The 72,089-nt window shown below is 42.3% G+C and overlaps 1 protein-coding gene across 2 annotated transcripts; it reads left to right on the top strand.

The window, feature by feature from the left end:
- The first annotated feature begins 35,443 nt into the window (after positions 1-35,443).
- pudp (pseudouridine 5'-phosphatase) lies at positions 35,444-50,283 on the top strand. 2 transcript variants are annotated; one of them, XM_055907971.1, is made up of 4 exons: positions 35,444-35,530; positions 36,448-36,666; positions 38,559-38,788; positions 49,497-50,283. In XM_055907971.1, the coding sequence occupies exons 1-4, from the start codon at positions 35,488-35,490 to the stop codon at positions 49,671-49,673; spliced, it is 669 nt and encodes a 222-aa protein (XP_055763946.1). In that variant the 5' UTR covers positions 35,444-35,487; the 3' UTR covers positions 49,674-50,283. The 2 variants fall into 2 exon arrangements, with proteins under 2 accessions (XP_055763946.1, XP_055763945.1); XM_055907970.1 differs by lacking the exon at positions 35,444-35,530 and adding an exon at positions 35,556-35,819.
- The last annotated feature ends 21,806 nt before the right edge of the window (positions 50,284-72,089 follow it).

The raw sequence follows: 72,089 nt of genomic DNA, 5'->3' as shown, positions 1-72,089 counted from the left end.
GCTTACACCCTGACATTATTTCTGAACTGAAATGGTGCCATTAATCCGTTTCTTTTGAACTTGCAGTACAAATTAATTAACCGTGACCTTCAGAAACAAAGCACATAAGGAGTGGTTCGAGTGTGTAAGGAGGTGTCCCAAATGGCACCCCATTCCCTTTAGAGTGCACTACTTTTGATCAGGGCCATGGTCAGAAGTAGTGGACTATAAATTAAATTGTGTGCCTTTTGGGACACTCGTTAAGTGTTTTCTGGGCCTCGCACCAGTAGCATCTGTTCTTGATAATAGGCTACTATATAATTCACTATTAGCAGAGTGACCAGTGTACAGGGTGACAACCAGAGACCAGCACCCATGTACTGTCACGCCCTGATCTGTTTCACCTGTCCTTGTGCTTGTCTCCACCTCCCTCCAGGTGTCGCCCAACCTTCCCAATTATCCCCTGTGTATTTATACCTGTGTTCTCTGTCTGTTTGTTGCCAGTTCGTCTTGTTCGTTCAAGCTTCCCAGCGGTTTTCCTGTCAGCTCCTATCGTTTCCCAGCCTCTCTTTCCTCGTCCTCCTGGTTTTCGACCTTTGCCTGTCCTGACCCTGTACCCGCCTGCCTGACCTCTCTGTCCGATCCGGAGCCTGCCTGCCGTCCTGTACCTTTGCACCACCTCTGGATTACTGAACTCTGCCTGTCCCTGACCCTAAGTCCGCCTGACGTCCTGTACCTTTGCCTTACCCTGGATTTGTGACCCCTGCCTGCCTTGATCTGTCTTTGCCTGCCCCTATTGCTACAGTAAACATTGTTACTTCGACAGTCTGCATCTGGGTCTTACCTTGATACCTGATATGTACTACCTCTACTCGGAATGTTAAATAAGGGCACAGGTTCCCCAGAGCAAATGAAATGGGCACACACACACACACACACACACACAGCAAGTCAAGTGTGTTTGTACGTGTCCCACACACACACATACACATAGGCAAGCAGGCAGGCACACACAGAGAACTACATGCAAGGACACACACGATACGCATGCTTTGATGCTTCTCTCAAAATAGGCTCATACCCTACACCTTTAATATGTTGTGCTACATACGCAGACATCAGTAACATTAAAGCAAGAGAGAAAGAGAGAGAGTGAGTGAGAGCAGAGAGAGAGTGAGTGAGAGCAGAGACAGAGAGAGAGACGGAGAGCAGAGCCAGAGAGAGCGACGGAGAGCAGAGAGGGAGAGTAGAGAGAGAGAGAGGGAAAGCAGAGATAGAGAGAGCGACGGAGAGCAGAGACAGAGAGAGAGTCGGAGAGCAGAGCCAGAGAGAGCGACGGAGAGCAGAGAGGGAGAGCAGAGAGAGAGAGAGGGGGAAAGCAGAGATAGAGAGAAAGAGAGCGAGAGCTCTGTTCATGTTAATTGCTGCGGCTGGATGCTTGACAGTGACATATAGCCCAGTGTAGGCCAGACAGGCCTGGGAACTGGGATTGTTGATGGTAATTAGATAGGACCATTATTATTATTATTGTTCTAATGCTCATGCAAAGGCCCTGTGGGACCACATACTGTACAGTCCAGCACTCACCATCATGCTTCAAATGACAGGAGTATGCAGATGGACAGAGGGAGGGGGAGTGGAGGCCTGGAACGTTCATTTCCATCTCCTCACAATAAATACAACTCTTGCTGAGTGGTAGGCTAAGGATGCATCCCAAATGGCACCCTATGCCCTATATAATGCATTTCTTTTGAGCAGAGACCTATCAGCCCCCCGGTCAAAAGTAGTGCACTTCAAAGGCAATAGGGTGCACTTTCATGACTTGTCGATGACTTGTCTTTCTGAGCCATAAATCCTAACACCGTGAATGCAAGAGGAACCGGCTTTATCCATGGATTGCTTGAGAGGCCTGGCTTTGTGTAAATGTATGTTCAAGTCTTCGTCTGGTGATTGATGGTGGGTTGTTGTTGTCCTTATGTATCTTTCATGCCGTTTTTCAAGGAGAGCCTTCACAACTCAACTCATTCCCCTTGAGTTTATTTTATGGTCCTATTAATCTCTCTCTGTCTCTCTCTCTCTCTCACTCTCTCTCTCTTTAATCACATGGACACACACACACATATTTACACACACGTATACACAATTACATGGCACGCATATATACACACACCCACACACACCTCTACTATGCCTTTGAAACGCTGTTAATATACAGTTGTCCTACCTCACTGGAAGGGGGGGGGGGGGGTTCACATTGTCAAGCCATGTGGAGCGACAGGTCAGAAATTCTACTTGTTAAGACAGCAGTGGCGGTGTGTGTAATTCCATGTTAGTGTGTTAAGCTTTTGTGCCCTGGCGGCTGGCAAGGAAAGTATACTATAGATTATATTTAGGGTGGGAAAAAATACACTCCCATTATCATGTAATCTAGCTAACACAAGTTCCATTTACTCTAGGCATTAGCCATTTGTCATATTTACAAACCCCCCTATGCTTTTTTAAAAGTAATTCATTACATCTAGTGGTTTAAACACTTTGTAAGTGTCATGCCGTTTGTTCAATAGTCTAAGAGTTTTTTTCCGTTCTATTTCTCTCTTCCATTTTCTCTTTCTTTTATTTTGGCCCCCTTAGCCAATGAAATGATCCACTTATATGACAAGACAATTAATCTCTCTGATAAAAGATGCAGCAACAAAGATCTGACTCTGTAATGTCTAATTACCGAAGTGTAAATAAGTGAACTCGTGTTACCAGACTGATACATTTAGCTATGGCAGATGTAATGCGGCAGATGGATATCAGATGAGGTTTTGTAGTTCCAGTTATTAAACAGTGGGAATGAAATACATGGGAATCAGCTAATTTAATAGATTCATTAAAAAAAAAAATGTTTAAAAAAAAAAATACATTTAGTTTATCTAACACATGGCTGGTCCACTATACCCCCGATCATTGTATTTGCAAATTTGTGATTGCTCTAATGTGAAAATGATCACTTATCATAAATAGTCTCTGACCAACACATTTCTGGGGGAACATTATGTCCATTTGATGCGGTATATAGTGTACATTAATCAAATTGTTGGTTATTATTTGATCCCTTACCTTCCTTCAAACACAATAAACATAGTCTTTCCTTTTGAGTTTTGTTAATCGTTTCTAATTAGAACCATAATATTATTATTCCTGCACACCACATGGGGCTTAATTTAAACACATTACATTGTGTCCAAAAACCATGGGCTATTGTGAGTCCTCAACAAAGCTTTTGAACATCTATTTCCAACAGGACATTGGTCTGCGGCCGGTGTGCTATTTATTTATTGAAAACAATAAAAGAGAGCGAGGGAAGTCAACATTTCACGGAGATGCAAATAGCCAGGACAGATGCAATGACGTACGCTGGTGTGCCCAACAAAGATATGAATATTGGATCGGAGTGCTCAGGGGTCGGTGCATGTCATCCGTGACAGGCACGTAAATCAAGTGGAATATCAAGCAGCCAGGGAATGTATCTGAAGAGCAAGGGACTGAAACCACTGTTTATACTGTACAGAATTAGCTGCAGTGGCCAGGACTCTACCCCCCCCCCCCCCCCCCTCTCTCTCTCTCTCTCTACTTTCAATTAAGCAGCTTACGCCTTCATTTGTAGTACAGCACATGCCCACTACCCACTCTCAATGACATGAGTCAGATTGTACACCATGTTGCCTTGGCACAATTACAAGAGCCGTCATCTCTGTGTACCAGCAAGGACTTGCAAGCTATTGGGACTCATCGTAGGAGCGATAACAATAACGTCAAGTGTGCTATTCCGACAACAGCAATCTCTGAAAACAATCCGCATCACCCCTCGGTAGTTGTTACTCAGGGAAATAATATCTCATACTGTTTCATGCAATATGTCTTTATTCACATTTGAGTATTTTGTTGACAATGTATTCAGCCCACATGTACAACTAGTCCCATAGCTTAAAACCAATAACTTATTCTGTAATTCTGAACAATAGTGTTTAAGTGAGCCTTGGAAGCAGTGGTTTAGTCAAATTTTTGAAAGACATTGACATCCTCATTGGACACATCCCTTCTGTGAGATGTTTTTGTTTCAGTGATAGTTGTATTGATTTGGTTGTATTTTCAAAAGAAACACATACCTTGGTCTGTCATAGGGTGCGTCTCAAATAACACCCTATTCCCAATAGGACACTACTTCGGGCTAGAGCCTTATGGGCCCTGGTCAAAAGTAGTACATTACATGGGGGAATAGGGGCCATTTTGGACGCAGTCGTGGTCTTCTATTGAATAGCAACATACTGTAGCAGAATCCACTATACTACCCATGTCTCTATTAAGGAGTGAAACAGGTGGCACAATAACTAAAACCATGTGGGTAGAGTTCTGTTTACAAATATCATTTACAGTCATATTATCCATCCTAGGGATTCCCTTTGTGATTGAAATCACCTCAAAGTGCTCAGGTCAGCTACAGGACGGCATGTTCTGATTCCACACTGATTCAACAAAACAGACACCATCATGTTAAATTCCCTTCAAAGTAGCATTGAGAGAGATCTGGGTGAGACCACTTCAGTCGGCAACGCAATGGCACCTATGATCATACCCTTACAGAAAAAATACAGGAATTTCACATGTGTATACATGTGAAGTGTTCCAAAAACACATATTTTCACATGATTTCACATGTGAAAATTCATGTGATATCATGTGGTTTTTCTGTAAGGGTAGTGAGTATGTCCAGCCAAAAAGACGAGATACAATGTGATAGAACTGAGTGGCTCTGTAGAGAAACACAGTGTTCACGTCCCAATTGACACCCTGTTCTCTATGTAGTGTACATAGGGCTCTGGTCAAAGGTAATGCACTATATAGGGAATAGGGTGCTATTTGGAATGCACAACCAGTGAGAAGTGATTATTGTGGGATTCATTTCTCATGAACAATGTCATGTCATCTTCAGGTCAATTGTTTGCTTTTCCGTACGTTTGGGAAGTATGCAATGATTATCATAATATGACTGGTTGATGTTGGAATTACCAAAATATAGACCTGCATTTTAGGTGTGCAGTTGACAGGTTAACCTGTGTGGGTATACTTATGACAACCAATATCAATGTAAACAATGTTTTTTTTTGCCAGAACAGTTACTATTTCAACTCATTTATTTTGTGTCCTTGTAGACATTGTAAACAGACAGGCAGTAGGACATATAATATTATATATAAAGGATATTACCTTTGCAAGACTCGTCTATTTAAACTGAGCATGAATACTTGGTCACACAAGCAGTTGAAGCGTCCCTCGAAGTTGAAACACTTCCTGTCGACACAAGTTGACAGGTCCAGGCATTCGTCTACGTCTGGTCAGAGTAAAGAAAATGTGAGTGCCTGATATCTCAAAAGTCTAAAGACGCTGGCAAGGTTAACTCTTGACTCTTGAGGAACTGCCTTCAACAATAGGCTACATGACGTGGATCTCAGTGATGTGATGATGATGTAATAGCGAGTGATTCTGACCTTGGGCCTCAAAGTGTTAGAGTGTGTCAGACCTGGTTTGTAACTGTGGTAACCGACACTGACACCTATTTACTAAAGGTCAATCGTCTCAGAGTCTCTGATCTAGGATCAGTTTAGATTCCAATGAATAAGATAACATGGATGGGGGGGGGGACCTGATTCTAGATCAGCACTCCTACTCTGAGATGCTTTATAAATACGGGTTTGTAACCAACACTGGCACCTAGGCTATTTACCTCAGAGCACGGTTTCTCTCTTCTTGATGATGCATTTCCTGGTGTGTGTACTGCTTCCTGATTCGACATTCGGGGGATCTGGGGAAGATCTGAAGACTTAATTGCGCCACTGTGAAGGCAACAGAGACCAATTACAGATAGTCCTGCGGTGCGTTTGAAACCTATCAAACCTTTTGTCTTCAGAGGAGTTTAAAAGCATGGTATGTGGTGCCGGTGCACCATTGAAACCAATGAAAATGATGTCTTCTCTGGTCCATGCAATGTTTACATAAAAATGCAGTAAGAAAACAGATAAATTAGTTCACACACTATTTGAGGAAGCATTATGTGATGCTTATTATAATTTTTTTGATCATCATCATTGAACCTACAGTATCAGTCAAAAGTTTGGACACACCTACTCATTTCAGGATTTTTCTTTATTTTTTTAACTATTTTCTATACTCTAGAATAATTGTGAAGACATAAAAACTATAAAATAACATATGGAATCATGTTGTAACCAAAAAAGTGTTAAACAAATCAAAAATGTATTTTATATTTGAGATTCTTCAAAGTAGCCACCCTTTGCCTCGATGACAGCTTTGCACACTCTTGGCATTCTCTCAACCAGCTTCATGAGGTACTCACCTTGAATGCATTTCAGTTAATAGGTGAGTCTTGTTAAAAGTACATTTGTGGAATTTATTTTGTTCTTAATGGATTTGTGTCAATCAGTTGTGTTGTGACAAGGTAGTGGTGGTATACAGAAGATTGTCACGCCCTGACCTGAAATATCTCTGTTTTCTTTATATTTTGGTTAGGTCAGGGTGTGACTAGGGTGGATATGCTAGTTTTTGTATTGTCTAGGGGTTTTGTATTGTCTAGGGGTTTTGTATGTCTAGGGTTTTGTAGGTCTAGGTATTTGTATGTGAATGGTGGCCTGATATGGTTCCCAATCAGAGGCAGCTGTTTATCATTGTCTCTGATTGGGGATCATATTTAGGGAGCCATTTTCCCTTTGGTGTTTGTGGGTTCTTATTCTATGTTTAGTTGCCTGTCTGCACTATTTCACATAGCTTCACATTTTGTTCGTTTTGTTGTTTTGTTAGTTTGTTCAGTGTTCTTTCTTTAATAAAGAAGAATGTACGTATATCACGCTGCGCCTTGGTCCGATCTTTATGACGAACGTGACAAAGATAGCCCTATTTGGTAAAATAACAAGTCCATATTATGGCAAGAACAGCTCAAATAAGCAAAGCGAAATGACAGTCTGTCATTACTATCATTACTCAATATGGAACATTTCAAGAACTTTGAAAGTTTCTTCAAGTGCAATTGCAAAAACCATCAAGGGCTATGATGCAACTGGCTCTCATGAGAACCGCCACATGACAGGAAGACCCAGAGTTACCTCTGCTGCAGAGGATAAATTCTTTAGAGACTATCATGGTCCAAACACGGTGGTCCAATCACGACAGTCGTGAAGAGGGCACGACAAAGCCTATTCCCCCTCAAGAGACTGAAAAGATTTGGCATGGGTACTCAGATCCTCAAAAGGTTCTACAGCTGCATCATCAAGAACATCCTGACTGGTTGCATCACTGCTTGGTATGGCAACCATTCTGCCTCTGCAAGGCGCTACAGAGGGTGGTGCGTACGGCCCAATACATCACTGGAGCCAAGCTTCCTGCCATCACGGACCTCTATATCAGGCGGTGTCAGAGGAAGGCCCTAAAAACTGTCAACGACTCCAGCCACCCTAGTCATAGATTGTTCTCTCTGCTACCGCATGGCAAGCAGTACCGGAGCGCCATGTCGCGGTCCAAAATGCTTCTTAACAGTTCTACCCCCAAGCCATAAGACTCCTGAACAGCGAGTCAAAGGGCTACCCAGACCCCGCTATTACGCTGCTGCTACTCTCTGTTTATAATCTATGCATAGTCACTTTAACTCTACCTTCAAGTACATATTACCTCAATTACCTCAACTAACCGGTGCCCCCACACATTGACTCTGTACCTGTACCCCCTGTATATAGCCTCACTTGTTATTTTACTGCTGCTGTTTAATTATTGGTTACTTTTATTTTCAATTTTTTACTTAACTCTTTTTTCTTTCTTAACTTCTTAAAGCCTTGTTGGTTAAGGGCTTGTAAGTAAACAGTCTACACCTGTTGTATTCGGGGCGTGACATCGGCGCATATGACAAATAAAAAGTGATTTGATTTGATACTAAAGGACGCCAATAATAAGAGACTTGCTTGTGCCAGGAAACACGAACAATGAACATTAGACTTGTGGAAATCTGTCCTTTGGTCTATTGAATCCAAATTTGAGATTTTTGATTCCAACAACCGTGTTTTTGTGAGACGCTGAGTAGGTGAACGGATGATCTCCGCATGTGTGGTTCCCACCATGAAGCATGGAGGAGGAGTTGTGATGGTGTGGGGGTGGTTTGCTGGTGACACTGTCAGTGATTTATTTAGAGTTCAAGGCACACTTAACCAGCATGCTACCTCAGCATTCTGCAGTGATACGCCATCCCATCTGGCTTGCGCTTAGTGGGATTATCATTTGTTTTTCAACAGGACAATGACCCAACACACCTTCAGGCTGTGTAAGGGCTATTTGACCAAGAAGAAAAGAGATGGAGTGCTGCATCAGATGACCTGGCCCCCACAGTCATCCGACCTCAACCAAACTGAGACGGTTTGAAGGAAAAGCTGCCAACAAGTGCTCAGTATATGTGGGAACTCTTTCAAGACAATTGGAAAAGCATTCCCTCTCATACTACATTATTCCATATGTGTTATTTCACAGTTTTGATGTCTTCACTATTATTCTATAATGTAGAAAATAGTAAAAAATAAAGAAAAACCGTTGAATGAGTAGGTGTGTCCAAACTTTTGACTGATACTGTATATGCATCCTTTCTCAAGATGTTCTATTTTAGTGATACTGTATATGTACTGTATGTATCAGGAATCAAGGTAAGACCCAGATGCAGACTGTCGAAGTAACAATGTTAATTATAACAACAGGGGAAGGCAACGACAGGTCAAGGCAGGCAAGGGTGGATAATCCAGAGTATAGTGGAAAAGGTACAGGACGGCAGGCGGGCTCAGGGTTCGGACAGGCAGAGTAGTCGGGCAGACGGGCTCAGAGACAGGACAGGCAAGGGTCCAAGTATTTGGTATTTTATTAGGATCTCCATTAGCTTTTTGCAAAAGCAGCAGCTACTCTTCCTGGGGTCCACACAAAACATGAAACAGAATGACATAATAGATAAGAACAGCTCAAGGACAGAACTACATATATATTTTTTAAAGGCACACGTAGCCTACATATCAATGCATACACACAAACTATCTAGGTCAAATAGAGGAGGGGCATTGCGACGCGAGGTGTTGCTTTATCTGTTTTTTGACACCAGGTTTGCTGTTTATTTGAGCAATATGAGATGGAAGGAAGTTCCATGCAATAAGGGCTCTATATATTACTGTACGCTTTCTTGAATTTGTTCTGGATTTGGGGACTGTGAAAGACCCCTGGTGGCATGTCTGGTGGGATAAGTGTGTGTGTCAGAGCTGTGTGCAAGTTGACTATGCAAACAATTTGTGATTTTCAACACAATGTTTCTTATAAAAATAAGAAGTGATGCAGTCAGTCTCCTCAACTCTCAGCCAGGAGAGACTGGTATGCATATTATTTATATCAGCCTTCTGATTACAATGAAGAGCAAAACGTGCCGCTCTGTTCTGGGCCAGCTGCAGCTTAACTAGGTATTTCTTTGCAGCACTGGACCACAAAACTGGACAACAATCAAGATTAGACTAAACTAGAGCCTGCAGAACTTGCTTTTTGGAGTGTGGTGTCAAAAAAGGAGAGCATCTCTTTATTATGGCTAGACCTCTCCCCATCTTTACAACCATTGAATCTATATGTTTTGACCATGACAGTTTACAATCTAAGGTAATGCCAAGTCATTTAGTCTCCTTAACTTGTTCAACAGCCACACCATTCATTACCAGATTCAGCTGAGGTCTAGAACTTAAGGAATGATTTGTACTAAATAAAAGGCTCTTAGTTTTAGAGATGTTCAGGACCAGTTTATTACTGGCCACCCATTCCAAAACAGACTGCAACTCTTTGTTAAGGGTTTCAGTGACTTCATTAGCTGTGGTTGCTGATGCATATATGGTTGAATCATCAGCATACATGGACACACATGCTTTGTTTAATGCCAGTGGCAGGTCATTGGTAAAAATAAAAAAGACTAAAGGGCCTAGAGAGCTGCCTTGCGGTACAGCACACTAGATGTTTGACATTAGGGAAGATTCCATTAAAGAAAACCCTCTGAGTTATATTAGATTGAATCTGAATCCACGATATGGCATATGTTGAAAAGCCATAGCACATACGTTTTTTCAACAACAGGTTATGGTCAATAATATCAAAGACTGCACTGAAATCTAACAGTATAGCTCCCACAATCTTCTTATTATCAATTTCTTTCAACCAATCATCAGTCATTTGTGTCAGTGGAGTACATGTTGAGTGCCCTTCTCTATAAGCATGCTGAAAGTCTGTTGTTAATTTGTTTACTGAGAAATAGCGTTGTATTTGGTCAAACACAATTTTTTCCAACAGTTTGCTAAGAGCTGGCAACAAGCTTATAGGTCTGCTGTTACAACTAGTGAAGGCCACTTTATCACTCTTGGGTAGCGGAATTACTTTTTTATGCATGAATACAATTGCTCACTGTTCGTTGTTGGCATTTCCTGCCTAAGTTTGCCCACTTTGCCAATTAAATCATCATTAAAATAATTGGCAACATCAAATGGTTTTGTGATGAATAAGCCATCTGATTTGATGAAAGATGGAGTTTAATATGTTTTTCTGCCCTTGATTACATTTAAAGTATTCTAAAGTTTTTTTTCCATAATTCTTTAAATTGTTGATCTTGGCTTCAAAATAAAGTTTCTTCTTATTTTTGTTGAGTTTAGTCACATAATTTCTCAATTTGCAGTAAGTAAGCCAATCAGATGTGTAGCGAGACTTATTAGCCACTCCTTATCAATCCATGGAGCCTTAACAGTTCTAACAGTCAGTTTCAGTCAGGTGCATGTTTATCAATAATTGGAAGAGGCAATTTCATAAATTCATCAAGTGCAGCGTCTGGATGCTCCTCATTAATCACATCAGACCAACAAATATATTTAACATCATCCACATAAGAGTCACAGCAAAATCTTTTGTATGATCTCTTTTTTAGGTCCAGCTGTTGGAACTTTGGCTTTCCTGGATATACAGTAGCCACTATATTGTGATCACTGCATCCAATGGGTACGGACACAGCTTTAGAACAAAGCTCTACAGCATTAGTAAAATTGTGATCAATACATGTGGATGATCTTGTTCTTGTTGTGTTTGTAAACACCCTGGTAGGTTGATTAATAACCTGAACCAGATTCCAGGCACTAGTTACAGTAAGAAGCTTCCTCTTGAGCGGACAGCTTGATGAAAACCAGTCAATATTCAGGTCCCCAAGAAAGTAGACCTCTCTGTTTACATCACATACACTAAATCAAATCAAATCAAATCAAATTTTATTAGTCACATACACATGGTTAGCAAATGTTAATGCGAGTGTAGCGAAATGCTTGTGCTTCTAGTTCCGACAATGCAGTAATAACAACAAGTAATCTAACCTAACAATTCCACAACTACTACCTTATACACGCAAGTGTAAAGGGATAAAGAATATGTACATAAAGATATATGAATGAGTGATGGTACAGAACGGCATAGGCAAGATGCAGTAGATGGTATAGAGTACGGTATATACAAATGAGATGAGTACTGTAGGGTATGTAAACATAAAGTGGCATAGTTTAAAGTGGCTAGTGGTACATGTATTACATAAAGATGGCAAGATGCAGTAGATGACATAGAGTACAGTATATACATATACATATGAGATGGGTAATGTAGGGTATGTAAACATTGCATTAAGTGGCATTGTTTAAAGTGGCTAGTGGTACATTTTTACATAATTTACATCAATTCCCATTTTTAAAGTGGCTGGAGTTGAGTCAGTATGTTGGCAGCGGCCGCTAAATGTTAGTGGTGGCTGTTTAACAGTCTGATGACCTTGAGATAGAAGCTGTTTTTCAGTCTCTCGGTCCCTGCTTTGATGCACCTGTACTGACCTCGCCTTCTGGATGATAGCGGGGTGAACAGGCAGTGGCTTGGGTGGTTGTTGTACTTGATGATCTTTATGGCCTTCCTGTGACATCGGGTGGTGTAGGTGTCCTGGAGGGCAGGTAGTTTGCCCCCGGTGATGCGTTCTGCAGACCTCACTACCCTCTGGAGAGCCTTACGGTTGTGGGCGGAGCAGTTGCCGTACCAGGCGGTGATACAGCCCGACAGGATGCTCTCGATTGTGCATCTGTAGAAGTTTGTGAGTGCTTTTGGTGACAAGCCGAATTTCTTCAGCCTCCTGAGGTTGAAGAGGCGCTGCTGCGTGTGGGTGGACCAATTCAGTTTGTCCGTAATGTGTACACCGAGGAACTTAAAACTTTCCACCTTCTCCACTACTGACCCGTCGATGTGGATAGGGGGGTGCTCCCTCTGCTGTTTCCTGAAGTCCACAATCATCTCCTTTGTTTTGTTGACGTTGAGTGTGAGGTTATTTTCCTGACACCACACTCCGAGGGCCCTCACCTCCTCCCTGTAGGCCGTCTCGTCGTTGTTGGTAATCAAGCCTACCACTGTAGTGTCATCCGCAAACTTGATGATTGAGTTGGAGGCGTGCATGGCCACGCAGTCGTGGGTGAACAGGGAGTACAGGAGAGGGCTCAGTGTTGAGGATCAGCGGGGTGGAGATGTTGTTACCTACCCTCACCACCTGGGGGCGGCCCGTCAGGAAGTCCAGGACCCAGTTGCACAGGGCGGGGTCGAGACCCAGGGTCTCGAGCTTGATGACGAGTTTGGAGGGTACTATGGTGTTAAATGCTGAGCTGTAGTCGATGAACAGCATTCTCACATAGGTATTCCTCTTGTCCAGATGGGTTAGGGCAGTGTGCAGTGTGGTTGCGATTGCGTCGTCTGTGGACCTATTGGGTCGGTAAGCAAATTGGAGTGGGTCTAGGGTGTCCGGTAGGGTGGAGGTGATATGGTCCTTGACTAGTCTCTCAAAGCACTTCATGATGACGGAAGTGAGTGCTACGGGGCGGTAGTCGTTTAGCTCAGTTACCTTAGCTTTCTTGGGAACAGGAACAATGGTTGCCCTCTTGAAGCATGTGGGAACAGCAGACTGGGATAAGGATTGATTGAATATGTCCGTAAACACACCAGCCAGCTGGTCTGCGCATGCTCTGAGGACGCGGCTGGGAATGCCGTCTGGGCCTGCAGCCTTGCGAGGGTTAACACGTTTAAATGTTTTACTCACCTCGGCTGCAGTGAAGGAGAGCCCGCAGGTTTTGGGTGCGGGCCGTGTCAGTGGCACTGTATTGTCCTCAAAGCGGGCAAAAAAGTTATTTAGCCTGTCTGGGAGCAAGACATCCTGGTCCGCGACGGGGCTGGTTTTCTTTTTGTAATCCGTGATAGACTGTAGACCCTGCCACATACCTCTTGTGTCTGAGCTGTTGAATTGCGACTCTATTTTGTCTCTGTACTGGGACTTAGCCTGTTTGATAGCCTTGCGGAGAGAATAGCTACACTGTGTGTATTCGGTCATGTTTCCGGTCACCTTGCCCTGGTTAAAAGCAGTGGTTCGCGCTTTCAGTTTCACGAGAATGCTGCCGTCAATCCACGGTTTCTGGTTTGGGAATGTTTTAATCGTTGCTGTGGGTACGACATCGTCAATGCACTTCCTAATGAACTCGCTCACCGAATCAGCATATTCTTCAATGTTGTTGTTGGACGCAATGCGGAACATATTCCAATCCGCGTGATCGAAGCAGTCTTGAAGCGTGGAATTAGATTGGTCGGACCAGCGTTGAACAGACCTGAGCGCGGGAGCTTGTTGTTTTAGTTTCTGTTTGTAGGCTGGAATCAACAAAATGGAGTCGTGGTCAGCTTTTCCGAAAGGAGGGCGGGGGAGGGCCTTATATGCGTCGCGGAAGTTAGTATAACAATGATCCAGGGTTTTACCAGCCCTGGTAGCACAATCGATATGCTGATAGAATTTAGGGAGTTTTGTTTTTAGATTAGCCTTGTTAAAATCCCCAGCTACGATGAATGCAGCCTCAGGGTGTGTGGTTTCCAGTTTACAAAGAGTCAGATAGAGTTCGTTCAGGGCCATCGATGTGTCTGCTTGGGGGGGAATATATACGGCTGTGATTATGATCGAAGAGAATTCCCTTGGTAGATAATGCAGTCGACATTTGATTGTGAGGAGTTCTAGATCAGGTGAACAGAATGACTTGAGTTCCTGTGTGTTGTTATGATGATCACACCACGTCTCGTTAATCATGAGGCATACCCCCCCGCCCCTCTTCTTACCAGAAAGATGTTTGTTTCTGTCGGCGCGATGCGTGAAGAAACCAGTTGGCTGCACCGACTCCGTTAGCGTCTCTTGAGTTAGCCATGTTTCCGTGAAGCAGAGCACGTTGCAATCCCTGATGTCTCTCTGGAATGTTACCCGTGCTCGGATTTCATCAACCTTATTGTCAAGAGACTGGACATTGGCGAGTAGTATGCTAGGGAGTGGAGCGCGATGTGCCCGTCTCCGAAGCCTGACCAGGAGACCGCTACGTTTGCCCCTTTTACGGCGTCGCGTAGGGTCGCCGGCTGGGATCAGATCCATTGTATTGGGTGGAAGGCAAAACACTGGATCCGTTTCGGGAAAGTCATATTCCTGGTAGGAACGATGGTTAGTTGACGTTAATCGTATATTCAGTAGTTCCTCCCGACTGTATGTAATGAAACCTAAGATCACCTGGGGTACCAATGTAAGAAATAACACATAAAAAAACAAAATACTGCATATTTTCCAAGGAACGCGAAGCGAGGCGGCCATCTCGGTCATATCAAGCATATCAAGCATTTCACACATATTATTTAGATACTGACTGTTAGCACTTGGTGGCCTATAGCAACACCCAAAAAGAAAAGGCTTTAGATGTGCCAAGTGAACCTGCAACCACAACACTTCAATAACACATGACATAAGATCTCCTCTAAGCATTACAGGGATGTGGCTCTGAATATATACAGCAACACCTCCCCCATAAGCATTCCTGTCTCTTCTAAAGATGTTACATCCTTGTATTGCTACTGATGTATCATCAAATTAATTATCTAAGTGAGTCTCAGAAATGGCTAATATATGAATGTTATCTGATGTTAGCAAGTTATTGATTTCATGAACCTTATTTCTAGGGCTACATGTATTAATATGGGCTATTTTCAGCCCTTTTCTGGGTAGCATATCAGAGATAGACATAACATGGAAAAGAGCAAACAAAGCAAGAGAAAAAAATATACATTCAGCAGTCCATTAATCAATTGGTGTGTGTGTGTGTGTGTGTGTGTGTGTGTGTGTGTGTGTGTGTGTGTGTGTGTGTGTGTGTGTGTGTGTGTGTGTGTGTGTGTGTGTGTGTGTGAGTGTACGTGTGTGTTGGGGGGTTGAAGCTACGAACCCATAGGCTTGGCTCTCTCATCCCTTCCAGGCTTCTGGGAGGGTGGACAATGAGCCTGTCATAGCGGATGTAAGCAATGTCCCCACGCGCTCTGACAGCTTTCATAGGTCAGTTCTTTCCTCTTCTGGCGCACAGCTTCAGGATAGTCCTCGTTGAGGAAGATATACGTTCCTCTCAAGTTCTTGGCTCTTTCCAGAACAGCTACCATGTCCTTGAACCTCAGGATCTTGACCACTACCGGCCTGGGCCTATCACCTGGGCCGGTGGTGGGTTTTCCAGTCCTGTGGGCGCAGTCCACCTCAATCTTCCTGTGGTCCATCTTCAATTTCTCAGAGATCATTTCGGCAGGATCACTGGAAAGAGACAAGCAGTCCCAGCAACTGATGCCAACTGTGTTGCGGGATCCAAACTAAGAAGTTAGCTAGCTACCAGAGACCAAGATGAGAAGTGCAGGTTCTCAAGTCTTTATTCACTAATGTGTGTGAGATGGAATAAGAATAGCTCTACCTCTGTTATCCTGCTAGTTAACCAGATCAAACTCTTAAACCTCTTCTCCACCCCAGCCTACACTAATGTTGCCACAGTCTTACCATAAACCCTGTAATTGAAAATCAAGAGAAGCCAACAAGTGACAATTGATTGCCTTGATCACCATTATTATCAACAGTGTGTAAATTAGAGCACACTTCAGTTTCAAGTGCTTATGGTCTCTGTGTGGCTAATTAGCCTACGGAAGGGGAAGAGGAAGAGGCTGAAGATGCTCCACAATCATTTGTATCATGCAGGCTTTTCTTAATGACTGAACAGTGAACAGAGTACACAATTTATGATCCCCAAATGGCACCCTAGTTCCTATTTAGTGCAATACTTTTAAGTAGGGCCCATGGGGCACTTTACTGTATATAGGAAATAGGGTGCCATTTGGGAAACAACTCATGTCTAGTGGTTCTAAGTGGAAGTCATCTGATCTTTATTATGATTCTGTGATTCAAACATGTTCCTTTATGTATTACTGCGGACCCATTTCCCCAATGGTATAGTATACTATGGCAGGCACAGGAGGCTGTTGATGGTTTCATAATAATGGAAACTATGTGTTTGATGTGATTTGATACCGTTCTACTGATTCTGTGATTTGATACCGTTCCACTGATATCGTTCCATTATCACGAGACTGTCCTCCCCAATTAAGATGCCACCAACCTCCTGTAATTTTTAACAGTTGGTCAGACTGAAAAATAGTCTTGTTTTCATCCCATACAGCATGTCAGATTTTCTAATGTTTAGGTGTAGCCTAGGCTGCTGCAACATTTATGTTAGGAGTTTTTGATTGTGGCTGTCCTGTGTTATCATCTTTGCTAAATAAATACCGGAGGAAAGTGGAAAGCCTACCTGAGCGCACACGAAAGAATGCGCTGCGTAAACCATTCTCTTCAATCTAACTTTTAATGGATGATGCGATTGAAGCTATCAAACAATTCGAAATTGTTTTCGACATCCCATCGACATTTCCGTGTACCCCAGACAGAGAATGGAAGGGGTTCTTCAACAAAAAGTCCACAACATTTTTGGCAGAGTTGGCCATTTTGTCAGAGAGAACTGCACACTGGTGCTGGCAAAGTTCGATATTTTCAGCAAGTAAAGCATCGTAACGCGCAATTACCTGCAAGCTCCTTGTAGTTGCCTTTGTTAACGGAACTTTCCCTCTCGTTGTGTCCTCTAAAAGAAAATTCTTGCATGCCCTGCTTTTTTTTTCTTTTTTCGTTTAGCTGAACGATCAATGTTCTTCAGGTCACTGTACCCACCTTTCGACCAAGGCTCAGACTTTCCAAAAAGCATGCAAGGTCAGCAATACAGGCGGCCCGATGAAAGGCCCCCTGTTAACCAGCTATACATTTGAAACCAGTTGGTATTGAACACCCTCACCTTCTCATCCTTCTTCATGAAACTGACCTCAGGCAGAGGTCGACCCTCGCTTTTAATTCTTCAACAAAAAGTTCACAACATTTTTGGCATAGTTGGCCATTCTGTCAGAGAAAACTGCACACTGGTGCTGGCAAATTTAAACTCCCTCCAGTCCCTCCTTTCAGCAAAGCAACCCCACAACATGATGCTGCCACCCCCGTGCTTCAGGCTTGGGATGATGTTCTTCGGCTTGCAAGCCTCCCCCTTTTTCCTTCAAACATAACGTTGGTCATTATGGCCAAACAGTTCTATTTTTGTTTCATCAGACCAGAGGACATTTCTCCAAAAAGTATAATCTTTGTCTCCATGTGCAGTTGCAAACCGTAGTCTGGCTTTTTTATGACGGTTTTGGAGCAGTGGTTTCTTCCTTGCTGAGCGGCCTTTCAGGTTAGGTCGATATAGGACTCGTTTTACTGTGGATATAGATACTTTTGTACCTGTTTCCTCCAGCATCTTCACAATGTCCTTTGCTGTTGTTCTGGGATTGATTTGCACTTTTCCTACCAAAGTACGCTCATCTCTAGGAGACAGAACACGTCTCCTTCCTGAGCGGTATGACGGCTGCGTGGTGCCATGGTGTTTATACTTGCTTACTATTGTTTGTACAGCTGAATGTGGTACATTCAGGCATTTGGAAATTACTCCCAAGGATGAACCAGACTTGTGGAGGTCTACAATTTTTTTTCTGTGGTATTGGCTGATTTCTTTTGAATTTCCCATGAAGTCAAGCAAAGAGGCACTGAGTTTGAAGGTAGGCCTTGAAATACATCCAAAGGTACACTTCCTATTTACTCAAATGATGTCAATTTTACCTATCAGAAGCTTCTAAAGCCATGACATCATTTTCTGGAATTTTCCAAGCTGTTTAAAGGCACAGTCAACTTAGTGTACGTAAACTTCTGACCCACTGGAATTGTGATACAGTGAATTATAAGAGAAATAATCTGTCTGTAAACAATTGTTGGAAAAATGACTTGTGTCATGCACAAAGTAGATGTCCTAACCGACTTGCCAAAACTATAGTTTGTTAACAATTCATTTGTGGAGTGGTTGAAAAACGAGTTTTAATGACTCCAACATAAGTGTATGTAAACTTCTGACTCAAACTGTATTTAGATATAAGGATTATTGTCAGTTATCGTCAGGAACTGTATGTGCATGATCAGGGCTTTATTCAGGAACGTTGCATTGGATACTTTAATGTGTCAAGTGGGCGAGATGCGCAGTCTGTGTTTGACATTCTGAATTTTGAGATGTCTGAGTTTAAGTTCATAGAGAAACTCGTTGTCCAAACCTACGATGGTGCAGCTGTAATGGAACGTATCTGCTGTTTGTATTTACAGTTAAGTCCCCTCCTGTTCCCTGATTTAAGAGGTGATGACTACTCCACTACCTTTGTCAACTTTCTCCTGACATGAACTGAAGTCTCATGTGCCCGCTCATTCAGTGGCACACTGAATGTTTCCCCTCCAAGTACTGTGAGTACCCCTATCAATTTTTTCTCATTACTGTATGTAGAGACAATCACATTATTACACATCAATGACTTCACTCCTTGCTTGGACTAACTCATTCTTAGCTCTTTTGTCGAACTGTGTAGTGTGTTGCCTTATAGTTTTTTGTCTACCCAGTCAAATTCTGCCCTGCACTGGTCAAGCCTTTGAACACCTCAACTCATGCCTCATACCCTCATTCAATCACTGCTGTGATCCCTTTCCAACACTGTGTAAGTAGCCCTCTCATTCCCATTCCCCACAATATTGTTTCTATAAATGTCTTTATTAAATGCTTTAGGTTAAAATAATTTGTCTTTGGTGATTTTTGAAACACACTTTGTCGTCTCCGTGCGTTCCGCGCCTGTTCCGTGGGTCTCCCATCCTCCTAAATGTTTCAAGTCACCAGCCTCCACTGAAAGAGAGACCTAAGACAACAACATAGCATGGAAGCGACACATGACAACACAGCATGGTAGGACCACATGACAACAACATGGTGGCAACACAACATGTCAGCAGCACAACATGGTAGCAGCACAAAACATGGTACAATCATTATTGGGCACAGACAACAGCACAAAGGCAAGAAGGTAGAGACAGCAGTAGATCATGCGAAGCAGCCACAACTGTCAGCAAGAGTGTCCATGATGGAGTCTTTGAATGAAGAAATGGAGATAAAAAGGTCCACTGAGCACTTTTTGCATCTGGCCGTGGACCCCCTCCAGTACCTCCCGCGCTCCCCAGTTTGGGAACCACTGTACTATGGTGCAAAGGTAATGTTTTAAATAACTGCTGTATAGGTCTATTCCTGTTCTATAAATCAATTATATTAGACTGTACAAAGATGAAAATCAAACGGTCAGTTAATAAACAGCACTGCATAGGCCTACAACATAGGAGTAGTCGGCATAAAAGTGAGGGGGACCAGAGGGTTATTTTGCCCCCCCCAAGCAAGTCCTAAAAATGTAGCTCTAATTTTTGAATGGTTGGAGCTTTCAGCTATTTGTGACCCTATCACTGAAAGCAAACATATTCCAATTCCTTGTACGATGCTCACAAGCCGCGCATGTCTCGTTAGAAGGGAAAGTGACACAACCGCACTTGAAAGCAATGCAGATCATATTTTCTACACACACAATTTCTACCTGCTGATCTTCGGTGATGTTTTTGTGAACTTTCCAAAACCATTTCAGTCACTTTGTGATGCAAATAAAAAATGTATCAAATCATTTCACATCTTTTCTTATTAGCCTTATGAACTACTTGGTTGCAGTTTTAATCTGTGCTAGAATGGCCATAAACTGAAAAAGAAAATAGGGATATCGGTATCGGTCCGCAATATCCACATTCGTGCATCCCTTATTGAATGTCCAAAACCAGATAGAAATTATGTAGGCGATTATAGCTTTGAGTTGTCGTGGGCATGTCTGTATCAGCTTTACACTTCTGGATTTGGGGATTTTCTCCCATTCCTCCCTGCAAATTTTCTCAACCTCTGTTAAATTTGATGGGGAGCAGCAGTGAACAGCAATCTTCAAGTCTTTCCACAGATTTTCAATGAGATTAAAGTCTGGACTTTAGCTGGTCCACTCAAGGACTTTCACATTCTTGTTCTGAAGCCATTTCAGCTTTGCTTTGGCTGTATGCTTTGGGTCATTGTTCTGTTGGAACGTAAATCTCTGCCCCAGTCTAAGGTCACTTGCACTCTGAAGCAGGTTCTCATCAATGATTTTCCTGTATTTGTCTTCATTCATTGTTCCCTCTATCCTTACCAGTCTTCTAGTCCCTGCCCCTGATTAGAATCCACATAGCATGATGTTGCCACCAACATGCTTCACTGTAGGGATGGTGTTAGACAGGTAAAGAGCTGTGCCTGGTCTTCTCCAGACATAGCTCTTTGGATTAACACCAAAGAGTTCAATGTTTGTCTCATCAGACCACAGAATCTTTTGCTTTATGATCCCAGTCTTTCAAGTGCCTTTTTGCAAACTCCAGGTGTGCTGTCATGTATCTTTTTCTCAGGAGTGGTTTTCGTCTGGCCACTCTCCCATGAAGCCTAGATTGGTGAAGTGCTGTAGAGACTGTTGTCCTTCTGGCAGGTTCTCCCATCTCAACCAAGGAACTCTGTAGTTCTGTCATTGGGTTCTTGGTCACCTCCCTGATCAAGGTCCTTCCTGCCTGGTTGCTCAGTTTGGTTGGATGGTCAGCTCTAGGCTGGTTATATTTTTTGAATTTCACAATGATGGAGACCACTGTGCTCTTGGAAACTTTCAATACATTATAAATTGTTCTATACCCTTCCCCAGATTTACAGTGCCTTCAGAAAGTATTCATACCCCTTTGACTTTTTTTTACCCATCTACACAGAATACCCCATAATGACAAAGTGAAAACATGTTGTTAGAAAATTAATACAGAAATATTTCATTTACATAAGTATTCACACCCCTGAGTCAATACATGTTAGAATCACATTTGGCAGCGATGATAGCTGCGAGTCTATCTGGGTCTCCAAAGCCTTGTTCAGACTGAAGACCTTAAAAAAACTCTTAGATGTAAAGTGCCCTGTTTAGGGGACCTGCGTGGTTCTCGTCCTAGTTCCAACCGTCTATTTCGCTAATAAATTGATCTGTGGACAATGTAGATAGAAATGGCTTGCATTGAGCAATAAGTATCTCTGATTCCCACGGGACACAGTAGAATATTTGCTGAGCCTGTGTAAAGTAGGATGTGAAATCTGAAAAAACTTGAAGCTATCACGTTTCAGGAGAAGACCCAGATGCAGACAGTGTCGAAGTAACACAAGTTTATTACTAGAACAGGTCAAGGGCAGGCAGATGTCAGTAATCTAGATCTGCGTCCATAAGGTACAGAACTGCAGGTAGTCTCGGGGTCAGGGTAGGCAGAGGTCAATAATCACAAGGTACAGAACGACAGGGCAGACAGAATTGTCAAAACCGGGAAAACTAGAAAAAGACAGGAGCTAGGGGAAAATGCTGGTAGGCTTGACGAACAAAACTAACCGGCAACAGACAAACAGAGAACACAGGTATAAATATACTGAGGATAATGGGGAAGATGGGAGACACCTGTAGGGGGATGGAGACAAGCACAAAGACAGGTGAAGCCAATCAGGGGTGTGACAGAAGCTGGCATGTCCTTCCTACTATTTAATTCGCTCCTGGCTGAACACTATGTCCCAAAGCACATGCCTGCAATCGTTACATCCTAGCGCAGCAAGAGAGAGGGGTTTCATCACGGTACCACATTCAGAGATCAATTTACAGCCATTAATCTAAAATAATTACTACATTTATATAAAAAAAAACATTGTTTGTCATAGCTGGACAATATTACTATGAGATGAAAGGCGGGTTCCTAACGAGTTCAGGAAGCCAAGCTAGAGCTCCGTGAGACATTCACAGCATGGGGGCAGACGTTTCGCTCAAGATAGACCTTTAGAAAATATGCAAATTTTCTCTAACACTAAACAAACACATATGTATTTTACAGTTATAAGAAATGGTGAAATCCTATAGTTAGTCATTTTATCATTTGATTCTACTGTATTTAGAAAGCATATATGTCATTTCAAGCCTTAGTCATAGAGTTTTGTTGAATAGGGAATACATCAAATAAAATATTTCATATTTTTATCATATTTTTATCTTATGTGTATTGTGTACTTGAGCTTGTGTCCTCAAAAGTGACTACACTGCAGCAATTTATAACTATTTTTACAGAAAGGTGAGATTTGACCCTTTCTTTGAGTATGTAGCATTAATTACTTTTGGGGATTAAGTAGACATTTTCCATTACATTTAGTTACATTTTACTGCTAAAATCAGTTTTGTTTTTCAAATCTGTTTTGGAATACTGACTATCCAAACAACAAGTTACAAGTGACCAAATCAGATTTGTGTGTTCAGACACAAATCCAATTTGGTCACTTGTAATTTGCTGTTTGAACAGTGTGAACAAGGCTATGTTAGTTGTCATAGTAATGATGTGTGTGTGTGTGTGTGTGTGTGTGTGTGTGTGTGTGTGTGTGTGTGTGTGTGTGTGTGTGTGTGTGTGTGTGTGTGTGTGTGTGTGTGTGTGTGTGTGTGTGTGTGTGTGTGTGTGTGTGCAGTGGTGTAGGCTGATTGGTGTTTGTGCAGTCAGAAGTTATGTAGCAGGCTCAGGTGACAACAATGCCTGCTGTGGAATTTTCCCAGTTGCTTTAAATGTTAAAAATCAGTGTAAAAACACTTTTAAAGCCTCAAAGAATAATGGTAACTGTTTAGCTTTCTAACAAATTCCGAAATGTATTTGTAAACAATTAACAAGCTAGTTGACTACAACGTGTTCCTGTCAAACTGTCAACAGAGTAGCTAGCAAGCAACAAGGTATGCCCAATAAGTCTAAAAATCACGTGGACAAATAAATAAGATTTGAACGTTCAGACACAAGTCGCATGGCCAGGAATCAGATTAATATCTGACTTCAAACCACCTATGAAGTGGTTTGAAATGTGGCTTGAAATATCTGATTCCATATGCTTTTTTGTTGTTTAGTCTGCTGGAAAAAGAACAGATTCGAATAGGGATATGCAAAAAACTTGGTTTTGAGTCACTTCAAACATGGACATGGCTTAAGAGCTTTGCACACCTGGATTGTGCAATATTTGCACATTATTTTTAAACAATTCTTCCAGCTGTAACAATTCCAGTGGTGGAAATAAGAGTCAGGTGCAGAGAGCAGGAATCTCTTCAACGAGTGGAATTTATTTCCTTACAGTAATCACCTACAAACCGGTGACGCCACACTAAACACTGGGCGCGTAAAGAGAAATGTCCAAAGTAAATTGAATCACAAAAAATCCACTAATACACACCACAAACACGAAACAGAAAAACAAGCCCGCACAAAAGGGAGCGGGCAAACTGGGTTTAAATAACCCCTAATCTAAACACACAACAGGTGAAACAAATTAGACCAACTAAAAGGAAAACAGAAAAGGGGATCGGTGGCAGCTAGTAGACCGGAGACGACGACCGCCGAGCGCCGCCCGAACGGGAAGAGGCACCATCCTCAGCGGGACTCATAACACCAGCTCTGTTAAATTGGTTGTTGATCATTGCTAGAGAGCCATTTTCAAGTCTTGACATAGATTTTCAAGCTGATTTAAGTCAAAACTGTAACTAGGCCACTCAGGAACATTCAATGTCGTCTTTGTAAGCAACTCCAGTTAATTTTGGCCTTGTGTTTTAGGTTATTGTCTTGCTGAAAGGTGAATTTGGCTCCCAGTGTCTGTTGGAAAGCAGACTGCGCCAGGTTTTCCCCTAGGATTTTGCCTGTGCTATTCCATTTATTTTTATCCTAAAAAACTCCCTAGTCTTTGCCGATGACAAGCATACCCATAACATGATGCAGCCACCACCATGCTTGAAAATATGAAGAGTGGAACTCAGTGATGTGTTGTGTTGGATTTGTCACAAACATAATACTGTATTCAGGACACAAAGTTAATTTCTTTTACAATTTTTTGGCAGTTTTACTTTAGTGCCTTATTGCAAACAGGATAGATATGATGCATGTTTTGGAGAAAAAAAATTCTGTACAGGCTTCCTTCTTTTCACTATGCCATTTAGGTTAGTGTTGTGGAGTACTGCAATGGTGTTGATCCATCCTCAGTTTTCTCCTATCATTAAACTCTGTAACTGTTTTAAAGTCACCATTGGTCTCATAGTGTAAGGGCTCTCTTTCGGTGAGTGAGTTGACCAAGGCGCAGCGGGTGATGAATACATAATGTTTTATTGACAAGACGGAAAAACACGAAACGAAATACACTTGAATGATTAACAAAATAACAAAACGAACTAGACAGACCTAAACTATGAACTTACATGAAACGAGGAACACATAAACAGGAACGACCGAGACGAGACAGTACCGTGTGGTGCAAAATACACAGACACAGCGACAATCACCCACAAACAAACTGTGAGAACAACCTACCTTAATATGACTCTCAATTAGAGGAAAACGCAAAACACCTGACTCTAATTAAGAGCCATACCAGGCAACCCAAAACCAACATAGAAACAGAAAACATAGACTGCCCACCCAAAACTCACGCCCTGACCATCACACACATACAAAACAACAGAAAACAGGTCAGGAACGTGACACATAGTGAAATCCTTGAGATGGTTTACTTCCTTTCCAGCAACTGAGTTAGGAAGGATGCCTGTATCTTTTTGTGGTGACTAGGTTTATTGATACATTGTCCAAAGCGCAATGAATAACTTCACCATGCTCAAAGGCACGTGTCAAACTCATTCCATGGAGGGCCAAGTGTTTGCGGGTTTTCGCTCCTCCCTTGGACTTGATTGATGAATTAAGGTGATTGATTAGTAAGGAAGAGTGCAAAGTACTTAAGGCCAGGCATCACAGGCTAATATAGATTTTTCCCCCTTTACTCTTATCAGACGGAAACTTTACCAGTTGAAAGTACACATAAATACTATATATTTTTGCATTACAAGTTGTATTTTTTTATTTTTTTTTATTAAAATATGCAACAGGCAAAACCTCCTTAAAATGCGCTATTTTGCACATTACGAGAATCTTTTTTTCAACACACTGCTTCATGACAGAAATATTTTTTAAATTTTATAGTGATAAGACACTCAGTGGTCAGACAATTACAGAACAGGTGATGAAATGTTTTTGTAATTTCGTGGTACACTATTCACATGTATGATGGATGCATATTTTGCATATATTTACAGATAAAATGACACTTAAAATCAAAACGGCACAAGATATATAAAAAAAGCATCTGTAAAAGTCTGACTATAAGACCTAAGAACCTGTGTGTGGAATAATGTGAAAGTACATCCTTTGAAAGACTGAGAAAAATTCATCTGGCTCATGGGAAAAGTCATTTTGAGAAAATGGACGATAAAGATAGGCTAATGCAATTAAAATGTACTTTCCATAACTATGACCATTTATGTCACATTAATTCATCTCTTATTCATGTACCACTTCTAAACTGACAAATAAACATCCAGTAAACCTTTTACAAATACATTAGCACGTTTAACACATTTGTTTCAAGCAATAGAACATATCCTTTGAATACTGGTCTGTTGGGTAAATCTGCAGTTTTGGGCAAATTATCAAATCACTTTGCTCAATTTCTCAAATACAAGGCTGTTGTATGGCTGTTGAAATGTGCATTAATCAGCTATGTCTGCCCCATATGTAAAGCCCTCTTCGAGGTGTTGCTGGTGCTGCTTTACTTTCTTGACCGTGTCCTGAGCCTACTCTTGGCACACTCCATTGAAGCAGCATCAGCTCTCACAACACGCCTCATATTCTCCCCTCTCATTGCTACCAAAGTGCTGTCAAGCCACAATTTGTCCATCACATTTGAGATAGCAGTGGCTCCCTCATTGAACGTGGCTACTGCCATTCTGGCTGCTGCGTCAATGTAGCTTTTGCCCGCAAAGACAGTTTTGGGGCATCACGGCCATATTACAGAGTTCAGACATTCATTTGCATTCTGGGTTCCTCTGCGCTGATTTCTTTTGAGGAGGTTATACATTTACATTTACATTTAAGTCATTTAGCAGACGCTCTTATCCAGAGCGACTTACAAATTGGTGCATTCACCTAATGACATCCAGTGGAACAGCCACTTTACAATAGTGCATCTAAATCTTTTAGGGGGGGGGGGGGGCAGAAGGATTGCTTTATCCTAGGTATTCCTTGAAGAGGTGGGGTTTCAGGTGTCTCCGGAAGGTGGTGATTGACTCCGCTGTCCTTGCGTCGTGAGGGAGTTTGTTCCACCATTGGGGTGCCAGAGCAGCGAACATTTGTTATCATTTGACATCCTATGATAGATATACAGGTACCATTTTCTGTGCAACCTCTCTATTCAAAAATGTATGGCCTCCATGGTTTTTGTGACTGGGTGGATCTTCACTATTTTCTCGGGCTCGCTGGTACCAGCACCAATGCACACAACTATCCCGTAGTTTGAAGGGAATCCTCTCTTATACCAAGTGACATTAAATTATACATGAATGTATACATCCTTCGGCAACTCTGCTATGTCTCGGTCTACTGTATATCTGCGTATGCTCTTCTAATTAGCTTTGCAGCACTCTCCATTGACTGTAGCCCTCTCTGAATCTCTGCAACTAAAGTGTGGGGGGGGGGGGGGGGGGGGGGAGTACTTATTATGTCTGTCGACATCACAGTCATAACTGCAGGACTAAATATCAGCATGTTACCCTATGTAAATATTAGCATATCAGCATGTATTTAAAAGCTCATTTCTCAGCAATCACATTAGGCTACAGCCCTATGACACTGTAGGCCTACGTGACAGTCTCATTGTACAATTGTTTTCCTATCACTCTGTTTATTCACTTTGAACACATTTGCTGGAGCAAGGAAATAAATATTATTTCTACACAGCAAGTCACCTGACAATAATGGGCTACTCTCCCTTATTTACCTGATATGAGCTGAGAAGCAAGAAAGGAATCCCTAGGACTTTGATTATTTTCTTTAGAGCTAACTAACTAAGTTCGTGGGATAGAAGAACCATCCTCACATTTATATCAAATGCCACAACACTCCTAAACTCCTAAATCACGATCACCTTCACAATGTGCACATTCTATCATGACAGAATCCCTGGTTGGTGGGGTCTATGGTGATTTTCAGTCCAGTGTTTAGATACTTAGGGCAAATCAGATAATGTACAAGTTGGTTTAATTGTGACGTGTGGAATAAAAGCCACTGCTGGCTGCTGTCTGGTTGATCATTGCTAGCTCTCATCTTCATCTCAAATAATTTGTGTCTCGATGCGCTGCTGTCGATTATCTCATTTTCCTCCTCTACTTGCATTTTTTCTTTCATTCATTGCTTTTCTCGCATTAGCTAACTGAGTTCGCTTAATTTTATTCACATACTGTCGGTATTTTTTTCGAGTATTTCTCATTTTGTCTCTCTTTACGTGGATTCTTCGCGGGAGATATTATCAAACAACGAAGTGCTGCACGGCACATGAGACATTTTAACCAATCAGGTTGCCGGAGAGGGCCTTTAAATGCCAGTAACCAATTGGATGTCAGGAAATACAATCTTTCGGCACGAAGCACTACGTCTACAAATGATATATCCATGTATGGACTAGCTAACGATATGCTTCGGAAAACAAGCTTTTTAAATGATATATGATTCAACATGGAGAGTTTTAAAAATAGCGGGTGAAGTTCTACATAAAACATGCTAACAAGAACGAAATGCATGCTAGGTGTAGTTCAAGGAGTTGGGATACAATTATACAAATCAAGTATTTATATACTTTTGCCGATTTATTTGTACATTTATGAAAGTATGTATTGTATTGTTGCAAAATATCCCAAAATCTGAAAAATGACAGATGGAAGCAAAATCACAATTTTTGCCTGTGGTGCCTGGCCTTAAGCAAAAATACTTTAAAGTACTACTTAAGTATCTGTACTTTACTATTTATATTTTTGACTACTTTTACTTCTACTCCACGACATTCCTAAAGAAAATAATGTACTTTATACTTTATACATATATTTTCCCTGATATTTTGAATGGTTAGCAGGGCAGGAAAATGGTCCAATTCACACACTTATCAAGAGAACATCCCTGGTCATCCCTCATTGAAAAACCTCCCTGGTCTTTGTGGTGGAATCTGTGTTTGAAATTGACTGCTCGACTGAGGGATCTTACAGATAATTGTAGTCATTCAACAATACTTTTAAACACGGTACACACAGTGAGTCCATGCAACTTATGTGATTTATTAAGCACCTTTTTACTCCTGAACTTATTTAGGCTTGCCATAACAAAGGGGTTGAATACTTATTGAGTCAATACATTTCAGCTTTTCATTGATTAATTTGTAAACAATTCTAAAAACATAATTCCACTTTGACATTAAAGGGTATTGTCTTTATGCCAGTGACAGAACATCTCAATTTAATACATTTTAAATTCAGGTTGTAACAGAATAACATTTTGAAAAGTCAAGGGGTGTGAATACCTTCTGAAGGCACTGTATGTCTCATCACAATTCCATCTTTGAGACCTACGGACAGTTCCTTGGGCTTCATGGTATAGTTTCTGCTCTGACATGCACTGTCAACTGGGGGACCTTATACAGACAGGTGGGTTTCTTCCTAAATTATGTCCAAACAATTGAATTGGCCAACTTCAATCAAGTTGTAGTGGCATCTCAAGGACGATCAAAGGAAATTGAATGCACCTGAGCTCAATTTAGAGATGTCACATCAAATGGGTGTGAATAGTTATTTAAATTAGATATTTTATATTAATTTCAATACATTTGCAAACATTTCTAAAAACATGTTTTCACTTTGTCTTATGGGGTATAGTGTGTAGATGGATGAGAAAAACAAATATTTAATCTCTTTTGAATTCAGGCTGTAACACAACAAAATATTGAATAAGTCAAGGGGTATGAATACTTTCTGCAGGCACTGTATGTATTTTGAAATTTCTGCATTGGCCTTGTGGTTAGAGTCCACCCTGAGATTAAAAGGTTGTGAGTTTGATGCCCAGTTGAGAATGGGACCTGATGCCTCTTTGTTTGGCAAATCAAATCAAATCAAATGTTATTGGTCACATGCACATGGTCAGCAGATGTTAATGCGAGTGTAGCGAAATGCTTGTGCTTCTAGTACCGACAGTGCAGTAGTATCTAACAAGTAATCTAACAATTCCCCAAACAACTACACATAAATCTAAAGGGGTGAATGAGAATATGTACATGTAAGTATATGGATGAGCGATGGCCGAGCGGCATAGGCAAGGTGCAATAGATGGCATAATACAGTATATAGATCTAGCTGCTTCATGCTACAGAAGATAAGCTCTTGCCGCTATGGGCCATTCTGGCTCAGACAAGGCTTACGTACTTTCTTACCAAGGCTTGTTTTATGCCTGGGACTGTTTATGGATAAAATCCTATACAGACAGATTAGTATAAGATTTCTGCTCCAATTTTTTCACAGAATATTGACCAACAGAGCATCTTTGAATAGTCCTTTTCATATGCACCTCAAAAAACAAACAAGAGTTTTTTATGTTTTAATCTTTTGTGTGGAAAACCAACCAAATAAAGTTTCTTCAATACATTTTTTTTTTTTTTTTGAGGCTGACATTTTTTTGGTAAAAATATTCACACCCATTATATTTCCTATATTGTCCTTAATACATCACTCTATTTTTTCCCCCTATTTTTTCTTATGTTTTAGGAAAGAGAGGCCATGAGTAATGGCAAACCTTAGAGGCCCAGTGCAGTCAAAATGCAGTATCATAGCAAATTTTGTGTCATATAGTACAACAACTGTCCATTCAGCTGTTAATTCCTAATAGCTGCTGGTTGAAAATACAATCAACACAGGACATTTTAATTAGCAAGTTTTGGAGGTACCCTTCCCCTTCCCGTTAAGACCACTCCCAGACAATCATAGTGACATTCTTGCTTGAGAAATAGTTTTTAGCAACAACAAACAACAATGTTTATTTTTGACTGCTTTAAAAAAAATGTATTAGTACTTTTTACCCCAATTTGTAGTTTCAGGCTTGTCCCATTGCTGCAACTCCCGTACAGACTCGGGAGAGGTCGAAGGCCGAGAGCCATGTGTCCTCCGAAACACGACGCTGCTAGGCCACACTGCTTCTTGACTCACTGCTCGCTTAACCCAGAAGCTAGCTGCACCAATGTGTCGGGGGAAACACCGTACAGCTGACGCCAGCCCAGCCACAAGGAGTCACTAGAGCGCAATTGGACAAGGACATCCCGGCCAGCCAAACACTCACCCTAACCCGGACGCTGCTGGGCCAATTGTGCGGCGCTTCATGGGTCTCCCGGTCGCGGCTGGCTGCGACACAGCCTGGGATCAAACCCGGGTCTGTAGTAATGCCTCTAGCACTGCGATGCAGTACCTTACATTTACATTTACATTTAAGTCATTTAGCAGACGCTCTTATCCAGAGCGACTTACAAATTGGTGCATTCACCTTATGATATCCAGTGGAACAACCACTTTACAATAGTGCATCTAACTCTTTTAAGGGGGGGGGGGTTAGAAGGATTACTTTATCCTATCCTAGGTATTCCTTAAAGAGGTGGGGTTTCAGGTGTCTCCGGAAGGTGGTGATTGACTCCGCTGACCTGGCGTCGTGAGGGAGTTTGTTCCACCATTGGGGTGCCAGAGCAGCGAACAGTTTTGACTGGGCTGAGCGGGAACTGTACTTCCTCAGAGGTAGGGAGGCGAGCAGGCCAGAGGTGGATGAACGCAGTGCCCTTGTTTGGGTGTAGGGCCTGATCAGAGCCTGAAGGTACGGAGGTGCTGTTCCCCTCACAGCTCCGTAGGCAAGCACCATGGTCTTGTAGCGGATGCGAGCTTCAACTGGAAGCCAGTGGAGAGAGCGGAGGAGCGGGGTGACGTGAGAGAACTTGGGAAAGTTGAACACCAGACGGGCTGCGGCGTTCTGGATGAGTTGTAGGGGTTTAATGGCACAGGCAGGGAGCCCAGCCAACAGCGAGTTGCAGTAATCCAGACGGGAGATGACAAGTGCCTGGATTAGGACCTGCGCCGCTTCCTGCGTGAGGCAGGGTCGTACTCTGCGAATGTTGTAGAGCATGAACCTACAGGAACGGGTCACCGCCTTGATGTTAGTTGAGAACGACAGGGTGTTGTCCAGGATCACGCCAAGGTTCTTAGCACTCTGGGAGGAGGACACAATGGAGTTGTCAACCGTGATGGCGAGATCATGGAACGGGCAGTCCTTCCCCAGGAGGAAGAGCAGCTCCGTCTTGCCGAGGTTCAGCTTGAGGTGGTGATCCGTCATCCACACTGATATGTCTGCCAAACATGCAGAGATGCGATTCACCACCTGGTTATCAGAGGGGGGAAAGGAGAAGATTAATTGTGTGTCGTCTGCATAGCAATGATAGGAGAGACCATGTGAGGATATGACAGAGCCAAGTGACTTGGTGTATAGCGAGAATAGGAGAGGGCCTAGAACAGAGCCCTGGGGGACACCAGTGGTGAGAGCACGTGGTGCGGAGACAGATTCTCGCCACGCCACCTGGTAGGAGCGACCTGTCAGGTAGGACGCAATCCAAGCGTGGGCCGCGCCGGAGATGCCCAGCTCGGAGAGGGTGGAGAGGAGGATCTGATGGTTCACAGTATCAAAGGCAGCCGATAGTATTATTATTCTAGTCGAGGCTTATCCTATATAACTACTGCTGTACACACGTTTTCTATTCATATACTGTCCATAATATCTATACACACACCATCATATACTGTACACATTTTGCAGATGTTATCGTGGGTGTAGCTAAATGCTTATGTTCCTAACTTCACCAGTGCTGTAATATATCCAAAGAATTTTAAGAAAGGAATGATGAAATATGTAAAAATTAGAATGAGTCCCAGAATATAAATATACACTATATGTACAGTATATGATGGTGTGTATATGTAACAGTATAACTTTACGTCGTCCCCTCGCCCCGACACGGGCGCGAACCAGGGACCCTCTGCACACATCGACAACAGTCACCCACGAAGCAGCGTTACCCATCGCTCCACAAAGGCCGCGGCCCTTGCAGAGCAAGGGGAAACCCTACTTAAGTCTCAGAGCAAGTGACGTAACTGATTGAAATGCTACTAGCGCGTACCCGCTAACTAGCTAGCCATTTCACATCCGTTACATATAGATATTATGGACAGTATATGAATAGAAAACGTGTGTACAGCAGTAGTTATATAGGATACACCTCGACTAGAATACAGTGTATATATATTTATGAAGTGTGTAAAAGTATATAAACATAATTAAAGTGTTCAATGACTATGTACATAGGGCAGCAGTCTCTAAGCTGCAGGGTAGAGTACTGGGTGCTAGCCGGCTAGTAACATGGCCTGGAGATAGAAGCTGTTTTTCAGTCTTTCTGTCCTAGCTTTATTGCACCTGTACTGTCTCCTACTTCTAGATGGTAGCGGGGTGAACAGGCCGTGGCTCGGATGGCTGAGGTCCTTGATGATCTTCTTGGCCTTCTTGTGACACCGGGTGCTGTAGATGTCCTGGAGGGCAGGCAGTGTGGCCCTGGTGATACGTTGGGCTGAATGCACCACCCTCTGGAGAGCCCTGCAGTTAAGGACGGTGCAGTTGCCGTACCAGGCGGTGATACATCCCGACAGGATGCTCTCAATGGTGCATCTGAAGAAGTTTGTAAGGGTCTTAAAGGCCACGCCAAATTTCTTCAGCCTCCTGAGGTTGAAGAGGCGCTGTTGCTCCTTCTTCACTGTCTGTGTGGATGGACCATTTCAGGTTGTTAGTGATGTGCATGCCAAGGAGCTTGAAGATTTTGACCCTCTCCACTGAAGCCTGTCGAGGTGAATGGGGGCATGCTCCCTCTGCTGTCTCATCAAGTCCATAATCAGCTCATTTTATTTTCCTAGCACCACTCCACCAGAGCCCTCATCTCCTCCCTGTAGGCTGTCCCGTCATTGTTGGTAATCAGGCCTACCACTGTTGTGTTGTCTGCAAACTTGATGATTGAGTTGGAGATGTTTATGGCCACGCAGTCATGGGTGAACAGGGAGTACAGGAGGGGGCTGAGCATGCACCCTTGTGGGGCCCCAGCGTAGCGGAGGTGTTGTTGCCTACCTTTACCACCTGGGGTTGGCCCGTCAGGTCCAGTCAGGGTTTTTCCTCTGCATTAGAGTAAACTACCTCTGAATTTTATACCTCTACTATGGTTTCATGCCTGGCCTTTGCTGAACACTTACTCATCAAGGATATGGCTGAGTTCGTGTTCGCAATAGGTCCTCTGCTTAGCTTCCCCAGAGCAAACTCTATTGATCTTAGCTGCTGAATTTGTATTTCAGTTCACTTTTCCTCATTTAAAAGGGTGATCGCAAATATCTCGCAGAGGCCAAAAAATGACGGGGGAATTGCAGCGAAGGTTGATACCAATCAGTCGCCCAAAATTAATGAGCTTATCAGCATAATGTAAATAGTGTAGATGTTAATTGCTTTAGACCTTCCCCTTCCATGCAAGTGTCATGTTTGTATCTGCAAGGTAATACAATGATTAGATAAATACAATTAACTTCAGTCTAAAATGTAGGCCTATACTAATTTCTGTGAGAAAAAAGTGTCAATTTAGTTTTACTGGCCTATAACTGTATAGCATAAGGCTATAAAGAGTATCAAATTGTATGATTGCAATATATAGTATGTAAATACATTATAGCATAGATATGAATGTCAAATGATGTAAATCAAATATAAAAAAACATTAAGGTGTCCTGACTTTTCTTCTTCCCTGCAGTGCTCACTTTGTTAACGATTAGGTAGGAATAGAATTGAGTGTTCGATCTGAAGCAATTCACAAAAAGACACAAAGTTCTGAAACACAATTGGTAAAGAGAGCCAAACTCACTCTAAAGGACTCAAACAAAAGGTACGTCCCAAATAAGTATGGGCCAGGCCCTGGTCAAAAGTAGTGCACTATTACAGGGAATAGGGTGCTATTTGGGACCTACAGTTTGTTTGAGTCTGGGCCTCAGCTCCTCCCAATTAGACCTGAATCCATAGCCTCATTAGCTCGCCCAGGTTGGAGGACTCATTCCCCCGATGTCTCTTTCTCTCACCTTAACAAGACAAACATTGAGGTTCCAATTATTCTGTAAAATGTGGCGCTAGAACACAGGCCCACAGACTGTTAATTTAATCTGCAACAACGAATCCACCCATAATGGTGTGATATAGACTACCACCCTGGAATGCGGATCAATAAACCAACATAGTCCATTTTAATAAAAAATAATTAGGCTGGAATCGGCCTAGACTAGAGTCAGGGTTAGGTGTTCAGCTAGCCTATATTTATTCATGGTTTGCTTTAGGGGTGGTGGCCTTTCGGATTGTCTCTGATAGTCTAATGAAGGCTAGGCCTTGTGATGATGAGCCAATGACGGCCAAAAAAGGTGCATAGTAATTTACCTTTAGTTTAACAAAAAAAAAAATCTGAATATGAAAGTACAGTTTCCAAAACTGTATCACAAGCGAGGATTATTAAAGTGTAGACAGAGCACTGGGACTGTACACATTGGCGGCGCCATCGTGGGTGATGAACGAGAGTTATCCTGGCCTCCCCAAGCCGTCACCACATAATGCTCAATCATTTTTTATAACACTATGCTAATTATTTAATTAATTAATTAAATGAAAATATAGCCAATATTTGATCTTTTAAATGCTGTCTACAAATAAATATCGACAAGTGAAAAGTAGGCGTACATTCATCAGTTTACATCAATGGTTTAGGTCCAACACTGCTTTGTCTGTTTGAATCAACATTTAAGCACAATATTTTGTATGTGAAGTTATCTAAAAATTAACAAATATATACATGTGTTTTAAATGTAGCAGTTTAGGCCTACATTTCTGTAGATAAGTGGGATATTATGAGACTAATTCTTCTGAGTGAATAGGCAGAAGTGGGTTCTGAGCTTAAAACTACCTTGTCCATCAGCCATTGCAAAATGTTGGCCGACTAAAGAATGATCATTTTTTGCGACAGCGTCATTTTCGTAAATCTAAATTGTGAGATTACTAAATTATTTTGATATTGTGTAATGTAAACAGGTTTATCTACGTTCTAGAAATTAATAAAATCATACATTTAGTTTGCTACTTGATAGATAACTTGGCACTGAGACTTTGGTACCAGTTGTCCATCTTCCCACTAACTATCGCTAACGTTAGCTTGCTAGCTCTTCGATTTCAAGATTGGATTTTGTCGTGGTGTTGGCAGCTACTGTAATTATGTCTTCACAATCGAGTTTTAAACCGGTGACCCATGTTCTTTTCGACATGGATGGATTATTATTAGGTTATTAATATACACTTTCTATTTGCATTTGAAACGATGGAATTACATGCCTGGAACAAATTTGACACAAGGCCTAGCATTCAGTAACAGCTCATTCATTCATGTGTGTCAACCATGGTGAAGCAAAATTAAGAGTAACGTTTGCTAGCTATCTGTAAAGGAATCTTTCTACAACCATAACATTCGCTAATCATTTCCATTTGCTGTCTTGCATAGTCTTCTGCATGTCGTGATTTAAAGCTAGAATCCTTAGTTAAAAGCCTCTGTTTCAGTAAAAAACCGAGGGGATGGATGTGGATAAATGTAACCACTCAAATTCATAGAGATGAGGTTCCAAGGACTGACCATACATGATATCAAAATTATAGATTTAACCATGTTTTGAAGCTATACAGTTTGTTTACATTTCTGTTCTTTACAAAACTTGTAGTAAAAAAAAAGCTTATAATTTGGGTTTTGATGGGGTATGACAGTTTAACTAAGCTCATTATATTTTTCAAGAATCAATGGGTATATATCATTATAAGTCCAAAATTTGATGTAGCAACTAAGGATTTTAGCTTTAAGTTAAACGTGTGGTGATAACATAGCCATCTAACTTTTATTTTGCTCTGTTTTGAACTTGCAGATACAGAGACGCTGTACACGGTGGCATACCAGGAAGTATGCGACCGGTTTGGAAAGAAATACACCTGGGACTTGAAGTCTTCTGTGATGGGGAAGAAAGCTATGGAGGCTTCCACCATTATACGAGACTCCCTAGAACTACCAATGACACCAGAGGAACTTCTCAGTGAGACTAGAAAAATACAGGAGAAGATATTTCCTTCAGCTCAATTGATGCAAGGTAGCTAAGGTGTGTGTGTGTGTTACAGTTGTAGTGTGTTACAGTTGTAGTGTGGTATAGTTTTCATAGTTACCATAACATGAACAAAATAGTTGGTTCTCACCTATGAAATATCAGTCTCTGAGTTTATTGACAAACAACCTTTGATCCCATGTTTTCATTACTGTGTGTGTGTCCTGTATACTAGGAAGACTCTACACTACAGACGGTCAATATTCAGAGTGCTAGTGCCCTCAAACTCAACTCTGGACCTTTGAAGCCAGTTCCCCTGCATTCTTTTAATTGTTCCCATCTAATCAGGAACACATTTAGACCAGGGACACCAGGTGTGTGCAATTAATTATCAGGTAGAATAGAAGACCAGCAGGCTCCAGACCTCATAGCGTAAGTTGAGTACCCCTGCTATAGGGCATGAGGCAGAGGGAGTGTGATCCTGGATTTGAACTGGGCTCAATTTGTTTAGATTGGTTAGTATTTACTGTGTGTAGGACACACCAATGATGTGTACTGTACAGTACCAGTCAAAAGTTTGGACACGCCTACTCATTCAAGGGTTTTTCTTTAATTTTGACTGTTTTCTACATTGTAGAATAATAGTTAAGAGTCATCCCAAACCATCTCAATTGGGTTGAGGTCGGGGGATTGTGGAGGCCAGGTCATCTGATGCAGCGCTCCAACACTCTCCTTCTTGGTCAAATAGCCCTTACACAGCATGGAGGTGTGTTGGGTTATTGCCCTGTTGAAAAACAAATGATAGTCCCACCAAGCGCAAACCAGATGGGATGGCGTATCGCTGCAGAATGCTGTGGTAGCCCTGCTGGTTAAGTGTGCCTTGAATACTAAATAAATCACAGACAGTGTCACCAGCAAAGCACAATCACACCTCCTCCTCCATGCTTCACGGTGGGAACCACACATGCAGAGATCTGTTCACCTACTCTCCGTCTCAAAGACACGGCGGTTGGAACCAAACATTTGGACTCATCAGACCAAAGAACAGATTTCCACCGGTCTAATGGTCATTGCTCGTGTTTCTTGGCCCGAGCGAGTCTCTTCTTCTTATTGGTGTTCTTAACTGTAGTAGTGGTTTCTTTGCAGAAATTCGACCATGAAGGCTTGATTCACACAGTCTCCTCTGAACAGTTGATGTTGAAATGTGTCTGTTACTTGAACTCTGTGAAGCATTTATTTGGGCTGCAATTTCTGAGGTACTGTTAACTCTAATGAACTTGTCCTCTGCAGCAGAGGTAACTCTGCGTCTTCCTTTCCTGTGGCGGTCCTCGTTAGAGCCAGTTTCATCATAGCGCTTGATGGTTTTTATGACTGCACTTGAAGAAACGTTCAAAGTTCTTGAAGAAACGTTCAACGTTCTTGAAATTGTTCGTATTGACTGACCTTCATGTCTTAAAGTAATGATGGACTGTCGTTTCTCTTAGCTTATTTGAGCTGTTCTTGCCATAATATGGACTTGGTCTTTTACCAAATAGGGCTATTTTCTGTATACCACCCCTACCTTGTCACAACACAACTGATTGGTTCAAACGCATTAAGAAGGAAAGAAATTCCACAAATTAGCTTTTAACAAGGCACATGAGATAATTGAATTGCATTCAAGGTGACTGTCTCATGAAGCTGGTTGAGAGAATGCCAAGAGTGTTTAAAGCTGTCATCAAGGCAAAGGGTGGCTACTTTGAAGAATCTCAAATATAAAATATATTTAGATTTGTTTACCACTTTTTTGCTTACTACATGATTCCATATGTATTATTTCATATGTTTGACGTCTTCACTATTATTATACAATGTAGAAAATAGTAAAAATAAAGAAAAACCTTTGAATGAGTTGGTGTGTCCAAACTTTTGACTGATACTGTGTGTCTGTGTGTAACCAGGAGTGGAGAATCTCGTTCACCATCTCCGTAAACACAATGTGCCCATCGCCGTAGCGACAAGCTCAGCAGGCCTGGCGTTTGAGATGAAGACCAGTCAGCACAAAGCCTTCTTTGACCTGTTCAGCCACATCGTCCTGGGGGATGACCCCGATGTGAAAAACAGCAAACCTCAGCCTGACTCCTTTTTGGTGTGTGCCAGCAGGTTCACTCCTCCTGCACCTCCGGCCACGGTAAGAGGGACAGGCGAGTGAGAGGGACAGTAGCCTACAGTGGGTAGTGGAGTAGACTATTGCCCTATTCTTGTTGCCTCACGAATAAATAAGCTAAGCATAAAATAACCAGCCACGATAAGAGGGACAGACCAGTAGACAGGCTAAGATACTCTCATACACACCTAGTAATGTTGGAGGGGGAAAGCAGCCCGAAGGTCACCAATTCTTACCAATCATGGCTCAGATGCTATAAATGATACGAAGAGGGACAGGGTAGTGGACAGTGGGCTGGCACAACTTATAATGCTGAAAAAGAGCAACCCCTAAAAGTTTTACACCAATTCACTTGTTAAGACGTTTTTTTTAGTTTGTTACTTAGTATATTCGTTCATAGACTAAGCAGATCAACTAAATTGTTTTTATAGGAACCTGTGGAATTGCATTTATACCTCCAAGAAAGTGGGTTAACTCTTAAGCCCATAACCAATTCTGTTGTTAGGAAGGTTACCAAGGCTAGTGTCGTCCTGCCATGCTTCAATGCCCCAGCTATCACCTGTTCCTAAGAAATGCCAAAGGAATTATTATCTCGACACTGACTAACTGACTGATCGACTGTAGCAGATCCAAACCAGGCTATCGAAAGTGTAGGCTTTATTTATAGGACCCTGTGGACTTTCATTTATTTACACATCCAGAAAGCGAGGGAAATGATTACGCCTATATCTGCCTTCGTACTCTCTCATTCATTTCCATTTTCAAAGCCAATGTTTTGGCTTATTAAGGGTAGCTGTACGTAACAGATCTGTGTTGTCAACACCAGGCATGAAAATTCCCGCAACACTCCCACAACACTGAGGAATCACACTGTGTACATTGCAAATGGCACCCTATTCCCTTTTATAGTGCACTACATTTGACCAGGGCCCATAGTGCTAGTGCACTATATAGGAAATAGGTTGCTACTTGGGACGTGGCCACTACCATGTTTAATCACCTTCCATGCCTGTTTTAGCAAACCCACCTATGAAATATGTCTACAATCATTAGGGTTAGAAGACTACATAAATATTCAGTTAGTTTTACAGAGAGCTATCAAATGGAAAACCCAAAAAGGGAACCCGAAAAGAGAGGTTAATAGCTTTGGATTTGTTGTTTTCCTTTTTGAGGTAAATGAAGCTCCCTAACAGGTGCAGGGCTGTAGATTTTTCTGCAAATGGGTCTGCAGCAGCAGCCTTCGCTAATTGTCGTCCTGTTTTTTTTAATCTTGGCGGCTTCCAAACATCCCCATTTAGGACTTGCGTTTGTCTTGATGAGATGGAACTGCGGCTGAGAGGGGAATCGGTTCAGTGTTTAGTGGAATAACGAATTATGATGCATCACTCCCTGGCTCCTCTCCTCTCTCTCCGTGACAGTTTTGCCTAAGCACAGAAAGAGAGAGAAGTAGGGAGGGAGGGACAGATTGCGATTCAGGATTGCAAGGAGGAGACAGGAGAAAGACGGAATGCAATGAAAAGAAAATGGGAGCGTGTATTAACATTGTGTTTGCAGCTTCTTCTCCTACCACCAGATTAGTAGAAGCAGTGGTGAATTTACAATGAGTTTAGTTAATTGTAGTGAGGCATTTTACAGAAACTGCAGCAAAGACAGATGTAGGTGATACATTTGAGTTGTATTTGCTTGTCCTTTCTTACCTCTAAAATGTAAGCATTACTTTAAGCTTTCACTACAACTGTACATATTCAATCATGCAGTGAAATTTCAAGCATTTTCTCAGGATGCATTTTTCTTCTGGCGCTTAATAGGTTGCTGTTTATATCAGCGTTATTGGGAGGGAGGTTTCCTGGAATACAGGCATGAAGTGACGTGAGGCATTTTGAGGGCCTTAATGATGCTATGCAACACTGCAGGTACAAGTAAGTAATGTGCCCAGCCCAGTACTCTGTCTCTATGGTGACCAAAGGCAAGGAATTAGTCCTCCACCTCTTCCACCTCCTCCACCTCTTCCATCCTCCACCTCTTCCAGGGGGGGGGGGGACTGAGGGAGATAGAGAAAAGGTTTTTACTAAAGGTGTGTGCTCAGCCTACCAACTAAGATTAATGAAACATGAAAAAGCTTTAGTTCATGTTCACATGGGTCGCGTCCCAAACGGCTCTGGTCAAAAGTAGTGCACTTTGTAGGGAATAGGGTGCCATTTGGGATTAAGTCACAGAGGCTCACACAGAGGGTGTAAAGAGTCAGTACATAGACAGTATTGCTCCAGAGCTATATAATGATGTTACAAAAACAACAGCTGATTTAGGGACAGCCAGTCGCCTCAGCTACACCCCCGCATTTTATGGGCATTTCAACTATCAGCACCCAGTGGGCCTCTCTGCTGTGCAGATGCACCAACCACATAATAAATGGTGTTTGCTGTGCCCAGTGTGTTTGGTGCTGGTGGATTGAAATGGTCAGGGACTAAAACAGGCTCGATCTATCTATCTGAATAGTGAAGGCCGTGCTATTCTACAGCTCTAACGATGTTCCTTATGACCAGACAAGTCCCATGTGCTTTGACGGAGAAGGTACAGTAGGGCCTCGCTGCGAGTCCCCCCAAAAAACGGGAGTGTTTTTTTAATATCAGCTCTATGAAATATTTGAGCTTTGAAGTTCTCTGCAAAAAGATTATGGACACGGTGGTCCTTTAAGTGGTCAGAAGGTCAGTCCTTAATGCCAGTAGATGTAATACCGCTTGCCCTATACTCAGCAGTAATGTGCTTGTTTGAGTTTTTATATCTAGTGCTGCATTTTAGTGGCCTAAAATCCTATGAACTCCCATTCATTTCAGAGACACAATATATTTTATTTGTTAAAGTCCTTTATGAGCACAGACTTCATGTTAGTGTTTCACGAAGCCTGTTGGGTCCTTTTCTGTCCACACCAAATCAGGAACGGGGAGAATACATTGTCAGCGCGTTTGTCTGAGTTTATGAGGAGCTTTAACAGTATTGATCACTCTTTTTTATTCTGTTGGAAAGAAATGCCAACACTGGCATGAAGATATAAGATTTACGGACAGACACTTGGTCAATGGGGATTTTGATGAGCTCCCAGGGAGTGTCACTGTCACAGCCGGTGGACAAGTCAAAGGCTATTTCCGGAAGGACTTGTCCACTGTAGTATCATGGTTTGTTAATGATTTTCTTATCTGGAAGGTAGTTGTGGAAGGTGGTGCGGGAGAGAATTGACTTCACTCAATCATCAACAGGTATGCCTTTACCTTGACCTTCTATTTCTGCCATTTCTAGATAGCGTGACCCTTACCCAGGGTTATTTATGAAGTCTACCTGTTCCATAGCCTGTATGTATCCTAAATCTTTCAACACATAATCTCTCTCAACAGATTCAGGGTGCTCCGCGAGCACAGCGGCTGTTAGAAAAGACTATTCTAAACCTAGTCTTTGTCTGAGTAAAAGACGAAAACGTGTCCCCACTCCTCAGACATCAAATGAAAGCTATTCTGCTCCTGTCTGCCATCTGGCCTAGAGTGACAAACCTCTCCATGTGATTTTCCTCGGGTTGACCAAACCACTCATTAGCCTTGTGAACGCAGCTCTCTGGAGGCCAACAGGATTGCCCTGTTATTCATTTATACTGTGCCCTCCAGGGCTGCATCCCAAATGACACCCTATTCCATTTATAGTGCACAACTTTTGAGTGCACTACAGAGCCATATGGACCCTGGTCAAAAGTTGAGCACTATAAAGGGAATAGGGTGCCATTTAGGACCTTCATATTTTTAAATGATGGCCTGCATTTCCTGTTTCCTGTGTATAACAAAGTACCCCGTAACACAGATGATAAAACGTTCCTGCACATCCTGCAGTCAGCCTGCCCTGGGCTTAGAGATGGTTTAGAAGATTTAGCAGGCTATCGATCACTGTCTCTTCACTCACTCAACAACCCACGTTGCAGGCCCGGATATACACACTCGCACAAATCCTTACTTTGCGATGTGTTAGTTTCAGGTATTTTCTTGCTAAGGTACCCGTTCATCAAGTTTGAGAATGCATCAGTCTGAGACCGACTGTTTGATGAGTGAACACACTGCTGCACTACCTACCTTATTGCATTAAGCTCAGGCCAGAATGGCGTCGGAACAAGACGAGAGGCAGAATGATCGTTTTATTTACCCTACGTAAACAAAACGTCAACTGCTCTGATGAAATATTGATGGGAAAGCGACTGTACAAACGCTGCTATTTTAGGGAATGGCGGTGTCATTGTGACAAGCCCCGTCTTAAAGCCGTGCGAAAGTTAAGACACACGGGCACTCCGGTGTTGACATAGTTGGTTTGCCTTGTCGTGTCAGACGTTGACAAAAGCGACAAGTGAAGTAATACGTTGGAGCAGAGGATCAGCCTCTTTTTAAGATATCTAACACCTGAGGAGAAAGGAAAATGATTTGTTGAATGGATCACTGTCAAACAACGGTGTGTGTCAAAAGTCCATTCAAAATATGCTATTTCTTTTTTTAATCTCTCCTGATGTGTCCTTCCAGGAACATGAGAATGACACGATAAAATAGAAAATGACACAGTAAAGGGAGTATTTAGTAGTAGTATTTATTGGGATCCATATACACAACTAAAATACATAATATACATAATCTGCCTCTGTCTCACGGAGATGTCTCCTGTCCTATGAGCCATTCTGGCTCAGACAAGCCAAGGCTTGTGCAAGGTCACCCACCTACATAATTCAATACATAACACAGTGTAAATCACAATAGAAAATATATCAAAATGGCTCTCTTCACAGTCCCCTTTGTGCCGTACGGTGTTCTTCTATCTGTTTTTTAAAGCTGTTTTTATTGCTTTCTTGAGTTACCTGAGGTGACAGAGAGTTCCATATAGTCATGGCTCTATTAATACTGTGCGTTTCCCAGCCTCTGTTTTGGACCTGGAGACTGAAGAGACTTCCTGGTTGCATGTCTTGTGTTGTACCGATGAGTGTCCGAACTGTGTGTCAACTGCTTGAACAGACAGTTCAGTACCTTCAACCACGTCAATATCTTACACAAAGACCGATAGTGAAGCAGTCAGTCTCTCCTCTACTTTGAGCTAGGAGAGATTGTAATGCATGTTACTGACATTCGCCATCTGTGTACATCTGAATGCAAAACGTGCTGCTCTGTTCTGGACAGACTGTTAATCACCTATGTCCCACTTTGCCGCACATGACCCCACAACCCCACAGTCCAGGTGCGACAAAGGCCTGTAGGACCTGTCTGGTCGACTGAGATGTCAAGAAAGCAGAGCAACATCTTATCATGGACAGACCTCTTCCCATTTGAGTAACTATTGAGTCTATATGATTTGACCATGATACCGTAGCTTGCTATCTAGGGTTATGGCCAGTAGTTTAGTCTCCTTAAGTTGTTTAATCGCCACATTATTCAATAATAGATCTGGAGGAGCTTTAGGGTTGAGTGAGTGATTTGTCTCATAAACGTTGCTTTTAGTTAAAAATATATATATATTTAGCACCAGCCTATTGCTAGATGCCCATTCTAAAACTGACTGGAGCTCTATGTTATGGATGTCAATTACTTATGTACAAAACATTAGGAAAACCTACTCTTTCCATGACATGGACTGACCAAGTGAATCCAGGTGAAAGCTATGATCCCTTATTGATGTCACTTGTTAAATCAACTTCAAGCAGTGTAGAAGAAGGGGAGGAGACAGGTTAAAATATTTTTAAGTCTTGAGACAATTGAGACATGGATTGTGTATGTGCCATTCAGAGGGTGAATAGGCAAGACAAAATATCTAAGTGCTTTTGATTGGGGTATGGTAGTAGGTGCCAGGCACACCGGTTTGCGTGTGTCAAGAACTGCAACGCTGCTGGATTTTTCCACACTCAACATTTTCCCATGTGTATCAAGAATGGTCCACGACTATTGGAGTCATGGGCCAGCATCCTTGTGGAACGCTTTTGACACCTTGTAGAGTCCATGCCCTAACGAATTGAGGTTGTTCTGAGGGCAAACTGGGGGGGGTGCAACTCAATATTAGGAAGATGTTAAAAATGTTTTGTACCCTTAATGTATATTCTGTGGAAGGTCATTAATAGAAACAGAAAACAATGACCCAAGACGGCTGCCCTGCCGTACACTACACTCAACCGAATTTGCATTAGAGAGGCTTCGATAAAATAAAAAAACTGCGTTCTATTTGATGGGTAACTCTCTATCCACGACTGAGAGGATGCCAATCCCTAACACTTACAGTTGAAGTCGGAAGTTTACATACACTTAGGTTGGTCATTAAAACTAGTTTTTCAACCACTCCACAAATTTCTTGTTAACAAACTATAGTTTTGGCAAGTCGGTTAGGACATCTACTTTGTGCATGACACAAGTGATTTTTCCAACAATTGTTTACAGACAGATTATTTCACTTAAAATTCACTGTATCACAATTCCAGTGGGTCAGAAGTTTACATAAACTAAGTTGACTGTGCCTTTAAACAGCTTGGAAAATTCCTGAAAATGATGTAATGGCTTTAGAAGCTTCTGATAGGCCAATTGGCATCATTGAGTCGATTGGAGGTGTACCTTTGGATGTATTCAAGGCCTACCTTCAAACTCAGTGCCTCTTTGCTTGACATAATGGGAAAATAAAAAATAAATCAGCCAAGACCTCAGAAAAAAAATTGTAGACCTCCACAAGTCTGGTTCATCCTTGGGAGCAATTTCCAAATGCCTGAAGGTACCACGTTCATCTGTACAACAATAGGACCCAAGTATAAACACCATGGGACCACGCAGCCGTCATACCGCTCAAGAAGGACACTGTCTCCTAGTGTTTTTTCAGCGATAGGTTTTGATCAATGATAGTCTATCAAAACACATCCCACAATCTTCTTTCTGTCATTTTCTTTAAGCCAATCATCAGTCATTTGTGTCAGTGCCGAGCATGTTGAGTGCCCTTTCCTATATGAATGCTGAAAGTCTGTTGTTAATTTGTTTTCTGTAAAATAACTTGAGCCCCACTGTACCTTCCTCTCCTCATTCATCTGCGTGTAGATTTGGTAGACCCAGCTTTATTCCCTTATTTCCCTGGTCCATGTGTAGGTTGAGTAGAAGGTTATAGGGTCCATGTGTAGTTTGAGTGCGTATGGCGACTGTAACCTAGGGTTCTCTGCTTCTCCATCTGGGCAAAATGTCTCATCTAATGAGTATTCCCCCAAGGACTGACCATGCTGCCAGGTCAAGTCTGTGTGTCAGATCCAGACCCTGGTTTCTGTTTACAGTAGCAAAAGCCTACTGTAGGCATAAGCCTACTGTCTAGCAGCAAGCCTACGCACTCGTCTACCATAACATAACATTCATATGATTCAATAACATAACACATTCCATCATATAACATACACTACGTGATCAGAAGAATGTGGACACCTCGTCGAACATCTCATTCCAAAATCATGGGCATTAATATGGAGTTGGTGCTCTCCTTTGCCGCTATAACAGCCTCCACTCTTCTGGGATGTTGGAACGTTGGTGCGGGGACTTGCTTCCATCCAGCCACGAGCATTAGTGAGGTCGGCACTGATGTTGGGCGATTAGGCCTGGCTCGCAGTCGGCGTTCCAATTCATCCCAAAAGTTGTTCGATGGGGTTGAGGTCAGGGCTCTGTGAAGGCTGGTCAAGTTCTTCCACACCGATCTCGACAAACCATTTCTGGTATGCACAAAGACCTCACTTTGTGCATGGGGGCATGTTCATGCGGACACAGGAAAGGGCCTTCCCCAAACTGTTGCCACAAAGTTGGAAGCACAGAATCATCTAGAATGTCATTGTATGCTGTAGCGTTTAGATTTCCCTTCACTGGAACTAAGGTGCTGAGCCCGAACCATGGAAAAACAGCCCCATACCATTTATTCTTCCTCCACCAAATTTTACAGTTGGTACTATGCGTTCTAGCAGGTAGTGTTCTCCTGGCATCCACCAAACCCAGATTTATTCGTCACGCCAGAGAATACATCTCCACTGCTCCAGAGTCCAATGGCACCGAGCTTTACACCATTTCCAGCCAATGCTTGGCATTGCGCATGGTGATCTTAGGCTTGTGTGCGGCTGCTCGGCCATGGAAACCCATTTCATGAAGCTCCCGACGAACAGTTATTGTGCTGAAGTTGCTTTCCAGAGGCAGTTTAGATCTTGGTAGTGAGTGAGGACAGACAATCTTTTTTCACTCGGCGGTCCTGTTCTGTGAGTTTGTGTGGCCTACCACTTCACGGCTGAGCCGTTGTTCCTCCTAGCCGTTTCCACTTCACAATAACAGCACTTATAGTTGACCAGAACAGCTCCAGCAGGGCAGAAATGTGACGAACTGACTTTTTGGAAAGGTGACATCCTATAACGGTGCCACGTTGAAAGTCACTGAGCTCTTCAAAGTTTGTCTATGGAGATTGCATGGCTGTGTGCTCGATTTTATACACCTGTCAGCAACGGGTGTGGCTGAAATAGCCGAATCCTGTCCACATACTTTTGTATATATAGTGTATCGGATTTAAATCACAAAATACATATGACTTAGTCACATAACATGCGTCCATATGATTAAAACTCATAACTGTCCATAGGATTCAATCCCATTCTCCAGTCCCAGTCTCTCTGAGGGAAACGTTTCTCTCCTTGTCCTAAGTGTCCTGTGATAGTCCTGTAAACAACTAAACGTCCTGGTCCATTCTGCTGAAATAGCTGGTGCTGGCTGCCAAGCAGGCCCTGGATCTGCTCCATAACAACACTATGCTATGTTCTGTCATCTCCCCTTAATACACCGTTGTAAAGGGAGTGTGTGTGACGTGCTGCTGAGCCGGCTAATCACAGTAGTCTTGGCACCAGCCACTGTAGTCTGATGTGCGTCCCTAATGGCATCCTGTTCCCTACGTAGTGCACTACTTTTGAGACGAGCCTGGTCAACAGCAGTGCACTATGTAGGGAATAGGGTGTCATTTGGGAGGTGTCCACACACACACACTGAGTCTCCCACTCTTCTTGTGTTGCGGCAGTGACTGCCTTGGGTACACTGTGAATACAGATTCAATTGGTTCTGATGAATGTTGCATGTGTTTGGGTGTATGCCTCGGGACTGGTTGTTAATCTTCCATGGGGCTGGCTGTTGGAGGCCTGCGTGGCGAACGACTTTGGGTTCTCTGTCTGTTCTCCGTTCACTCTTCCCAATGCATGGTGTAGCAGGCCGGTAGTTGAACAATAAAATATAGATTTTTGAAGCAAACTTCCATTGTCCTAACAATGAGTGGGAGAAAAGACCCTTGACCCTTTATAAGGCAAATCACCACCCCAGTCTCGCTTTGCTGCTGTGACTTGTAGCCTGGTCACAGATCTGCTTGTGCCCTTGCAAACTCCATTGCTCATTGTCAAGTCAAACATGTTTGGCATGACAATGAGTGACAAGGAGTTGGCATGATAGCACAAACAGACTGGCACTCAGGCTATGTGCCTTCCTCCTGAGCCAACATGGAGCCGCAGTGCATTTGAGTCCTGTTTCCCTCTCGTCCATTACAATGCAGCCATTGAACACTGATTTAAAGGTTCATTGCCTAATTCAGAGTCTTATTGCCCCTTGATTGGAAGCAACTATCTAGCAATGGCCTCTCGGTAGCCTTGCTGCTCTGTGTTTCCATACGTGTTGTCCCTCTCCTAGGCCACTTCTAGGCTGTGACATCACAAGAGTCAATTAGTCAAGTCTTCTAGAGTCCTCGAGTCGGCTTCTATTGTTCCACCTGGGAACCTTTTATTAGGTTATTTTAGTTCCATTTGAGAATTAGTGAAGAGACTGACTGGTAGTTGTGGTTTAGGGCATTTCCGAAGCTGCTAGGTCAATCTGGTACAATTAAATTACATTGTCTGTCACCATTAGTGTGTGCGGTAAGTCAAAGGCAAATTGGAGGGAAATCAAGTAGAAGGAAGAACATTGCAGAAAATAGTGTAATCTTCTTATTATTTTTGTGCACTCATTCAAATTATAGGGATTAATTGAACCTTGAATTAGGTAGCGTGGCGGGAGACGTCTTTGGAGGGGGCGTTTTGTTTGAAAAGCCAGGAAGCATAGCTATTGAGGTTCAAAAAGCGCAGGATGTCGGAAGTTCCCAATGAATAAAAGGGAAGCTCTGGTCACTCAGTTCTTTGTCCATTCTTCTCCACACTGCTTCCATATTGGCTTCTCATTTGTATGCTGCCTCTATTCATGCAGCTGTGACGCAAAGGTAAGAGTCCGAAGCATACTGTGGGTCACCTCATGTCAACACGAGTTCTTCAGTATGACAGCCTTCCTCTGCTCTGTTTTCTCCACCAGACACGGGGTTGCAGTTTATAGACATAGGCTTCTCAGTCCAAGACTTTGTGCTTTGAGCTGTGCCAATAGACTGTACTGTTTTTATGTTGTGATTGCAAAATGAGGCATCATAAACCTTGTCATACTTCCTCTATTTAAAAAATTGATAACTTCTGGTACTTCTGATATTTTGCCTTCAACCTCCTGTAGTGGACACACTAAGTTAATATACGTAATTGACTGTATAGCAAAATTACATGAACCATTGTTCACTTCATTATGCTCCCATGTGGATTTATAAATCCTATTGTCTCCTTTCACTTTTTATTTAGCACTGTATGACATCCAGCACCTGCTTGTCTTGTTTCCTCTCTCAACAGTGCCTGGTGTTTGAGGATGCTCCTATGGGTGTTAAGGCGGGCCTGGCGGCTGGGATGCAGGTGGTCATGATCCCTGATGACAAACTGGACCGAGGCCTTACCCAGGAGGCCACACTGGTCCTGAGGACCATGGAGGACTTCAAACCAGAGATGTTCGGCCTGCCGGCCTATGACTGAGCTCCATCTCCGCTTCCTGCTCAGGGCTGAGAACCTAGAATCCACCCATGCGTTTTACCCCCATTTTCACCATTTAGCCTGATCAAAGCAATGTAATGATGCTAATCACAATGATGATCCAAATTATGCAATGACTCTGAATTTGATTGTTACTTGGAACTGTGATCAAGTTGTTAGTCAAATAATAATAATATTTGGCCAAATAATGAGAACGGCTGAGAATAATGGTTGAATTGTCAACATAATGAGTAGTCATTTTTTTGTCTGAACCTTTTACACAGGTTGGTAATGTAAGCAACTTGTTGCCGATCAGTTTGAAGGCTTTTTCTGTGATATGGTGTGCATCCCAAATGGCACCCTATTCCCTACATAGTGCACTACTTTTGACCAGAGTCCTACACAGTCATTCTAGGTAAAGATGCATCCGTCTCTGAGTTAATGTCCTTGAACAGATTTCTTAACCAACGGCAGTTTAAACTGTTCGATTCTCCCTCTTTTCCCCGCTTCATACCATTTGCCACTCTTCTTTGAGTGGGCCCTATTGAAATGCCAAAGACACTTTTCCCAGCTTGGATGTGTAATCCAATAAAAATGGTGAGAGAAATCTTCAGCTCTTTCATCTTCACTCATGTTTGCCTCAGCAGTGCTGCTGGAATTCACATGTTCTCTCTTCCCCGAGAAAACCCCTGAAACGACTGAACACAGGGGTAGAGTTACCGAGAGCAAATGCAGAGCCCTGTTCCCTCATCTCCCTTAGGCTGTTGAAATAGGATTTCACTGCTGTAGTATCCTTCCATCCACTAACCTTCTACCTCCTCCCGGCCTCCACGCATCTCTGGCCTTTCATCCTCAACTTGGGCTAATCTCTGAGGCTTTTCCTCCTCTCCTCCTCATCACTCAGCCGTTTTACAAGTCATTTAGCCCCTCATGCCCTGAAGAGTGTATGTGTGTGTGTGTGTGTGTGTGTGTGTGTGTGTGTATATCCACTAAGTGTACAAAACATTAGGGCCATGACAGACTGACCAGGTGAATCCAGGTGAAAGCTATGATCCCTTATTGATGTCACTTGTTAAATCCACATCAATCAGTGTAGCTAAAGGGGAGGAGACGAATTGAGACTGTTCTGAGGGCAAAATGGGGTGCAACTCAATATTAGGAAGGTGTTCCCAATGTTTTGTACACTCAGTGTATATGCATGTGTGTGTCTGTACATTATGCATGTCTGGGTGTGTACTTACGCAATAAGTGTGATGGTGTTGGAACATTGTGTCTGAAAAATGTAGTGAGATCAGGGAATGAATGGTACATAATGACCAATGCCATTTGCCACAGTCTAAAGGAGTTATACTTTGCTATTTGAAATGCATTTTCTTTGTATCAAATAAGTGGCGACAGAGACATTTATTGCGGTAAATGGTAGAAGTAGCTCAGTGCAGATACAGTATTCACCAGTATTGTTGTAAAATGCACATGGAGTTACCAAGTGGGCTTTCAACATGCATTTTCAATTGCGTTTCTGTGGAATACACTGAATAGTCCATCTCACTATATTGCAGTCGCTATTCACAAAGCATATTGTCCTTTTTGTTGGGACATAATAGCTTTTTCTCTTCTCTGCTGCTAGCATTCATCCTCCCCTCAAGGTCTATGACTATGGTGAGCAGACAGAGAGAGGTACTTGGTCCGCCCAGGAGCAGCCTATTGTCTACGTCTCTCATCTGGGCAACCAATCGCCATCAGTTTAGCCTGATGATCCAGCCACTACCTGCATCGGAAAAGCACTCTGCAATAACTGATATCAGAGCTTCCTATTCCACCTGTAATGCCAGTCCACCTGACTGCTTGTGACTAGAAGGGCCCCAATGGCTCCTATCTCCCCGAGGAAATTAGCAGTCTCTTCATCTACTGCCAATAACTATTATTTTATCCCTCCCTACTGACCTTTCAACTCTCATTCTGCCAGAGACAAAGAGAGGGGGAGAGAAACAGAGAGGCGAGCAAGTGAGGGAGGGGAGAGAGGCTAGCTAACATGCTTCTCAGGCCCGTCTTCACATCATGCCGGGGAGGGCAGAAGAGGGACGGTGGACCCCCATTCATTTTCAACGTCAGTTGGTTTTCTATACAGGATTTTATCAGCACTCAGACAAGTGTCACGCAACAGGGGAAGTTTGAAAAACAGACATTGTATTGAATGACCTCATTTTATAATGTTATAACAAAGCTTTTCTTTTTCTTCCCATCCTCTTACCGGCTGTCGAGCCCACTGGTTGAAGCTCAATGAGAAAGCTCATTTGATAACGGCAGGCAGTCCTTGTACATTTTCTCTGTCATTCGGACTTCACTGTCATGCATTATCAAGACATATACAGTATATGGTGGCTTTCATTAAAAAAGCAGAAAGCAGTTAATGTCTTTCCTTCAGGCATGTAGACTCATCTTTAATGTGATAAAACACCTGAGAAAATGAAAGCAATGGATTAAATAGACACAGAGACTTGTGCATTATTGCTTTGGGATATAGCAGTGGGTTTTCTCTAGACTTATGACTCATAAAAGTCATTGGTTTCAGTTATTAATAGCAGCAAGGGCCAGCAAACAGTTTAGGGTAAACATTTGGGTGCCCATATTCACAAAGTCCATCAGAGTAGGAGTGCTGATCTAGGATCAGCTTCCCCCTCTTATTTGTTATGATCTAAAAGGCAAAACTGATTCCTTCTCTGAGACTTTGTGAATATGGGCCTTGGTCCTCAAGATGTTTCTTATCCGAAAGTTCCAAGTTTGTATTGAACAACATAGAAAACCATTACTATGCAAAGAGCAGTTCAGCGGTTGAGGAAGCCATGTGCCAAGTCATGAGGCTTACTTTGTAAATTGAAATTAGTTTATTGGAGTAGCATTCCGTGATAGTGATAATAAAAAACTCCTCTTTGTTTGTTCATACTAGCAAGAAAATTCTAAACAAATAACTGCACTGTGTGCAAGGTGGGTCACCCCCAAGACGACGTAAAAACAGATTTGGTGTGCAGTTCTTAAGCAAAAACGGCATCTACAGTAAGCCTATCTTCGGAGTGCAGGCTGCATTTGAGTCGGCAAAAGAAGGGAGCACAAAAGAATGCCAAGATCTGATTGAAGAACTCTCTATGGATGCAACTGATCCATTTTCATATTCCCACTCTCTAAGTCTACAGCCTTAAAGGACAAATCCACCCCAAAATATAAACTCAGCTAAAAAAGAAACTAGCCTTTTTCAGGACCCTGTCTTTCAAAGATAATTTGTAAAAATCCAAATAACTTCACAGCTCTTCGGTTTAAACACCGTTTCCTATGCTTGTTCAATGACCCATAAACAATTAATGAACATGTACCTGTGGAACGGTCGTTAAGACACTAACAGTTTACAGACGGTAGGCAATTAAGTTCACAGTTATGAAAACTTAGGACACTAAAGACACCTTTCTACTGACTGAAAAATACCAAAAGAAAGATGCCCAGGGTCCCTGCTCTCTGCGTGAACATGCCTTAGGCATGCTGCAAGGAGGCCTGCAGATGTGGCCAGGGCAATAAATTGACGGACAGCTGATTGTCCTCGCAGTGGCAGACCACGTGTAATAACACCTACACAGGATCGGTACATCCGGACATCACACCTGCGGGACAGGTACAGGATGGCAACAACAACTGCCCGAGTTATACCAGGAATGCACAATCCCTCCATCAGTGCTCAGACTGTCCGCAATAGGCTGAGAGAGGCTGGACCGAGGGCTTGTAGACCTGATGTCCTCACCAGACATCACCGGCAACAACGTCGCCTATGGGCACTGGACCAGACAGGACTGGCAAAAAGTACTCTTCACTGACAAGTTTTTTTCTTCACTGACGGTTTTGTCTCACCAGGGGTGATTGTCGGATCGCGTTTATCGTCGAAGGAATGAGCTACACCGTTACACCGAGGCCTGTACTCTGGAGCAGGATCGATTTGGAGGTGGAGGGTCCGTCATGGTCTGGGGCGGTGTCACAGCATCATCAGACTGAGCTTTTTGTCATTACAGGCAATCTCAACGCTGTGCGTTACAGGGAAGACATCGTCCTCCCTCATGTGGTACCCTTCCTGTAGGCTCATCCTGACATGACCCTCCAGCATGACAATGCCACCAGCCATACTGCTCGTTCTGTGCGTGATTTCCTGCAAGACAGGAATGTCAGTGTTCTGCCGTTGCTAGCAAAGAGCCCGGATCTCAATCCCATTGAGCACGTCTGGGACCTGTTGGATCGGAGGGTGAGGGCTAGAGCTATACCCCCCAGAAATGTCCGTGAACTTGCAGGTGTCTTGGTGGAAGAGTGGGGTAACATCTCACAGCAAGAACTGGCAAATCTGGTGCAGTCCATGAGGAGGAGATGCACTGCAGTACTTAATGCAGCTGGTGGCCACACCAGACACTGACTGTTACTTTTGACTTTGCCCCCCCCTTTGTTCAGGGACACATTATTCCGTTTATGTTAGTCACATGTCTGTGGAACTTGCTCAGTTTATGTCTCAGTTGTTGAATCTTGTTATGTTCATACAAATATTCACATATGTTAAGTTTACTGAAAATTAACGCAGTTGATTGTGAGAGGACGTTTCTTTTTTTGCTGAGTTTATTTAGCTATTTATTTCATTAGGCCACTGTTGATACAGTGACAAAATGTTTTGCATTTTAGCAGTCAAGTCTTGGACATATTGGACTTTCAGGAAGCAAAGTATCACTTGCACCATCAACATGATAATGTGTTTTACATCGTGGTACATTATGCATCCTCATGATGATGCGTTTTACATCGTGGTACATTATGCATCCTCATGATGATGCGTTTTACATCATGGTACATTATGCATCCTCATGATGATGCGTTTTACATCGTGGTACATTATGCATCCTCATGATGATGCGTTTTACATCGTGGTACATTATGCATCCTCATGATGATGCGTTTTACATCATGGTACATTATGCATCCTCATGATGATGTGGCGAGTTACAATTTTCCTTTCAAACTGTAGACTTGTGAAAATGGAGAGAGAGCATCCATAGTGAGTTGTTCACTCAGATCTTGGCATCCAAAGGATCTCGTGGAGCTCGGATTGAGATATGAAAGACTCCTCTGGCCAAGAGGAGCCGGTCTTCTGTAGTAGAGGATATGGAGATGAGTGCTTTGCAATTTCGACAAGACCCAACAATCTTTCAAAGATGCAAATATATCGGGCTACACCTCATGGTTTATGCATTATTGTATGATGAGAGAATATGTTATTACACGAGCAGGTAGCTTGTTACAGATGACAGTTGTGTATGCAAGGAAACAAGAAATGTATGTTTCAAATAGAACAATGAAAGATTGATTAATCTATTTGAAATAAAGTATAATGGAACTAGAAATGTTCATCCTTCCCTGGTTTCTCCCTCCGAGTCCCTTGTGCTATTTTGGGATGTGAGAGCAAACATGGAACGTTTGGTTTTTCATTTGAAATACATTGCAACATTCAATCTAACCATATCAAATGTTAATACCGTCCTATGCTTGTAATTTCAACCATGCTGCACAGACTAATTCATCATGTGAAGTGATTCGTTATTTAGACTTGAATCACACTCATTTGATTGTTCCACCAGATCATAACAATAAGATAGGGTGCCATTTGGGATGCACCCTATGTTTCCTGTACAAGGCACACATTTTTACCAGAGCCCCGGTCACAAGTAGTGCACTATCAAAGAAATAGGGTGTCATTATGGACGCAGACATAGAAATGGGCTGTATGTGTCTAGTCATTTTCACGTGTGGGTTGAAAACAAAGACCAAGAAAGATGAGATGACAAACGGAGCTTCAGATATTATAGTTGAGTAGTCATCACAGCTCACAGTTTGCTAAATCTCTGCGTCGGAGGATAGAGTTGAAGGATGTGCCATGTGTTGCACATGGAATTGGAGCCACCTTATATGAATGTATACAATCATATAATACATGGCAACAACACATCTCCTTTTCACAGTTCACAAAATAACAAACACCCACCCTGAAGCCAAGAGTAAGGATCTGATTTTTGTTTGAGTCACAAATGAAAATAAATCCTTGTCCAGTAGATGCAGTGGTGTAAAGTACTTCAGTAAAAATACTTTAAACTACTACTTAAGCAGTTTCTTTGGGGTATCTGTACTGTACTATTTCTATATTTAACAACTTTTACTTCACTACATTCCAAAATGAAATAATGTACTTTTTACTCCATACATTTTCCCTAACACCCCAAAGTACTTATTTCATTTTGAATGCTTAGCAGGACAGAAAAATGGTCCAATTCAGGAGAACATCCCTGGTCAGCCCTACTGCCTCTGATATGGCGGACTCACTGGTCAGCCCTACTGCCTCTGATCTGGCGGACTCACTGGTCAGCCCTACTGCCTCTGATCTGGCGGACTCACTGGTCAGCCCTACTGCCTTTGATCTGGCGGACTCACTGGTCAGCCCTACTGCCTCTGATCTGGCGGACTCACTGGTCAGCCCTACTGCCTTTGATCTGGCGGACTCACTGGTCAGCCCTACTGCCTCTGATCTGGCGGACTCACTGGTCAGCCCTACTGCCTTTGATCTGGCGGACTCACTGGTCAGCCCTACTGCCTCTGATCTGGCGGACTCACTGGACACATGCTTTGTTTGTAAATTATGTCTGAGTGTTGGAGTGTGTCCCTGGATATCCATAAATACAAAAACAAGACAACGGTGCCATTTGGTTTGCTTAATATAAGGAATTTGAAATGATTTATCCTTTTACTTTTGATACTTAAGTATATTTGCACAATTCCATTTACTTTTGATGCTTAAGTATATTTTAAACCAAATACTTTTATACTTTTACTCAAGTAGAGTTTTACTGGGTGACTTTTACTTGAGTCATTTTTCTATTAACGTATCTTTACTTTTACTCAAGTATGACAATTGGGTACTTTTTCCACCACTGAGTAGATGTGACTACCGATTAATGCTCTCTCCGATGTATGACATTGAAAAACATGTGCAAATCACATTCTGTGTTGTGGAACACGTCTACTTATGGAGGTATACAGTAGTTAAGTACACACATTGTTAACACAAGGATTTCTTCTTCAGATGATCAATGCACCTCTCCTCTCTCTCCTTAGCTCAGGAACACTAACAGAGTAACACTGAAGTGGGCTTCAACCGTCACAGTGTCAAAGTAACGAACGAGTGCTAGTCTCACTGAGGAGCCCCACAAACAGTCTGCACTCGGTCTGGTGGTAGGACTAGATCCCCTATCTTCGCATAGAATCAACTACTCAAACCCTCCGTCTCCACCTCCTCCAGAGATCTCTCGAAGAAGACGCCACATTAAAAGCAATGTAAGCAACTGAAATATAAATATGCATTTAGGGCTGAAATCCGTTTAAGCAGTTAAAAGTGGGCGCCGTTAAAAGGGCCTCTGGCATCTGAATGTGCAACATGTCAGTAACACCGGGCTGCCATCTACCCCTGATGTACTGCATTATGGATGTGCATCAGTTTGACTACTGTAAGCTCCACTCAACATACACACACGTTGGTGGAGTGTATGTGCCCGGACACGTATGCATGTAGACTACACAGGATCTTAGGTATTGTCCAGGAATCAAAGTAGTTTTATCGGTTGATGATTTTTTTGGTCTAAAATTGCTATGTTTGTTTCATTAAATATCCAAACAGACGTATAATAGAACGTATCTATGAAAGAACAAAATGAGTCTGCTAAACCTTTGAACAAATGTACTTTTATTAAAAAGAAGAAACTGAACAAAAACATTTAATTGATGTTGGAATAAAGACATAGTAGACTACATGAGTTTCACATTCTGAACAGATTGAAATACTTTATTAAACCTGGGCCGTGAGAGTCAAGGAGGCTATAGAATTCAGCTGAAATATGCTGAAAGAAATCATGTTTTCTATACTCCCGTTAATGTTGTGTTGTATTTGTTGGCTCAATTCATCAGCGGTTCAAGGATGCAATTCAGCAGCAAATGGCAAACTACCATTTGTACAGGCAACGGCAAACAAATCCATCTGTGACTGTTTGATAAACACAGATCATGATTGTGTGCATTCCAATTGTCACCGTTTCCCTATGTAGTGCTCCAGGTCAAAGGTAGTGCACTATATAGGGAATAGGGTGCCATTTGGGACACGACCAAATGTGTTTGGTCTGAATATGAGGTGTCTCACTCACTGCATGTCTGTTGATTTATTATCTAGTTTTATTTGCAAGGATAGAAAGGACACAGTCTTTTGTATTGAGATGTCGATGGAGTTTTTGATGTGACTCAGAGTCTTGAGACTGAATGAATGTCCCAAGGTGACATATTTTGAATGGATAATGTCACATAACAGGGTGGACAAGCAACAATTCAAGATGTTTTGATATACAGTGTTTGAGTGCACCACTTTCAACATACTTTATTCATCCCGTAGTTATGGATAAAAAGCTAAATCAGTTCAATTGTATAGATTCGTTATTTCATTTAAAGCAGTAAAATGTTTGCCTTGATATTTTAATATAGACAGAAGTAATAATGCAAAATAATGAAATTGACGATAAATGAACATATTGATTTTTTTTGGGTTCAAACTATAAATTATTATGTCTAAACCGTTGCCTTCCAACACGGAATGACCAGCCAGCGTTAAATGAGGATGAACTGGTAAATCAGTAGGCCTTACTCCAAAGGTCCTGAAATCATTTTTAAGGGTATATGCAGTTGAAGTCGGAAGTTTACATACACCTTAGCCAAATACATTTAAACTCAGTTTTTCACAATTCCTGACATTTAATCCTAGTAAAAATTCCCTGTCTTAGGTCAGTTAGGATCACCACTTTATTTTAAGAATGTGAAATTACTGTGGCTACAGATACTTTTGTACCTGTTTCCTCCAGCATCTTCACAAGGTCCTTTGCTGTTGTTCTGGGATTGATTTGCACTTTTTGCACCAAAGTACGTTCATCTCTAGGAGACAGAACACGTCTCCTTCTTGAGCGGTATGGCGGCTGCGTGGTCCCATGGTGTTTATACTTGCGTACTATTGTTTGTACAGATCTGGAGGTCTACAATTTTTTTTCTGAGGCCTTGGCTGATTTATTTTGATTTTCCCATGATGTCAAGCAAAGAGGCCCTGAGTTTGAAGGTAGGCCTCCAATTGACTCAAATTATGTCAATTAGCCTATCAGAAGCTTCGACGGCCATGATATCGTTTTCTGGAGTATTCCAAGCTGTTTAAAGGCACAGTCAACTGAGTGTATGTAAACTTCTGACCCACTGGAATTGTGATATAGTGAATTATAGGTGAAATAATCTATCTGTAAACAATTGTTGGAGAAATTACTTGTGTCATGCGCAAAGTAGATGTCCTAACCGACTTGCCAAAACTATAGTTTGTTAACAAGAAATGTGTGGAGTGGTTGAAAAACGAGTTTTAATGACTCCAACCTGTAAACTTCCAACTTTAACTGTACATCTATGAGCATTCAATCAAATAAACATTCTGTTAAGGCCAAATCTGAGTAAATAGGTCTGTAAAAAAATACCTGATATGAATATCTTTGCTTTAATGAAACTACCAGGGATCGGTTCATACTCTCTGTTTTTACAGTATGCTACATGATGACTGTGTGCACCACAGGCCCTCTGAAGGCCAGGGTCTAAGGAGAGGAAATAGTTTTTAGTCTGTGGTACATGCAGGTGTTTTGAAATGTCAGGGCAGGTTTGAGTAAGATTATATTGCTTTCCAAATAGAAAGCTGCCCTTTGTACAGTGTGAAGCTGTGCACAGCGGAACTTTCGAAACAGAAGCAAGGTCCCAGGTAGTGGCAGTTATGTACAATTGATACATAGTGATTTTTTCTAGAGAAATAGTCACTGAGGCACAACGTAAGGCTGTATAAGGCTACGGGACTGCCTGGCTGTGATCCCCCTGTGTCTGTCTGGCCTAGAGCTCGTTCCTCGGTGGTACACCCTGACAAACGGAATTATCACAGGGATAAATTAGCGGCCGTCCCTGATGGTGTGGCCTGCCAGGATGACATTTTTCCTTGGCCTTTTGTTCTCGCCACAGGGGACTCAACCTCCCGGAGCCTCTACCACCCACTTCCACCCTGCCAGGAACTAAACCGTTGGATGGGGTAGAGAAGAGAGAGAAAGAGAGAGAGAGATGTATGGAGGGGAAGAGATGGCGTATGGGTCTTTCTATAAATAATGGGGCTAATGTGTGACATTGGGATACATTTTTCAAAATGTTTCGAAACAAAAAAATATATAATTTTTATGTAGTTTTACTTGGGTACTTGTGCAAATTGGCCCATTACTCCAGCTATACAACAACATAGGACGAGGACTATACATCCTTTAAGCAGGGTTTGGCAAGTCAAATTCAAGGACTTTCAGGGACTTTTTCAAGCACTTAATTGTAATTTTCAAGATTCTCAATGTTATACAGTATTTAAATGTACATATAGGGCCTAATACAGAACCCTCATTCTAACCCCAAAAGCATACAAAAAGTGTAAAAAGAAGTAGGCCTCTACCACTTTTATTCAAATGATTATTACATTCTAAAATTTGTGAGAGTAATGTGGACTTCCTGACTAAATAGATTGGATGCCTGCATGGTGTTTTTTTCTGTAGGCTAAAGACATAGCATTCATCTCACCATTTGAATGAGAACGTTACCAAAAAACAGTTTCCTTTTTTAATGAAAGTATTTGTATGTAAAGTTGAATGCCAAGTATATGTATGTGTATGTATGCCAAGTTGAAGCCAATATTAGAATTTGAAACAGCCGGAAACAAATGAAAGTGGCCACATCTAGCACAAAAAAACTGATCAAAAATGTTATCACAGATAATTTAAGGCAACAGAAGAATTAAAAAATTGGCTGCAATAATTCCAATGACTTTTCAAGCAGGCTACTTCAAGCCCCTTGTATTGCAAGTGTAACATGGAAAACACAATATATTTGTCATGTTGTTTCATTACATTTACATTACCAGATCATAGTGTGAATGAGCCCACTAGGCTATGTAATGTGTTGTCATTATATAAAATAATGAAAAGGAATAGCGCTGTGTGTTGCGCAACAGTCTATCCTACAGAATTGCGCACAGTAGACCTAGACTCGGTGTCCAATTCAGGCACAAAAACATGAACTCATTACCTTGATGATTTCTCTGTTAAATCTAACGAGACCTGTAAGTCAAGCAGACAACAGATGATCAACATCAATTCGCTAGGGATATTCGGTCCAACGTGGATCCAGGAACAACTGTCTTCACCAGGATAACGAATTAGACAGCAAAATATTCTGGCCATTGCTTGCAAACAGCTTTTTTCCAGCACTTGGGCTGCGGTCAAATATGGTGTAATTGCAGATTGCAATTTGGGGCGTTTCTTCATGTGGGTGTATCCTGCTATCAGGAAACGCTTATTGATACCTGCCATTGGTCAATTCCGGTCTTACAATACTGATGGTTTCTCAACACAGATGATTTGTTTACAAAACAGTTTAGGATAACTAACGTGGCAGGTTAAGATAATTAGCGTGGCAGGTTAGGTGAATTAGTGTGGCAGGTTAGGAGCCTGAGGTTACGAAAATGGTTACGGTTAAGCTTAGTTACAATGCTACAGTTGTCAACAACTGAAAGAAACGGCCATGGACCAATAGCGAGCATCAACGGGTGTAACTTGATATCAAGAAACGCCTATATCAGAAAACACCCCTAATTGCAGTGTGCAATTACACCCTTCTCCTGTTGTTGCATCACATGTGCCATCACAACAGCTGTTCGTCACTTGGACTGGCATTCAGAAAATGTAATTTGTGTGCCCATGAAACCTCTTTTCACCCCGTAACGTAAGGAGACACGAAGTGTTACGTAGTTACCCTGCATTTCTGAGATCTCTATACAAAAACTGTCCAACAGCTTCTGTCGATCCAGGATTCTTACAGGGTTCAAGTTCAATGTCCAATTTAACTGATTCATGCATAATGTATGATATAACGACACCTTACACTGCCATGAATGCAAGGACAGAAAAGTAATGTCTTACGTTTTGGACAAATCCGTCAAGACACCAACCATGATAAAGGGTTAAACATAGGTTTTAAATCAACTCGTGAATTTGATTGAATATAGTAATGATCCCCTTTATATCTTCATGTAATGACGCAATATTTTTTTTGCAGATTATTATCAATTACTTATCATTGTTGTCCAGTTTAGGAAATCCTCACTGGTACCCTAGTTCATAGAAAAACCCTGCCCCCCCAATCTCTCTCTGCACACAGAAGGGGCAGGCTATCACATCACAGGGTGCTTACAGAATGGTTTTTAATGAGCCATCAGAAGAATTAAGGCTGATGTAAAAACAAAAAAGCCCCGTATCCCCTAATTTCACCTCATTAATTAGACGGAAATTGCGCTCATCAAAGGGATCCTGGGAGCTTCTCTCTCTGTGGGAAACATGGTGGGGGGAGTTTAGTTCCAGGGCGCTTAGTTTTCCTGCATGGAGCTACCTAGGGTGCTTCTCTGCATCCCCAATGGCACCCTATCCCCTATATGTTGCACTACTAGGGCCCATGAGGCTCTGTTCAGAAATATTACACTATAAGGGGATAGGGTGCCATTTGGGATGCAGGCTATGCCTAGTGTTCCTGCTTGGAGCTAGCTAGCCTCCAGACATGGGCCTAGCTCCAGCACACAACACTAGGGGATGGAAACAACTGTAGATTATGCACATACACCAAGTCGTTTCACAGGTTTGGAAGGGAATATTTTTTTAAATTGATGAACAGACGAGGAGACATCATTGTACACTATGTTAATGACAACGACTTGACATAGCTACTTGTTCATTTTAGCTCCTTGTGGAGCAATGTTAAGAAAATCAACCTATTTCTTCATCGCTTGGATCCAGTGGAGGCTGCTGAGGGGAGGACGGCTCATCATAATATCTGGAACGGCGCTAATGGAATGGCATCACACACATAGAAACCATGCGTTTGATACCATTCCACTGATTCCACTCCAGCCATTACCACAAGCCCATCCTTCCCAATTGAGGTGCCACCAGCCTCCTGTGGTTGGATCACTTGAAATGAAACACACACAGGCCTACAGTATGTTTGGTGACGGTCACAGTACTGTTCCACTCACGCATCCGTAGAAAGTGTTCGCTTCATGTGAAGACCGCATATTCTGCTATTGTTGCTTGCATCTTCACGTACATTCAGCCATGGATGCTAGCAGCTTTTTTAATTCAGCATGTCCTGACTCACCAGAACCAAGGTCATGTGCACCGTCTCTCAGCCTGCCAGCCCTTTATTTACCAAAGGTCTGCCTGCTGAATTTTGAGAAGAGCTACTGTCTACTGGAATTAAGTTAACAGTGGCCAGAGGAATGGGTTTCAATTAGAGAGAGTTGAAATAGAAAAGAGTGTAAAAAAGGGCGAGTTTGAATTTAAACAGAGGGGAAACCATCACCAGGACAGACAGTATAGCGCTCCTCTTCAGATACTGTACATGAACAGAATACTACAGACATTTCAAAACAAAACTTTTTATTTTCTCTGTAGCGCAATAATGGGTCTAATAATAAAGATGTAATTGAACATTTGTTCACTTTTTAATTTGGCGTGAACACAACCAGCCATGATGTTTTCATCATATTGTCAAACAAATCATTTCGGAAATTAGGCCACCTGCACATGTTCATCCACTGTTTAGATGCTGGAAATAATTCCAGCACCTAAACAGTGCACTGTGCACTCGGGCCATTTGATGAATGGAAAGAGACATCTGTTACAAAAAAACACATTCAGCGATTGTCGTTGGGTCTACACTAGGGCTCTCCAAACCTGTTCCTGGAGAGCTACCGTCCGTGGGTTTTCACTCCAACCCTAATCTAGAACACCTGATTCTAATAATTAGCTGGTTGAGAAGCTGAATCACGATGGTTACAACTGGAGTTGGAGCAAACATCCACAGGAGGGTAGTGCCCTTGGTTTACGGTCGTGGCCAAAAGTTTTGAGAATGACAAATATTCATTTTCACAAAGTCTGCTGCCTCAGTTTGTATGATGGCAATTTGCATATACTCCAGAATGTTATGAAGAGCGATCAGATGAATTGCAATTAATTGCAAAGTCCCTCTTTGCCATGCAGTTGTTGTGAAGAAGGCTTCAGGGCGCCCAAGAAAGTCCAGCAAGCACCAGGACCGTCTCCTAAAGTTGATTCAGCTGCGGGATCGGGGCACCACCAATACAGAGCTTGCTCAGGAATGGCAGCAGGCAGGTGTGAGTGCATCTGCACGCACAGTGAGGCGAAGACTTTTTGAGGATGGCCTGGTGTCAAGAAGGGCAGCAAATAAGCCACTTCTCTCCAGGAAAAACATCAAGGACAGACTGATATTCTGCCAAAGGTACAGGGATTAGACTGCTGAGGACTGGGGTAGAGTCATTTTCTCTGATGAATCCCCCTTCCGATTGTTTCGGGCATACGGAGAAAAGCTTGTCCGGAGAAGACAAGGTGAGCGCTACCATCAGTTCTGTTTCATGCAAACAGTAAAGCATCCTGAGACAATTCATGTGTGGGGTTGCTTCTCAGCCAAGGGAGTGGGCTCACTCACAATTTTGCCTAAGAACACAGCCATGAATAAAGAATGGTACCAACACATCCTCCGAGAGCAACTTCTCCCAGCCATCCAGGAACAGTTTGGTGACAAACAACGCCTTTTCCAGCATGATGGAGCACCTTGCCATAAGGCAAAAGTGATAACTAAGTGGCTTGGGGAACAAACCATCGATATTTTGGGTCCATGGCCAGGTAACTCCCCAGACCTTAATTCCATTGAGAACTTGTGGTCAATCCTCAAGAGGCGGGTGGACAAACAAAAACCCACAAACTCCAAGCATCGATTATGCAAGAATGGGCTGCCATCAGTCAAGATGTGGCCCAGAAGTTAATTGACAGCATGCCAGGGCGGATTGTAGAGGTCTTGAAAAAGAAGGATCAGCACTGCAAATATTGACTCTTTGCATCAACTTCATGTAATTGTCAATAAAAGCCTTTGGCACTTATGAAATGCTTGTAATTTTACTTCAGTATTCCATAGTAACATCTGACAAAAATATCTTAAGACACAGAGGCAGCAGACTTTGTGAAAATTAATATTTGTGTCATCCTCAAAACCTTTGGCCACGACTGTACACTCTTGTAGCCTGAATTCATTGATGCACCCTGCTGACAAAATTACCTTTTTTTGTATAAAATAAATGTTGGGACACCTGAAAAGGCCTGCAATACGGGACTGTCCCGGGATGACAAGTGCAGCCACATGGGACGGGGAAGGGGGGGGGGGGTTGTTTCATTTGGAATAAGCTTTTATTTTCATGTATACCACTGCAGTAGTACAAATGGCATTTTAAACAAATAGGAGAATGGTTAAATTAGCATTATTTAGAGACCCCCCAAAGTCTTTTTTAGTGAGGCTCATTTCTCATCTCTCATGTGTACGACTCCCAGATGTACTGTAGAGAAGAGATGCGTCCGACTTGACACACACTCTCTCTTTCTCACTCTCTCCCACTCTCTCTCTCTCCCTCTTTCTCTCTGAGGGACCTGCGATGCTTCTGCATGAATTAGTCCTTTCATTTGTCAGCCAGGTAAAACAGGAGGATGGAGAGGGATGAGAAGACGAACCGTGTTGACTGGTGAAAGATGTTAGCAGCCATTCCTCATGAATTCTAAATCACATTGAATTAATTCATGTCTAAACCCGCACCACAAATAGACATTCTCCGCTGCAAGACAGAGGATACCGGATCCACATTTAGCAGGTTGTTCCTTGAAGTTGTTCGTTCATCAAGGGGCCGGGCTGTTGGGCAACTGTTTGTCAGTTCAGGACGTGACAATAGATGGAGCTAGAGCTGGAAACATGAAACATGGTGCAGCGTTAAGATACTGATGACAAATCAAATATTACATCTGGCAAAACTCCTGCGGGTTTTCCGAAGTGAATGATGTTCTGAAAGGGATGACATAGCGTTCTGACTAGTGTCAGCAAAGACTTGGATGATTCAGAGGATACATTGGCACTTCGTACAACCTCTGAACTAGCATGTTCAAGGTAGTTGAATACTACTTGACAAACAGCCCATAATACTCTGGGAGACTAGATACGATGTTGGTTGATGCATGTACCACAGCATAGCATAATACATATAGAAGTGACTCTTTTCAGAGCATGAAATGGCCTCCAGGTTATACAGAGCAGTTTTATGGTACATATAGGCTGTAGTCTAGTTTTTGAGACATACATAACTATCTATATGTTGGCATTGTATATTCATTTTCCATTAATGTTATACTCATCCTGCTGTCAATTTCTGGATAATGAATTGTTGAGAGGCTTTCGTCGCAAGCCTCTCTCTGGGTTATTATGTTATCTTAGGGAAACAGATATTCCAAAGGAAAGGAAGGAGAAAAACAGAAAATAGGTACAATTCCACCACTGGGAGATGGCGGACTGAAAAGAGGTGCAGAAGCGCAAAAACAATTCGGTAAGGTGGAGAGAGACAAATCCATTGGAGGATTATGTTATATCAACATCAATTTTGTAAGCAATAATCAAAGAAAGGAGTAGGAGCCATTAAAACTTTAAAACACACTGACAAAGAGAGAGCTGCAGCCCCGGATTTAAGCAACAAGGGTGAATAGTGGAGACTTTGAACTGAACAAGCAGCTCATGAAAGAAAAGAAAGCTTTGAGCATAGGATACATGTTCAATACTTTTTTACACCTGTCACAGACATACCATACCATTATTCGCAGTCTGGGAAACCGTAAATATATTGAAAACACAAAAGAGCAACAACTGTATTGTGCATATGATCAAAAATTTACAGGATACAATATAGAATTTACCTATAGACCTGAATTTACAGTTTTGTAGCAAAGATTTGTATAACTAACCCAAGATAGACCAGAGCTTGTCGTTTCCAATGGGAGCAAATTAATCCTAGTGGGCAGAACAATCAAGGAGGTGGGCAGAGCCAAGCACGAGCTAGTGAGTCTCTATTGACATCCTAGCATGTATTTGGATATTTCAGTTATGGAACACCTATTCTGTGAAGTGCGCGCGTGTGGTCCACTCTGTTCATAACATATTTTCGTTTTGGGAACAGAAAACTGTTTTGAGATCAAATGTTTAATCGATGACAAAATGAGCAAAATATCGGCCAAAATCCATCTCGCTCCATATTCTCCCACTGCCAGCCACTGGGCTTCCTCTCATTACCATATTTGATGGTGAGTGGAAATGCCAACCGGATGCTTCAGATTCATACATCTGGTGAAACATCTGGTATTTTAGTATTACTTGATGCCAGTCTAATAGGCGATAGCAAATACCTGTACAGAATATTAATAAATTCGGGTGTACCATGTGGAGTGACACGTGTCCTGTTGTATCAATCATTGTGTCATCCTTTTGATTTACTGTAGATGCATTTCACAGTGTACGTGAGCCATTGTAACCAACGATGCATAAACATTCATGCACTTTGCTAATCCCCGCCCAGAATTATGGGCGACGCTCCAAAGGATAGCAAATGTCGTTGAGTCCGACACCTCAGACAAGCTCGCGTTTAAATCACATGGAAACCAGTGTCAGGGCTATGGCAAAACCAGAGAGTTTTCTTTAAAAAAACAACAACATTTTAATGGTTAAGTAATTGAACAGTGCAGCAGGAGTACTTGCTACCGTGATTCCTGAAATGCTGAGCCTGTTGATGGAGTATTTTTCGAATCCGAAATGATACTTTTGTTTGCTAACTCAGTCGCTTAGCTAGTTCTCAGTCTCATTGGCCATCAAACGTTGCTAAAGCTAGCTTGCTAGCCACTTAATATCAGGGGTTGGAACCAAAATTGTTTTCCAATCGTTTCGTTGGAACTGTATTTTCTTTCTTTCAGTTCCACTGTTTCGAGCAGCAAAATAAAGTTCTGAACCGGTTCGAACCCTAAAATAGTAGTGGTTTATATAGTTCCTTTCTGTTCCATTTTAAACCTCGGATAGAGGTTAGAGTAGCTTGCAATGGAGCAGGTAGCCAGTCACAGCATAGGGTGCGAGTTTCAACTGAAATTTTGCAGGTGAGGAGAGAATAAGAGAGGACGGTAGGAAGCTTGCCTTGAAGTGCTGGGCATCTTGTTATGACATGCATTATCTGAATTAGGCCCCTAAAATTATACCTACGGAGGAGCGGCTTCTATGGAGGAACTTTGAATTTCTTTGAACTTCCAAGTTGGTTTAACGCTGGAACAGAGCAAATGCTCGCTAGCTAGCTAACAAGCTTGTGTGTGCAGAGCAGCACTAGAATTAAAAACAGCCTAACTTTTAGTAGTTAATAAATCCAATGTGAAATGTGATAACTATACTATCGTTAGCGTTGAACAAGTTATTCCATTCTTCTCTAATTAAACATCTCTCCTTAATTTCTGAACCATGTGTGTAACGTCGTCAGTAGGCTACAGAAACCTATGCTTCAGAAGGGAGAGGCAGGTAGCTTACACACACACACGCACGCACGCACGCACGCACGCACGCACGCACACACACACACACACACACACACACACACACACACACACACACACACACACACACACACACACACAGGCAAAGATTTCTAGCTGGCAGGCAGAAGTTAGAATATGTTTCTTAGTGACAGAGTGTGCGCTTTGTTGTGATTTTTGTGGGACTGGAAAACAATGCCTGTAATGTAAAATTATGTTATTAACCAGTTCTCATGCTTTTTGAAATAAAAATGTGTAGATCACTTTTATTTCAGGTTCGGGTTCTGTTCCTCAAATAATTGAGTTATTTTCTGGTTTTTGGTTCTCTTCCTTGAACCGGTTCCAAGACTTGCTTAAATATATAACTTGTTTTCTCAAAATGTATGTTAGGTAGCTAAGTAGCAACGTTATGAGTGTAACTCCCATCTGCTATCGACATCAGGATACCATTTGAGAGCACTAGTTGGCTCCAAAAGTGGTTATAGCGTTGGCTGCTTGCTGGCAGTGAATTCAGAGCCACACTGCAAACACAATTTTACCAGGTTCCTGTGAAACAATTGTAATGAAAGTCCACCACAACATACCCAATAGTTTCCTGATTAGCAAGGGCTTGTCTGTGTTTGATTTCATTGTGTATTAAATCAAATAAAAAAGTCTATCAAAATGTATTTGTCACATGCACCGAATACAACAGGTGTAGTAGACCTTAGAGTGAAATTTTAAGAAAAAAAGTGTTAAGAAAGTTTTTATTAAAAGAAACTGAAGTAAAAAATAAATAAATAAAATGAAAATAAAAAACAAGAAAAATAAAAAAATATTAAGGAGAAGAAATAAAATAACAGTAGCGAGGCTATATACAGGGGGTACCGGTACAGAGTCAATGTGCGGGGGCACCGGTTAGTAGAGGTAATTGAGGTAATATGTACATGTAGGTAGAGTTTATTATGCATGTGTAGCGTGGTTCGTTCTGCGTTGTGTAATTCTTAATTAGGACGCTGCCACAACTGATGGTCTGCTCGTTGAAATCTTTTTATTTGCCCTGCACACGAAGAGACAACACACACGTTACCCTTGGTGCAGTCACAGCTCTCCGGCACCTTGCTAGCCGAGGGTCAGGCAAAAGAGCGCCAAAAGGAATTACACACTCGCTGCACAACAGCATATACAAGTAAAACTACACAGAACATAATTCTGACAAAATAAAAGATATACCTGCACACGAAGAGACAACACACACGTTACCCTTGGTGCAGTCACAGCTCTCCGGCACCTGCGCGAGCACATGTACACTCACTCAACCACTGTCACAAGTACTTAGAAGTTACAACAGATACCCCAGTCAGTGAGCTCTGTGAAACTTGTTAACATAAATTCCTACACTGTCCACACTATAACAAACGTATGGTTGCAAAACAGTACATTGTATAACCTTATGACGGTTTTATATTAAACAGTTTCGGAGCCAAGGACAACATACCTTGCTAGCTGAGGGTCAGGCAAAAGAGAACGATAAAGTGGTATGGGGATACAGATAACCCGCGATGGGCCAAACCAAAATATACAAAACTTTTACAATCACTTGTATGTACAATATTGGTATGAAAAAGTGTTTGTACACCAAATAAAAACATTAGCTATGCAGCTGTAATTAAATAAAAAAATACACTGAATTATTATTATTATTATCAGATTATTAACATCCCCTCTTGACCTGGCCTATTTGAATTGGTCCTTGTGTGCAATTTGGTGCGTAATCTAGGGGAACAACATCACACTGCTACACATGGATAATAAACAGAGAGTAGCAGCAGCGTAAAAATGGGGGAGGGCGGGGACAATTCATATAGCCGTTTGATTAGCTGTTCAGGAGTCTTATGTCTTGGGGGTAGAAGCTGTTAAGAAGCCTTTTGGACCTAGACTTGGCGCTCCGATACCCATTGCCGTGCGGTAGCAGAGAGAATAGTCTATGACTAGGGTGGCTGGAGTCTTTGGCAATTTTTTGGGCCTTCCTCTGACACCGCCTGGCATAGAGGTCCTGGATAGCAGGAAGCTTGGCCCCAGTGATGTACTGGGCCGTACGCACTACCCTCTATAGTGTCTTGCGGTCGGAGGCCGAGCAGTTGCCATACCAGGCAGTGATGCAACCGGTCAGGATGCTCTTGATGATGCGGCTGTAGAATTTTTTAAAGATCTGAGGACCCATGCCAAATCTTTTCAGTTTCCTGAGGGGGAATAGGCTTTGTCGTGCCCTCTTCACGACCGTCTTGGTGTGTTTGTACCATGATAGTTGTTGGTGATGTGGACACTAAGGAACTTGAAGCTCTCATCCGTGCTTAGTCCTTTTCCTGTAGTCCACAATCATCTCCTTTGTGTTGATCACGTTGAGGGAGAGGTTGTTATCCTGGCACCACACAGCCAGGTCTCTGACCTCCTCCCTATAGGCTGTCTCATCGTTGTCTGTGATCAGGCCTAACACTGTTGTGTCGTCTGCAAACTTGATGATTGTGTTGGAGTCGTGCTTGGTCATGCAGTCATGGGTGAACAGGGAGTACAGGAGGGGACTGAGCATGCACCACTGAGGGGCCCCCATGTTGAGGATCAGCGTGGCATATGTGTTGTTACGTACCCTTACCACCTGGGGACAGCCCGTCAGGAAGTCCAGGATCCAGTTGCAGAGGGAGATGTTTAGTCCCAGGGTCCTTACCTTAGTGATGATCTTTGAGGGTACTATGTTGTTGAACGCTGAGCTGTAGTCAATGAATAGTGTTCTCATGTAGGTGTTCCTTTTGTCCAGGTGGTAAAGGGCAGTGTGGAGTGTGATTGAGATTGGATCTTTCTGTGGATATGTCGGGGCGGTATGTGTCTAGGGTTTCTGGGATAATGGTGTTGATGTGAGCCATGACCAGCCTTTCAAAGCACTTCATGGCTACAGACGTGAGTGCTATGGGTCAGTAGTCATTTAGGCAGGTTACCTTAGTGTCCTTGGGTACAAGGACTATGGTGGTCTGCTTGAAACATGTTGGTATTACAGACTCGGTCAGGGACAGGTTGAAAATGTCAGTGAAGACACTTGCCAGTTGGTCAGCGCATCCTCGGAGTACACGTCCTGGTAATCCATCTGGCCCAGCGGCCTTATTAGAAACACAGTTTGAGTTCATTGTGAGGGGATTCCCTCAGCGGTTCAATGGGGAGTTGGTCTTCCAGGGAAAATGTTGTCCGAGGTTGCAACAGTAACCGGGGGGAGGGGAGAGCTTAGTGAAGGGTAAATTGTTGTTGACCAATAGACTGTGGGAAATGACTGAACTGAGTAGGGAGAGGCTATGCAGACACGCCTGGTGCTCAAATTGATGACGTATGTCGCGCTGCTGAAAGTTGAGTCGAGGCGAATGGATTCAGTTCAGTCAGTTCAGTCTTTCATCCTGACGACGAGCCCTTCCCAGCTAGCTAGTTTATGCCGGCTAGCTGGCAACAACAGCATAATGGTGCTTGCAAAAGAAAGTTAGGTTTATTTCGATGGGTGAGGGAGAAATAACTTGTAGTATCACCGTGACATGCCAATCAGCTAACGTAATGACAAGCCGGTGTGGATGACCAGTGCAACGATGTTGTATCGAGGTGCTTCCCAGTTCCCACTAGTGTTGCTTCCCACTGGGCAGCAGATCACATGTCGCTGGCGGGAGCAACGTGGGCAATTTGTTCCATCCCACTCAATTATATTTCCAGGAGGATAGCAGCCTACAAGAGAAATAACTTGTAATATTGGTATTTG

Source organism: Salvelinus fontinalis, chromosome 41 (assembly GCF_029448725.1).
Source record: "Salvelinus fontinalis isolate EN_2023a chromosome 41, ASM2944872v1, whole genome shotgun sequence".
In the NCBI taxonomy this organism is placed as follows: Eukaryota; Metazoa; Chordata; class Actinopteri; order Salmoniformes; family Salmonidae; genus Salvelinus; species Salvelinus fontinalis.
Note: the sequence above shows the minus strand (reverse complement) of the source record. Positions and strands in the feature narration are given on the sequence as shown.

Coding starts and splice junctions, on each gene's coding strand:
- pudp (XM_055907970.1), top strand. CDS start 35,753: ATGTCTTCACAATCGAGTTTTAAACCGGTGACCCATGTTCTTTTCGAC. Junction 35,820..36,447: donor CATGGATGGATTATTATTAG/GTTATTAATATA, acceptor TTGAACTTGCAG/ATACAGAGACGCTGTACACG. Junction 38,789..49,496: donor CTCCTGCACCTCCGGCCACG/GTAAGAGGGACA, acceptor CTCTCTCAACAG/TGCCTGGTGTTTGAGGATGC.